The sequence below is a fragment of the Channa argus genome, chromosome 12, assembly GCF_033026475.1.
Source record: "Channa argus isolate prfri chromosome 12, Channa argus male v1.0, whole genome shotgun sequence".
In the NCBI taxonomy this organism is placed as follows: Eukaryota; Metazoa; Chordata; class Actinopteri; order Anabantiformes; family Channidae; genus Channa; species Channa argus.
Window position 1 is genome coordinate 3,626,940 of NC_090208.1, and position 71,663 is coordinate 3,698,602.

General features: G+C 41.1%; 4 protein-coding genes and 1 long non-coding RNA gene across 5 annotated transcripts in view; 4 read left to right on the plus strand and 1 right to left on the minus strand.

The window, feature by feature from the left end:
* Positions 1-9,249: 9,249 nt before the first annotated feature.
* On the plus strand, positions 9,250-11,819 carry LOC137137068 (transmembrane protease serine 11E-like). Its single transcript, XM_067522954.1, has 4 exons — positions 9,250-9,295; positions 9,881-9,901; positions 11,092-11,200; positions 11,518-11,819. Exons 1-4 carry the CDS (start codon positions 9,250-9,252, stop codon positions 11,597-11,599), a joined length of 258 nt encoding a protein of 85 aa, XP_067379055.1. The 3' UTR covers positions 11,600-11,819.
* An 11,707-nt stretch (positions 11,820-23,526) lies between these two features.
* Positions 23,527-25,277, plus strand: LOC137137052 (tryptase gamma-like). The gene is made up of 4 exons (XM_067522936.1): positions 23,527-23,892; positions 23,978-24,231; positions 24,378-24,472; positions 24,627-25,277. Exons 1-4 carry the CDS (start codon positions 23,801-23,803, stop codon positions 24,789-24,791), a joined length of 606 nt encoding a protein of 201 aa, XP_067379037.1. The 5' UTR covers positions 23,527-23,800; the 3' UTR covers positions 24,792-25,277.
* Positions 25,278-35,506: 10,229 nt separating this feature from the next.
* Positions 35,507-36,471, minus strand: LOC137138054 (Fc receptor-like protein 5). Its single transcript, XM_067524960.1, has 4 exons — positions 36,468-36,471; positions 36,154-36,423; positions 35,829-36,074; positions 35,507-35,755 (listed from the first exon to the last, which is right to left on the minus strand). Exons 1-4 carry the CDS (start codon positions 36,469-36,471, stop codon positions 35,535-35,537), a joined length of 741 nt encoding a protein of 246 aa, XP_067381061.1. The 3' UTR covers positions 35,507-35,534.
* A 14,637-nt stretch (positions 36,472-51,108) lies between these two features.
* Positions 51,109-53,326, plus strand: LOC137138055 (transmembrane protease serine 6-like). The gene is made up of 5 exons (XM_067524961.1): positions 51,109-51,187; positions 51,667-51,838; positions 51,924-52,177; positions 52,324-52,418; positions 52,580-53,326. Exons 1-5 carry the CDS (start codon positions 51,109-51,111, stop codon positions 52,757-52,759), a joined length of 780 nt encoding a protein of 259 aa, XP_067381062.1. The 3' UTR covers positions 52,760-53,326.
* Positions 53,327-70,889: 17,563 nt separating this feature from the next.
* LOC137137079 (uncharacterized) overlaps positions 70,890-71,663 on the plus strand; it is a 1,503-nt gene continuing 729 nt past the window's right edge. Inside the window, exons 1-2 of the long non-coding RNA XR_010915666.1 lie at positions 70,890-71,331; positions 71,478-71,572. This is a non-coding gene — a long non-coding RNA (uncharacterized lncRNA). The remainder of the gene's footprint in view (positions 71,332-71,477; positions 71,573-71,663) is intronic.

A 71,663-nucleotide genomic window follows, 5' to 3' on the forward strand; every position in this document is an offset into this window, starting at 1 on the left:
TACCAAAACCACTGGAAATTTTGACATATTTTAAATAATGACTGATCTTAATTATCCTGACTGCTGCAAGAACTAAATCATTTCATGTGTTTTCAATCTCAACCAAAGTTGATGGAAAGGGGAAAGTTGGGTGAAGATGAAGGCTGCTTCTTCTTCTTTATCGATTCCTACACAATAAAGTTAAAACATTTAATTAAAATGAAATAAAAAACTTAAAACAAACCAAACATGTGACCACTTTTCTCCAATAAAAATAGGCTAAATGACTCATTACAATATTGGAGACGTGTGATGCTAATTAGAGGAAACATTTTGAAATATCACTAGAATCCAATCATTTAAAATCTTTTCTAAGTCGGATTTTTTTCCTTTTTTTATTCCATTCAGTATTTAAGTCTGCAACCAGTTCTGGAAAGTAACAAAGTACAAGTGCTTCATTACTGTAGTTAAGTATATTTTTCATGTATCTGTACTTTACTTCAGTAGATTGAATTATGGCTCCACTACATTTCTAATATTGTTGCATTACATGTTACAATCATATTAATTTACACATATTTCACAATTAACCACTTTCTCCACAAGCGACACAGGAATCACTTTATTAAGGCAGGTGCAGCCTGTTAGTCTCTCCATCCACAGCTTTAATTAAAAGACTCATATTATCAGCAGTACTCAAAGTCAGCCAGTACTCAGTAATTTTACTCTTTGGCATATTGTGCTGAGTTCAGCCTGTCTACAGAGACCTGCATTCACTGTGCAGGAGCAAAAACCCCTGGACTGATGGTCTATTTTCACACATAGAGCTGCTGAATTCATTGTAAAACATGTCTTCAAATGTGAAACAGCCACATGCACTAGTGCTCAGTGGGGTTACGACCATCCACTGTGATGACTTGGATCAGATGCAAATAACAAAATGTTGCTACACGAGAAGCAAAGACCTTTACACTAATGTTGTGTCCTTTTTAAGGGATTTCTGTGGAAGATCAAGATCAACGACTTTCGTCTTGTCCTTTCAGAGGTTGCTACCCCCCAAAAAAAGCACTGATCCACAGAAAGAGAAACAAATAGTCGAGTACTTTTCCTAGTAATGTTTAAAGTAAAATATAAATCATGTCACATTTTTTATACATTACGGAGCAATTCAGGATTTTATTTGACTGCAGCATGTTCTGCATTATTCTGTTTCATATTTCCTCATTTTGGCTTCAGGTCCACAGTCCACTTGGCCCGACAGTCTTTTTCTCCTATGTTAGACACAAGAAAACTAAATGTACATGTCAAATCTGGAAATTGCGATGAGACATGTCAATAATCACCATGTTAACAAGTTATGTGCATCTGTGGTGATCAGTTAAATTTCTGTAGAGATTAGTACCAACCTTTCTGACATGTTACCACAGTGGATTGAATTAAGTAGAAATGCATTAGTCAGAGACACTTTGTTTTATCATCCAAAGACACAGTAATCATGTCATTTGTGGTTTTATATCGTGGCAACTCATGAACGCAGCCGTGACCAATGTGGTAAATCTTTCAGGTGGTCAATTTGCCTAAAACTCCACCATCGTTTTCACACCAGTAACCAGCTACATCAGCAAGTGCGTTGATGACGTGATCTTCTCCAAGACCATCACTACACGCTCCAACAGGAAGCCGTGGATGAATGCTAATGTGCGTGTGCTGCTGAAACAAAGAGACTCTGCCTTCAGAACAGGGGACAAGACGGCCTTAAGAACAGCAAGGGATCATTGGAGTCTCTCTGCCCTCTATTATGCACATTTACACCACACGCTGTATCCGCAAAGCCAACAGCATTGTGGACGACCCCACTCACCCATCACACACACTCTTCACACTCCTGCCATCAGGAAAGAGGTTCAGAAGATTTCGGGCCGCCACATCCAGACTGTGCAACGTTTTTTTACCCGCAAGCCATCAGGCTCCTCAATACACAGAACTGAAATGGAACTTACACAAAATACAACCCGAACTCAACACACACACTCATCACTCATTACTCATCTCAATTCATTCCACCATCATTTATTTATTTATTTGTTATTATTCTTTACTTATGCTGCTTTTTGCACCTTTAGCACATTTGACTGTACTGTACTGTAAAATCGAAGTATACAATAGGTTTACTGGTCGGGACTGTCTCATGTTTTGTCTCCTGTCCTGTGTTATTTTGTGTTGTCTGTCTACACTGTCTGTCTGTACAGTTTTTTGTCTGCACTGTTTGCACTAGGTTGCACTCGATGCACTTTACATAGCTTGTAGCACCTTGGTTCTGGAGGAACGTTATCTCATTTCCACTGTGTACTGTGTAAAACTGTGTATAGTAGAAATGACAATAAAAGCCACTTGACTTGACAATGGAGAGAAACCATATTGGTGTAAGATTGTGGAAAAGCTTTTAATACTTTAGGTTCCATAAAAACACACCAGCGTATTCACACTGCAGAAAAACCGTATTGGTGTGAACACTGTGGGGCATCTTTCACACATGTTGTGCAACTGAAAAGGCATCAACGTGTTCACACAGGAGAGAAACCATGTGAAATGTGGGAAAAGCTACACTACTTCTTTAATTTACATTTAACACATTCATTGCTGATAACAAGTCATGTGGATTTTACGTGTTGATAAAACTTAATAACTGCAGTTACATTTTGTTTCAGGATTTGAAAAACATATATATTCACCCTTTTGCTGTCAAGTAAAATTACTGATGAAAAAACTGTTGGTCCATAGCACAATGTCTTAAACTGTCCTACGTGAATAAATAGCAGCATGATGCTGCATTGTCCTATTTTGTCTTTGCTGCTTTTTTGTGGTTATTAAGGGGAGAAACTCATTGTCCCAATGACACAGTGTGCTTCTAGAAACAGTTTTGTCTAAATGTCTAATTGCTGTTATATAATCCAGGACAAGCTTCACCCACTTTGTATTTTTTACCATTATACAATGTTTTTAGTAGGTTTTCTACATTGTTAAATATTACATAAAAAACATCAGTATGTTGTGTTGTAGAGCACTGTGACACACTGAACCATCATCAAAGAACAAGTGTGTTAACATTTGTCTAATCCATCAGAAATAGACTAAATGATCACATTATATAATGTAATACTTTATTGACTAATAAAAGAGGAAATGCATTTACAAATTGAACAATTAATACATCTATAAATAATTTCTAAATACAATATTTATAATATACTTGGAATTCTGAAATAAACTTCCATTAAAAATTCACTTCTCAGCTCTTCCTGTCCTTTCCACCGGACGACTTCACTGTCTCATTGCGCATTTCTGCCTGTCTCTCAGACATCTCCGCCTGGATGAGAGAAAGACATCTTCAGCTCAACGTCTCCAAGTCCGAAGTCCTTGTCTTCCCAGTCAGACCTTCGACACAACATAGCGTCAGCATCAACATTGGATCTACAATGATTGTCCCACTTAGTTGGCCAGAAATCTGGGGTCATCATCAACGACCAACTGAGCTTTAAGGAGCACATCTCCTCAGTCTCTAGGGCAGCAGATTTGTCTTCTACAACATCAGGAAGATCAAACCCTACCTCACGGAATATACAACCCAACTCATTGTACAGGTGCTGGTCTCAACATCTTAAGCTCTGCTACCTCCAGCTCTGCCTCCTGTCTTTTCTTCAGTGCCACTGTCTCTAAGCCGAACAATATCTCTGGTCTCACCACCGTCTTGAACATCTTTCCTTTCATTCTTGCTGATACTCTTTTATCACACAACACACCTGACACTTTTCTCCACCCGTTCCAACCTGCCTGCACTCGCCGCTTCACCTCTTTTCCACACTCTCCGTTGCTCTGAACCGTTGACCCTGAGTACTTAAAGTCCTGCACCTTCTTCACCTCTGCTCCCTGTAACCTCACTGTTCCACCTGGGTCCCTCTCATTCACACACATGTATTCTGTCTTGCTGCGGCTAAGCTTCATTCCTCTGTTTTCCAGAGCAGACCTCCACCTCTCTAGATTTTCCTCCACCTGCTCCCTGCTCTCACTACAAATAACAATGTCATCTGCAAACATCATAGTCCATGGAGATTCCTGTCTAACCTCATCTGTCAGTCTGTCCATCACCAGAGCAAACAAGAAGGGGCTCAGAGCTGATCCTTGATGCAGACCCACCTCCACCTTGAACTCCTCTGTCACACCTACAGCACCTCACCACTGTCTTACAGCTCTCATACGTGTCCTGCACCACTCTAACATACTTCTCTGCCGCTCCAGACGTCCTCATACAATACCACAGCTCCTGTCTCATCACTCTGTCATACGCTTTCTCTAAATCTACGAAGACACAATGCAACTCCCTCTGACCTTCTCTGTACTTCTCCATCAGCGTCCTCAAAGCAAATACTGCATCTGTTGTTCTCTTTCTAGGCATGAAACCATATTGCTGCTCACAAATACTCACCTCTGCCCTTAGCCGAGCTTCCACTACTCTTTCCCACAACTTCATTGTTTGGCTCATCAGCTTTATTCCTCTGTAGTTGCCACAGCTCTGCACATCTCCCTTGTTCTTAAAAATTGGTACCAGTACACTTCTCCTCCAGTCCTCAGCATCCTCTCACTCTCCAAGATCTTGTTAAACAAACTAGTCAGAAACTCTACTGCCACCTCTCCTAGACACTTCCATACCTCCACAGGTTTGTCATCAGGACCAACTGCCTTTCTGCTCTTCATCCTCTTCAATGTCCTCCTCACTTCACTCTTACTAATCTTTGCTACTTCCTGCTCCACACCAGTCACCTCTTCTACCCTTCATTCCCTTTCATTTTCCTCATTCATCAACTCTTCAAAGTTCTCCTTCCATCTTCCCATCACACTGCTGGCACCTGTCAATGCATTTCTATCCTTATCTTTAATCAAACTAACCTGCTGCACATCCTTCCAATCTCTATCTCTTTGTCTGGCCAACCTGTACAAATCCACCTCTCCCTCTTTAGTGTCCTAACATACAAGTCCTCATATGCTCTTTGTTTGGCCTTTGCCACCTCTATCTTCACCTTACGCTTACGCTTACGCTTACGCTTACGCTATCTCCCTGTACTCCTGTCTACTCTCTTCAGTCTCTCAGTGTCCCACTTCTTCTTAGCTAACCTCTTTCTCTGTATACACTCCTGAACTTCCTCGTTCCACCACCAAGTCTCCTTCTCCGCTTTCCTCTTTCCAGATGACACACCGAGTACCCTCCTACCTGTCTCCCTGATCACATTATCTGTAGTAGTCCAGTCATCTGGAAGCACCTCCAAACCACCCAGAGTCTGTCTCAGCTCCTCCCTGAAAACTAAACGACATTCTTCCTTTTTCAACTTCCACCACTTCGTCCTCTGCTCTGCCTTAGTCCTCTTCATCTTCCTCACCACCAGCATCATTTTACACACCACCATCCTGTGTTGTCTGGCTACAGTCTCCCCTACCAATGCTTTACAGTCACTGATCTCTTTCAGATTACAACTTCGACACTTGTTCCTGCTTCTTCTGAAAGAAAGTGTTTACTACAGCCATTTCCATCCTCTTTGCAAAATCAACCACGATCTGTCCTTCTGTGTTCCTGTCCTGAAGACCAAACCTGCCCATCACAGTCTCATCACCTCTGTTCCCTTCACCTACATGTCCATTGAAATCTACACCAATGACTCTCTCACCTCTGGAGATGCTCTGCATCACTTCATCTAACTCACTCCAGAATTTCTCCTTCTCTTCTAACTCACATCCTACCTGTGGGGCATAACCACTCACAACATTGAACATCACCCCTTCAACTTCCAGCTTCAGACTCATCAACCTGTCTGATACTCTTTTCACCTCTAGAACCTTCCTCACAAAATCCTCTTTCAATATAACTCCTACTCCATTTCTCTTCCTATCTGACCCATGGTAGAACAACTTGAACCCTGCTCCTAAGCTTCTAGCCTTGCTACCTTTCCACCTGCTCTCCTGGACACACAGTATGTCCACCTTCCTTCTCTGCATCATGTCGATCAACTCTCTAGTCTTCCCTGTCATAGTACCAACATTCAAAGTCCCCACTGTCAGTCCTACATTCTTAGCTTTCCTCTTCTCTCTCTGCCTACGAACACACCTTCCTCCTCCTCTTCTTCGTTTTCAACTAACAGTAGTCCAATTTCCACCAGTACCCTGTAGGTCAACAGCACCGGTGGCGGTCGTTGTTAACCTGGGCCCCGACCGATCCGGTATGGAAGTCTTTGTCACGATTCGCATGTTTGATTTGGCATGTGTTTTACGTCGGATGCCCTTCCTGCGACAACCCTCTGCATTTATCCAGACTTGGGACTGGCACAAGAAGACACTGGCTTGTGCCCCCTTGCGGTTGCATTGATCTATATAAACTTCACATAATGTAAATAATTTAAAAACACTCAACGACAGATTCCACTAATTACTTTGATCTTGGATTTTTGATCTTGGAGCGAATTTTACTTCTAGTGAATATAGAAACATATGCAAAGCAATACAAAAAAATCTAATGACATAATTTTAATTAATATAAATGACCTGAATAACTAAATGTTTGCTTCGGAATTATAAATGTTATTTAATTTAATAAATATTTGAAAAAAAAAGAATTTAAAATGTGTCTCCTTTATTTAAGCAGAATATTTCTTCACTGTCCACATGCAGTAATGTCCATAACAATCTAAAATATGAGCTAATATGCTGAGGAAATAAATTCATAAATGTTCATCATTCCATCAGTTTCTCACTCACTATGAAACACAATTTCTTTCCTGGTTCAGTTTCTCCCATCAGCTCAGGGTTTCCACTTCAGATCATGTGGTCTGTCAGATGTGTGCTGGCTCACACAAGCTCAACAGTTTGTGATGGTCAGTTTGGGGGTTCAGGGTTTTCGACCAGGTACATTTCCACATATGACTCTACACAGTCGAGCTGAGAATCAGTGAAGCTACGGTCGACAGGTGGACAGTCACCACCTGAGCCACTGCTGCCCCCTCACCACAGATCTCAGTTCATCAGTGTTCAGTTTATCTTTTTTACATTATATTAAATATACTTATATATTATTATATTTTTTCTTTCTTTTTTCATTCACATTGTAGGAAATTATTAAGAATCACTTCATCACATCAGCTCTGGCATATGCACCTTCCTCTCCCCCCTCCCTCCCTCAGACAAACCTCTCTCTGCTTCTTTGCCAAACCATAGATTACATGTTTCTGTGTTAATGTTTCTCTGTTATCACCAAACCAATGGAGCGTTTCTCAAAAACAAAGTTACAAATATTAAAATTTATGGACAAATGTTTTTTACCAGAAAACCTGCATTCAGCTCTTTTTTGAGGAAAAGTTGATTTGGGCATCAAATGCTGCCAGATACTGGACTTAATTGGACACAGTGTGTCTCACTGAGGTCAAAGGAAGGACAACAAGTTGATTTACATCCGTTCAGCTCCTTAGTACATTCAGTCCCGTGTTCATTCAACCATCTCAAGCTGAGTTTTTCATATATTAAAAAAAGCTTTACAGACAATAAAATGTCCAGTTGGATAAAACATATTTACAAACCACAGCTGGAAAACGCTCCAGGATAATCAGATAAAGATAATGAAAGGATGGAAAACAAACTCTATTTCAAATTAATGGGCTTTTAAGAGGTGTTTCCTGTCAGATCACTGCCAACAACTCTGGAATCACTTGTTGCATGAAGAGAGAAAACTAATCCAGTCTCTGTTGATCTGTGGAACGTCGGCTATTTGGACAAAGCACAAAAATGTAGTTAACATTAGCAGCACAGCTAATGCTGCTGAAGAGCTACAACAACCATTAACCCTCCTGTTATGTTGGTTTCTGAGGAACAGCCTTGATGTTCCCGGGTCAATTTGACCCGGGAACATCAATTCTCTTTTGACATGGTCAACTTGACCCTTATTATACAGTTAATCATACAAAAGTGTCAGAAACCAAAAAGTCCCAAAAAACATTGTTTATATCTCATCATTAAATCCATTACTAACCATTTCAATCAATATTTAGTTCAATGATGTTCTTTACTGTTCACAGATCATGGTTCAATGAGCATAGGTCACTCGTTTATTACAAAAAGATCATGTTAAAACTTTTTTGAATGTACACTGAAAAAAAACTACAAATAAATTACAATAGTTTTATAGGCAATTGATTTTTAAAAATTTTATTTTATATTTTGAAATTTTTTTTTTGTTTATGGAGTGATATTGATAAATTAAAACCTGAACAGCACCTTTGTAATATAAACATGTAGGGGGGTTACACATATGTGAACGGAACCATTTTTAGTTTATAGGTTGATTACACTACATAAGCCAAACAGGAGAAGTTTCAAATTGAAAAAATACTTTTAAGTATTTTTTTTAGATTGTTAAACTTTAAAACGGGTCAATTTGACCCTGAACACAACAGGAGGGTTAAGGTGGATTAATTTTTCTCAGTGCTTCATTCCGGTTGTGAATCAATTAAAACACCTTCAATCTCAACACAACTCTCTGTTAGCACCTACACAAGAATAATGTCCAACAGACCAGAGATAATCTTCAGATAAGAACCACAAAGTGTGCTGCACATTTTGTTCTATGCTTAACTGAATTTTTCATTAACTCTATCAGGATATGAGATGTTGTTCATGTCACACAGCTCTGATCCACATGTCTTAACTGTGGCTCATGTAAATTCAGGTTCACAGATATTATAGTCATCATTTTCCTCACAACCTTTTCCAGAAACTATAACCATCTCTTTATTTTTCCTAATGTAAAGGTGAAGATTATGATCTGTAGACCAGCTCCTTTCTCTATGCTGATACATCTGATGTTGTTCTGAGCCTAACCAGTGTCGTGTCGTCAGCACATTTAAACTTCTTCACTGAGTCATGACAAGTGGTCCAATCATTTGTGTAAAGTCTAGATTTCTGTATGTAGGAAGGTTTTATAGATGAATAACAAGGAATGATTAGTCCTTGTCAGCAAAGACGTCCATCCAGCTTCTGAAGTAATGATTGATGAACATGGTGCAGAATCTCTTTGAACTGGAAAAGACTTGAACTTGGTTTGGTAAAAAGACACAACAATGGTTTAGTTTGATCTATTGCTTGTCAAAGAAGCAGAGAGAGGTGTGTCTGAGGGAGGGAGGGGGGAGAACAAGGTATTTATACCATGTCAGATGTGAGGACTTGACACTTGCAGCGATGGCTTCCTACAAAGTGATGAGTGTGGTGACTCTGCAGACACCAGGTAAGAACCTCCTCACTGTCCACACCTGAACCAATCAGGTTTCAGATCTAATTCACGTAAAAAACTGAACACTGATGAAGTGAGATCTGTGGTGAGGGGGCAGCAGTGGCTCAGGTGGTGACTGTCCACCTGTCGACCGTAGCAGCCCAACTGTGTAGAGTCATATGTGGAAATGTACCTGGAAATGTTATATTTTATTAACATAATTTGTATTAAAATAGAATTTATACTTCTGAAGCAAAAATTTAATTACAGAGTAAATTTTAATTTATTAAAAATATAATTAGATTTGATGTGTTTTTGAGTTATTTAAGTTACATATGAGTAAAATAAATACATAGAGAAATAAAATTCAAGTCACTTGAAACCTTTAGCATCTAAATTTTATTTTGTCATCTGTTGAATTTTGTGGAAAAAGACAAAATAAACAACAAACAATTTTTAATAATGTTTAAAAAGAAATCTGTTGATAATTAGTAATAAATGTTAAAAAATAAATTTAAAACATATTTAGTGAAAACATTAGTGTTGTATAAAAGGTGTGTGTGTGTATTACTAACAGTTTCTTTGTGTTCTGTGTTTCAGAGAGTCTCTCACAGCTGGATGGTAAGTCCCAGTTTGCTCCTGTCTGATTTAGTTAAAGATGATCTTCACACTGTTGTTGGATAGAAATGTTTCAGATTGTGTTTGTGTCAAATCTAGAACTTCAGACTGCAGGTAGACAACACAAATCAGTCACATTTTTTTATAAAATGTGACTGATTTGCTATAATCAGGCTGATTCAGACAATTACAAAAACTCATGACTTGAATTGAAACAAAATCAGTGAAAACATTTCAGTCAGAGTCAAGATTCTTTGTCATTTCACACGTTATTTTTTAAAAGCACAGACTGAAATGAAATTTTGTTCCTCACGAGTTTCTGAGCACAAAATAGAAAAGTAGTAATAAAAAAAAGCAATCAACTGTAAATAGGTCACAAAAACACAACACACAGTAGATTAAAGTGACAAATGATTTCAAATTGTAAACAGTTACACTCATTAAGCAGTGGTCCTCTCATGGGGAGGGGTTTATGAGGACGGTGTGAGGGTGCAGTCTACTGTGAGTCTCACAGGAGTGTAGGAGTGGCCTTATTACCTGCTTAGCAAGCAGGTAATATACAGACTGGTTAGCACACAGGCAGTTTAGCAGATTAGCAGTTTAGCAGACCGGTAACAGGCCAAACTGATTTATCAGCAGGCTTCAGGCAGGTGATTGCAGACATTACCATGATCCAAATGACACATAGACAATGTCTGGAAGGCTCACTGAAGTCATGCAGGGGACTGTGGGAAGGGCTGGGTTTGAGTCACGGGAACAGGTGTAACCATTTAGGAGAGGTGATGAATGTAAAGTGGCTGAACAGAGCAGGATGTGGAGACAGGTGAATACAAAATAAAAGACAGAGACGGGAAGTGAAACCAAAGGGCCAATCATGACAAGTAGGGATCACCACGGCAAACCATTGCAGCTCTTCATGAAACTGTGCTGACAAAGTCAGAGACAAAAATTTTAATACTCCACTGCATCAAAGTGAAATATCCCAGGAGTCTTAGACTATATTTTGGTCTCTTTATAAACTTTGGAACCTCCACGATCATCTAAACTACATCTATGTGGGTTTAACTTAAACGCACAAAGTTTACAAGGCTTTAAAGCCAAAATTCTCAACCTGTTTGGTTTGTCTCCAGCTGTGGTCTGTGGCCAGGCCCCGCTGAATACTTGTGTTCTGAGAGGAAGCTCTTATGTTACAGATGGTGAGTGTCCGTGGATGGAGAGTCTACAGAAGGATGGACGTCGTGTGTGTGGTCGGACTCTGGTGGACGAGGACTCTGTGCTGAGCAGTGTCGACTGTTTCTCAAGGTGAGACACCTGGGACATGTTCGTGTTTGTCCATCACCACAGTGGACAGTTGTTGTAGAAAAGGACTGGGTCAGGTGGGGAATCCACAAAATACTGAGACAGACGGACTAACAGGTTGTTGGTTTGGTTCGGCACACAGTGATATATTGTTGACTGTAGCTTCATCCTTTGTCCTTTGGGACAGAAACACTGAGCCAGTTCTTTGATCAACAGTCCAACAAGTTGAACCTGTAAAGATCCAGTCCTGGTTTAAAATCAGATGTTTTAAAGTGTTGAGTTTTTCTCAGTCCTAATTTAACTCATGTTATCTCCCTCAGTTTACCCACAGGATGTGTTTGGACCCTCCCCCCAACCCTGTCCAAGTACAACTGTCTGGACAACGAAGGATGTTTGGTGTGAGCTTGTCATGCTGGCCATGTTTGTGCTTTTAAGGGTTTAAGGCCTTTCAGCCACCAGTAGTTTAGCTCTGATTATCCAGCAGTGACTAACAGCTGTGCAGGAGAGGAGTCACACAATGATCCCACAAGAATAGAAGTTTCCTGTTCAGTCATTTTTTCTCTGAACATTGTTGAAGATCTGCTTCACATGAGGATTTTATTAAAGGAACCTGCATCTCTGAGCTCTTTGTGACTTTTATTTAAATCAGTGATTTCCACTGTGCACGTTCACAAACTGATCATGTGCTGGGGTGTAGCTATAGACCCTCTAGAGGTATAGTAGCACCATCTATTGATAAAAATATGCTATAGCACCAAAGTGTGTCTTAAGAGAAATTATTGTTCCAGTTTCAGGAAGCTTGTCACATTAGTTTATACAGACATTGGACATGTACCAGGCGTGTCACATACAAAGGACTCACAAGGGCTAAACACTCAAGATAGAAGAAGGAACTCAAACTTGACATCCGATTAAGAAAATAACAAGATATTTTAGGGTTTTATGTAAGACAGACGGGTGGGTGGATTTCAAATAACATTATAAAATGAGCCTAATAACAAATACAAAGTGCAGAAAACACCACTCAGCAATAACGGAGAAGCAGTGGAACCCTGAGCTTGTTTCTCTACAACAACATATCTGTTAATCTGTGTTAATTTTTTCTTCTATATATAATATTAAATATATCTTTATATTATTTGATTTTTTTACATGTCACTTTGTAGGAAACCATTAAGATTCACTTCATCACACCAGCTCTGGCATAAACACCTTCTTCTAAAACCTCTCTCTGCTTCTTTGACAAACAATCCTGGCAGCGGCATCTTTCTCACTCTCGTAGCTTCTCTACCTGTGTGCTGCAGGGCTCAGTTCTTGGTCCTCTTCTCTTTTCTGTCTATACTACATCCCTGGGCTCTATCATCCACTCACATGGTCTTTCCTATCACTGCTATGCTGATGACACACAGCTCTTCCTGTCCTTTCCACTGGACAACTCCACTGTCTCATCGCGCATTTCTGCCTGTCTCTCAGACATTTCTTCCTGGATGAGAGGGACACATCTTTAGCTCAACCTCTCCAAGACCGAAGTCCTTGTCTTCCCAGCCAGACCTTCGACGCAACACAGCATCAGCATCAACATTGGATCTACAGTGATTGTCCCACTAAGTCGGCCAAAAATCTGGGGGTCATCATCATGTTGCAAAAAATATGAGCAATAAGGCAATAAAGGTGAGTTAGTGCAGTTCTGAAACAAATAAATGTGCAAATGCAAAATGTGACTCAATGTAAACAGTTGTGTCCATGTTAACAGTTATTTTATGTTCATGGTTGTAAACTCCTGTCAGCTGTTTAGGAGTCTGATGGCAGAGGGGAAGAAAGAGTTCTTCAGTCTCGAGGTTCTGCATTTCACACTTCTGTTCCTCCGTCCTGAGGGTAGAAGTGTGAACAGTCCGTGCTGGGGTTGGGAGGGGTCTTTGAGTATGGAAGCAGCTCTCCTGTGGACTCTGTGGTGGTAGATGCTCTGGAGAGAGGGCAGTAGAGTCCTGGTGATCTTCTGTGCAGGCTTCACTACTCTCTGCAGGTGTTTATGGTCCATGGCAGTAGTGCTGCTGTACCACACAGTGATGCAGTTGGTCAGGACACTCTGAATGACGCAGCTGTAGAAATTGCTGAGGATCTTAGGCGACATGCCAAACTTCCTCAGCCTCCTCAGAAAATACAGCCGCTGTTGGGTCTTCTTGACCCGCTGCGTGACGTGAGCTGTCCAAGTGAGGTCCTCACTGATGTGGACACCCAGGTATTTAAAGTTTAAAGTTCTCTCCTTTCTCATGTCCACGATCATTTCCTTCGTCTTGTCCGTGTTGAGGGTGAGGTTGTTGTCTCCACACCATGACACCAGACTGGCCACCTCCCTCCTGTAGGCTGCCTCGTCACCACCAGCAATGCGTCCTATCACTGCGGTATTGTCCGCAAACTTCAGGATGATGTTGTCCTTGTGGGAGGCGACACAGTCGTAGGTGAACAGGGTGTAGAGGATGGGGCTGAGTACACAACCCTGTGGAGTGCCAATGTTTGTGATGATACTGGCTGAAGACCTTTTACCAATCCTGACAGACTGAGTCCTGCCAGTCAGGAAGTCTTGGAGCCAGTCACAGAGGGTGGGGGGTAGACCAAGTGTGGACAGTTTGTGGGTGAGGTTGTGGGAAATGACCGTATTGAAGGCGGAGTTGTAGTTGATGAAGAGTATCCTGAGGTCTTCTTCTTCTTCTTTTCCTTTCGGCTGCTCCCTTTCAGGGGTCGCCACAGCGAATCATGTGCCTCCATCTAACTCTATCCTCTGCATCCTCTTCACTCACACCAACTAACTTCATGTCCTCCCTCACTACATCCATAAATCTCCTCTTTGGTCTTCCTCTAGACCTCCTGCCTGGCAGCTCCAACCTCAGCATCCTTCTACCGATATATTCACAGTTTCTCCTCTGAACATGTCCAAACCACCTCAATCTGGCCTCTCTGACTTTATCTCCAAAACATCTAACATGAGCTGTCCCTCTGATGTACTCATTCCTGATCCTGTCCATCCTCGTCACTCCCAAAGAGAACCTCAACATCTTAAGCTCTGCTACCTCCAGCTCTGCCTCCTGTCTTTTCTTCAGTGCAACAGTCTCTAAGCCGAACAACATTGCTGGTCTCACCACCGTCTTGAACACCTTTCCTTTCATTCTCGCTGATACTCTTTTATCACACAACACACCTGACACTTTTCTCCACCCGTTCCAACCTGCCTGCACTCGCCTCTTCACCTCTTTTCCACACTCACCGTTGCTCTGAACCGTTGACCCTAAGTACTTAAAGTCCTGCACCTTCTTCACCTCTGCTCCCTGTAACCTCACCATTCCACCTGGGTCCCTCTCATTGACACACATGTATTCTGTCTTGCTGCGGCTAAGCTTCATTCCTCTGTTTTCCAGAGCAGACCTCCACCTCTCTAGATTTTCCTCCACCTGCTCCCTGCTCTCACTACAAATAACAAAGTCATCTGCAAACATCATAGTCCAGGGAGATTCTTGTCTAACCTCATCTGTCAGTCAGTCCATCACCAGAGCAAACAAGAAGGGGGTCAAAGCCGATCCTTGATGCAGACCCACCTCCACCTTGAACTCCTCTGTCACACCTACAGCACCTCACCACTGTCTTACAGCTCTCATACATGTCCTGCACCACTCTAACATACTTCTCTGCCACTCCAGACATCCTCATACAATACCACAGCTCCTCTCTCGGCACCCTGTCATACGCTTTTTCTAAATCTACGAAGACACAATGCAACTCCCTATGACCTTCTCTGTACTTCTCCATCAGCGTCCTCAAAGCAAATACTGCATCTGTTGTTCTCTTTCTAGGCATGAAACCATATTGCTGCTCACAAATGTTCACCTCTGCCCTTAGCCGAGCTTCCACTACTCTTTCCCACAACTTCATTGTGTGACTCATCAGCTTTATTCCTCTGTAGTTGCCACAGCTCTGCACATCTCCCTTGTTCTTAAAAATTGGTACCAGTACACTTTTCCTCCAGTCCTCTGGCATCCTCTCACTCTCCAAGATCTTGTTAAACAAACTAGACAAAAACTCTACTGCCACCTCTCCTAGACACTTCCATACCTCCACAGGTTTGTCATCAGGACCAACTGCCTTTCCGCTCTTCATCCTCTTCAATGTCCTCCTCACTTCACTCTTACTAATCTTTGCTACTTCCTGCTCCACACCAGTCACCTCTTCTACTCTTCGTTCCCTTTCATTTTCCTCGTTCATCAACTCTTCAAAGGTCTCCTTCCATCTTCCCATCACACTCCTGGCACCTGTCAATACATTTCCATCCTTATCTTTAATCACCCTAACCTGCTGCACATCCTTTCCATCTCTATCTCTTTGTCTGGCCAACCTGTACAAATCCACCTTTCCCTCTTTAGTGTCCAACCTGGCATACAAGTCCTCATATGCTCTTTGTTTGGCCTTTGCCACCTCTATCTTCACCTTACGCTGTATCTCCCTGTTCTCCTGTCTACTCTCTTCAGTCTCTCAGTGTCCCACTTCTTCTTAGCTAACCTCTTTCTCTGTATACACTCCTGAACTTCCTCGTTCCACCACCAAGTCTCCTTCTCCGCTTTCCTCTTTCCAGATGACACACCGAGTACCCTCCTACCTGTCTCCCTGATCACATTATCTGTAGTAGTCCAGTCATCTGGAAGCACCTCCAAACCACCCAGAGTCTGTCTCAGCTCCTCCCTGAAAACTAAACGACATTCTTCCTTTTTCAACTTCCACCACTTCGTCCTCTGCTCTGCCTTAGTCCTCTTCATCTTCCTCACCACCAGCATCATTTTACACACCACCATCCTGTGTTGTCTGGCTACAGTCTCCCCTACCAATGCTTTACAGTCACTGATCTCTTTCAGATTACAACTTCTACACAAGATGTAGTCTACCTGAGTGCTTCTACCTCCGCTCTTGTACGTCACTTGTTCCTGCTTCTTCTGAAAGAAAGTGTTTACTACAGCCATTTCCATCCTCTTTGCAAAGTCAACCACCATCTGTCCTTCTGTGTTCCTGTCCTGAAGACCAAACCTGCCCATCACAGTCTCATCACCTCTGTTCCCTTCACCTACATGTCCATTGAAATCTGCACCAATGACTCTCTCACCTCTGGAGATGCTCTGCATCACTTCATCTAACTCACTCCAGAATTTCTCCTTCTCTTCTAACTCACATCCTACCTGTGGGGCATAACCACTCACAACATTGAACATCACCCCTTCAACTTCCAGCTTCAGACTCATCAACCTGTCTGATACTCTTTTCACCTCTAGAACCTTCCTCACAAAATCCTCTTTCAATATAACTCCTACTCCATTTCTCTTCCTATCTGACCCATGGTAGAACAACTTGAACCCTGCTCCTAAGCTTCTAGCCTTGCTACCTTTCCACCTGCTCTCCTGGACACACAGTATGTCCACCTTCCTTCTCTGCATCATGTCGATCAACTCTCTAGTCTTCCCTGTCATAGTACCAACATTCAAAGTCCCCACTGTCAGTCCTACATTCTTAGCTTTCCTCTTCTCTCTCTGCCTACGAACACACCTTCCTCCTCCTCTTCTTCGTTTTCAACTAACAGTAGTCCAATTTCCACCAGTACCCTGTAGGTCAACAGCACCGGTGGCGGTCGTTGTTAACCTGGGCCCCGACCAATCCGGTATGGAAGTCTTTGTCACGATTCGCATGTTTGATTTGGCATGTGTTTTACGTCGGATGCCCTTCCTGCGACAACCCTCTGCATTTATCCAGACTTGGGACTGGCACAAGAAGACACTGGCTTGTGCCCCCTTGCGGTTGCATTGAAGAGTATCCTGAGGTATGAGTCCTTATTTTCCAGATGAGAGAGGGAGTAGTGGATGGCTGCAGCAATGGCAGTCTGTTGAGGTGATGCTGGTGGTGTTGGTCCTGTAGTCTGTGATGTGCTGCAGTTTTTGCCACATCAGGCACGAGTCAGCATTAGAGTAGAAGCTGTCCAGCTTCTCTCTTCTCTCGGCCTCTTGGCCGCTGTGATGGCTTTTCTCAGTCTGTACTTCGCAGCTTTGTACTCGGTCTCATTGCCTGATCTAAATGCAAGAGAGCAAGCATGTAGCATCTGACTTCTTCTGATTTGGAAACTTCCTGATTTGTATGGTGGGCACGATGTTATCGACACAAGTGCTGATGTACCCAGTCACATACTCAGCATAATCCTGTACGCTGATGGAAAAGTCCTCCAGAGTGGCTGTCGATTTAAACACGTCCCAGTCTGTCAGAGCAAAACAGTCCTGCAAGGTTCTCTCAGTGTCTGGGATCCAGAGTTTAACCTGTTTGGTGACAGGGTGTGTTTGTTTCAGTCTTTGTCTGTAAGCATTGTACAGGAACAAAGAGATGTGGTCTGAGTGTCTGAAGTGGGGGCAGGGTGCCGCCCTGTATGCACCACGTATGTTGCTGTAAACATGATCGAGAGTGTTCTTATCAAGTGTGGGAATGAAGTCACCAGCAACAATAAAAACAGCGTCAGGATGAGCCGTTTCTAACACGCTGATGACGTAAACACCCATATCCCCCTTTAGTCTTACCGGACGCGGCCACTTGATTGCCTCGGTGAACAGACTGAGTCTGTAGCTGAATGGCGTCCTCTGGGACTTTGTCTGAGAGCCAGGTCTCGGTGAAAATCAGGGCGCAGCACTCTCTGATTTCCCGTTGGGTTGTAATCCTGGCTCATAGCTCGTCCAGTTTGTTTTCCAGGGACCGCACATTCGCTAGCTGGAGGCTAGGTAGCGGTGGTAGCATGGAGCCCTCCCCTCTTGCCTCACTTGCGTCGCCGTCTCTGAAGCGCTCTCCTGGGGTCAACTAACTCACTCAAGCCCGGTGCTTCGTTGCCCCCGGGGTGGTTTCGGTGGTGACTCTGGGAGCGAACATGAGTTGTAGCAGAATACAACTAGTAAAGTCAGTGTGTTGTGAGTTGGTGATGTCCAGTAATGGCTGTCGGTTGTATGTTAGCAGTGCATGACATTTATATACTGCAGAAAATACAAGAAACACACAAAGAAGACATTTCAGTGCGGAGCGAGCAAACACGTCTGCCTCGGAGGGAGCCATGTTGAGTGGACTGATTTTTGGTTTGGTTTTTGTATAGAACGAGGGCCATGTTTACGTCATCTACAGATCTGTTGGCTCTATAGACGAACTGCAGGAGGTCCAGAAGGGGTTCGGATCTCAGTAAAAAGAAATTACGTATTTTTGTCTTTTATATATTATTAAGTTAAATACATAAATATACTTATATAATATATTTTTTTTTACACGTCACTTTGTAGGAAACCATCAAGTTTCCATTCTTCTCCTCCCTCCCTCCCTCAGACAAACCTCACTCTGCTTCTTTGCCAAACAATAGATCACACATTTCTTTGTTAATGTGTCTCTGTTATCACCAAACCAATGAACTGTTTCTCAGAAACTTATGTTTTTCCAGGAAACTTGCGTCAGCCATTTTCTGACCAATAAAGCAGCTGGACACTGAGGAAAAGTTCCTTTTGGAATCAAATGCTGCCAAATACAGGACTTAATTGGACACTCTGTGTGTCTCACTGACGTCAAAGGTAACTTCAACTTCAAGAACCGAGTCCAAAGTGTCTGACAATTGGACAGAACATGATGCCACAGGAAGGAGAACAAGTAGGTTAACACCAGTTCAGCACCTTTCAATTCAATTAAACTTTATTTAGCGCCAATTCACAACAAAGTCATCTCAAGGCACTTTACAGAATAAAGTCAAGGTTATAAAGATGTATAGAGAGAACCCAACAATTCCCCCTGGAGCAAGCCATAGGCAACAGTGGAGAGGTAAAACTCCCTTTAACGGAAAAAACCTCCAGCAGAACCAGGCTCAGGGTGGACGAACATCTGCCTTGACCGGTTGGGGTGAGTGGAAAGGGGAGAGAGAAAAGAACAGAGCAACAAAAAGCAACAACAAAACATCGGGTAGGTTGTAGGATCAGTAGCTGCACACTCGAAGACACACAGCTTCAAAGCCAGGGACACCTGCAGAAATGGACAGAGAGAGGGGGAAAGGGAAGGACAAAGACAACTACGGGAGAAAACACAGAGTTAATGTCATACAGTGGTGACAAGAAGAGGAAAGGAGCTCGGTGAATTGGGGGGTGGGTCCCCCAGCAGTCTAAACCTTTAGCAGCATAACTATAACTAAAGATCAGCTTTATTAAAGAGGAAGGTTTTGAGCCTAGACTTAAAAGTAGAAAGGGTGTCTGCTTCCCGAATCTGAACTGGGAGCTGGTTGTCTGATTTTAGAAGTAAAAAATTGTGGGACATCCAGGCCTTTATGTCTTGTAGGCTTGAAGCTTTATTAACTGATTATTTTCATCTGGTTCCATAGATAAATATAACTGGGTATCATCAGCATAACAGTGGAAATGTATGGAGTGTTTTCTAATAATGTTGCCTAAAGGAGACATATATAAAGTAAAAAGTATTGGTCCTAACACAGAGCCTTGTGGAACTCCATAGCTAACCTTTGTGTGCATGGATTCATCATAACATGAACAAATTGAAATCTATCAGACAGATAAGATTTAAACCAACCTAGAGCAGTTTTTTTAGTTTATAATGATTAACTCCTCTTGTGGTCGTTTTTTGGTTTATGTAATTTAGTTGGTCGGGGAACAGACACAGTCTCTATAGGTATGTGGGAGTTGTGGGGGGGTGACGGTTGTAAGGACACTGCAGAGAGGCGTGTAGGACTGGATCTCTGCATCCTAGGCTCAACTCTGGATTGTCATACTTTTGGTTGTCTAATAAAACCAGCCATATTTCTGGATAAGAAAGCTGCACCATCTAAAGTAGGATGGATGCCATCTCTCCTAATCAGCATAGATTTTCCCAAAAAACTTTTCCAATTGTCTATGTAGCCCACATCGTTTGCTGGACACCACCTAGACAGCCCGCGGTTGAATGACGACATGTCGTCACTGGTAAGATTTGGCAGGGGTCCAGAGAAAATTACGGAGTCCAACATTGTTTTGGTAGAGTTACACACCGATACAATGTTAATTTTAGTGACCTCCGATTTGCGTAAGAGCTACAATTAATCAGTAAACAGTCCTTTGGTAGAAACCGAAGAGTGTGCAAAAACAGGAATTGACGCAATACACTTACTGGACGAGTCCAGCACAGCTAATTCTGCTGAAGAGCTACAACAACCTTTAAGGTGGAATGTTTTCTTCCATTTTACTCAGTGCTTCATTCAGGTTGTGAATCAATTAACACACCTTCAATTTTAACACAACCTTGACTGTAGCATGTGGTTTTATTGCGTCTCTCGCACGACAAACATTTTACTGATAATTCATTTCAGCCTAGTTCTGCAAATCTTTCTCCTCAATTGGAGCATCGTGCCTGTACGTTCCAGCATCACCACAACAGACACCACTCTGTTAGCACCTACACAAGAATAATGTCCAACAGTCCAAAGATAATCTTCAGATAAGAACCACAAAGTGTGCTGCACATTTTGTTCTATGCTTAACTGAATTTTTCATTAACTCTATCAGGATATGTGATGTTGGTCATATCACACAGCTCTGATCCACATGTCTTAACCGTGGCTCATGTAAATTCAGGTTCACAGATATTATAGTCATCGTTTCCTCACAACCTTTTCCAGAAACTATAACCATCTCTTTATTTTTCCCAATGTAAAGGTGAATATTATGATCTGAAGACCAGCTCCTTTCTCTATGCTGATACATCTGATGTTGTTCTGAGCCCAACCAGTGTCGTGTCGTCAGCACATTTAAACTTCTTCGCTGAATCATCACAAGTGGTCCAATCATTTGTGTAAAGTCTAGATTTCTGTATGTAGGAAGGTTTTATAGATGAATAACAAGGAATGATTAGTCCTTGTCAGCAAAGACGTCCATCCAGCTTCTGAAGTAATGATTGAGGAACATGGTGCAGAATCTCTTTGAACTGGAAAAGACTTGAACTTGGTTTGGTAAAAAGACACAACAATGGTTTCGTTTGATGTATTGCTTGTCAAAGAAGCAGAGAGAGGTGTGTCTGAGGGAGGGAGGGGGGAGAACAAGGTATTTATACCATGTCACATGTGAGGACTTGACACTTGCAGCGATGGCTTCCTACAAAGTGATGTGTGTGGTGACTCTGCTGACTCTGCTGACACCAGGTAAGAACCTCCTCACTGTCCACACCTGAACCAATCAGGTTTCAGATCTACTTACTGCTGTGTGAGGGAAACACTGGGGAACAAGTAAAACCTCTTAATCAACTAAAATAGTAGGTGCAATACTAATGTTCCTTTAGATCAAAGTGAGGACAGAAGGGAATAAAAACTGTCCAAACTGAGTCAATTCTTAAAAGACTCTTTGAAGTCCAACATTCAATGTGTAAATAATATATGTAATATAAAATATAAAAGAAAAAGACGCAAAAAAATGAATTGAGATCTGTGGTGAGGGGGCAGCAGTGGCTCAGGTGGTGACTGTCCACCTGTCGACCGTAGCTTCAGTGATTCTCAGCCCGACTGTGTAGAGTCATATGTGGAAATGTACCTGGACAAGACCCTGAACCCCCAAACTGACCATCACAAACTGTTGAGCTTGTGTGAGCCAGCACACATCTGACAGACCACATGATCTGAAGTGGAAACCCTGAGCTGATGGGAGAAACTGAACCAGGAAAGAAATCGTGTTTCATAGTGAGTGAGAAACTGATGGAATGATGAACATTTATGAATTTATTTCCTCAACATATTAGCTCATATTTTAGATTGTTATGGACATTACTGCATGTGGACAGTGAAGAAATATTTTGGTTCTTAAATAAAAGAAACAAAGTTTAAATTCAATGACAATTATTTATTGATTCACTGATTCACACTAATTTATATTAATTAAAATTATGCAATTAGATTTTTTTGTATTGCTTTGCGTATGTCTATATATTTAAAATAGTAAAATTCGCTACAAGATCAAAATTTTGTTTTATTACTTTTTTTACTTTGGAATCTAAAATTTACTGTGTCATCTGTTAAATTTTGTGGCAAAAATAAAACTAACAAGCAATTTAATAATGTTTAAACAGAAATGTGTTAATAATTAGTAATAAATGTTAGAGATGATAAAAAAATCAATCTTCCTCTGTATAAACCACATGTCTGGTTTCATTGTGGATCATCTTCACACTTTGGTTTTATAGAAATATCAGATCATCAGGATGTTGTATATTTTTTAGTCAAAGAGACACTATTGATAAGCAGGAGACTCCAATATTTCCACAAGAAGTTGGATGTTTTGAATGAATTTTTATCCTGTGAGTTCAGTGTCGCCACACCGGATCAATGTCCGCATGTTGATTTGGTAGTTTTTACGCCGGATGCCCTTCCTGACACAACCTCCCCAATTTCTATCAGGCTTGGACCAGCACTGCACAGCTGGGGAGGGGAAGGGGCTGTTAGGGGTTCAGTGTCTTGCCAGAGACACTTTGACATATAGACGAAACCAGAGATAGAACCACTGACCCTGTGGTCCGTGGACGATTACTTTACTAACTGAGCTACAGCCGCCCAACTTGCTCCTAATGAATAGTGTTTAAAATAATCTAAAATATGTTTTTAGTAACGATGCAGCTTGACAGGAAATATTATCTGGTGTTGATTTGAATCCAGCTTGAAAAAAAAACACATTGTTTATGATTAAAGTGAATTTTTTATTTATTTTTTTTTGTTTCAGCGGTAACAACTGAATTTGGGTTTATTAACCTTTTTTCTTTTAACTTTTCTGTAAAATGTGCTTGAATGAGTTTAGTAACAAATGTTAGAGATGATAAAAATCAATCCTCTCCTGTTTCCACCACATGTCCAAATGTTGTACAAGAAGTATCAGAAAAGCCTCAACAGTTTCTTTGTGTTCTGTGTTTCAGAGAGTCTCTCACAGCTGGATGGTAAGTCCCAGTTTGCTCCTGTCTGATTTAGTTAAAGATGATCTTCACACTGTTGTTGGATAGAAATGTTTCAGATTGTCAGAGGTTTGTGTCAAACCTTTGGAGCAAATCAGCTGCAGTATTTCCACAAATGGATTCAGACAATTCCAACAACTGATGTATTGAATTAGAACAAAATGTCAAAACATTTCATAAGAAAATCACTAAATCATCACTAAGAGCTTGTAGGTTCATTTCTTCTCTGAACATGGTTGATGATCTGCTTCAAACTTGACTTCCTGTCATGTCCAGGCTCTGTGAGGGCTCTGACCCATTTCAACACTTGGATCAAATCAGTCATTCTCACTGTTTTCAACTTGTTGCACCTCATCACACAAAAACCTTTAAGAATTTCAAAGTGAAAAATCACAGGAGTCTTGGACATTATTTTGGTCTCTTTGGAAACTGTGGGATCTCCACCATCATCTAAAATTAATCTATGTGGGTTTAACTAAACAGTTGAAGTTATCAAGTCTCTAAAGCTCAAATGTGTCTCCAGCTGATGTCTGTGGCCAGGTCCCACTGAGTAATCGTCTTCTGGGACTAGGCCTTAAGGATGGTAAGTGGCCGTGGATGGCGAGTCTACAGAAGGATGGACGTCATGTGTGTGGTGGGACTCTGGTGAACGAGGACTTTGTGCTGAGCAGTGCCGACTGTTTCTCAAGGTGAGACACCTGGAGTCATGTTCTCACATGTTTTAAAGTGTTGAGTTCTCCTCAGTCCTAATTTAGCTCATGTTATCTCCCTCAGTTCAGCCACAGCATCTGATTGGACCGTGGTCCTGGGTCGTCAGAAACAGAACGGCTTCAACCCCTTTGAGGTGAAACTGAATGTGACAGACATCACTCTAAGGAACCACACTGGGCCTAATGCAGCAGCGCTGCATCTGGAGACCCCCGCCCCCCTGTCCGACTCCATCCTGCCCATCTGTGTGGACACCGGACGAGACTTCAGTGTGGGCTCCACGTGCTGGGTTGCAGGCTGGGGCTCCGGGGCAGGAGGGGGTGAGTCCCTGACACTAGTCTGACACAGTAATGTTAACTGTCTGCATCATTTCACCTCTTTCCATCAAACATAGTAAAGTTAGAGAGATAATTACAACCTGCTTCTGATGCCACTTGTCACCATTTTCTGATTCTCCCAACTTTAGAGGAACAAGTTCTGCAGGAATTCCAGACCTCTGTGGTGGACTGTGAGGACACATCGAGTGACAGAATTTGTACTGAAGCTTTGACACTGGAGCAGGTGAATAATCAGATTAGTATTTTTATTATTGTTCCTACACACAGTGTGTTGGTGTATGTTTGTATTTTATCAAAGTGTCTGTTGGTCCTTTAAAGGGTCAGAGGTCAGGGTCAGAATGACCATACTGGTCTTGAACATTTTCATTTTTCTTCAGGAGTTTTCTGGAGGTCCGTTGATGTGTTATCAGGATGGTTCTTGGTTCCTGGCAGGATTCTTAGCAGCTGACAACAAACTCACCAATGGTCCACAAGCAGTACAAGAGAAGTCTCTTGTGTCAAGAGGTTCGTTGGTCGACCGGGTCTTCAACACAGCAGTGTAGATGAAGGATTCTATCATTCGGCTTCCAGCAACAGCAGCTTTTACCTCCATTGTTGTTGTACAAGAGAAGTCTGTTAATGTACAGTTCTATATGATATGGCCAGAAATTTTGTACTGACCATGTGTCTGACACAAATGTCTATAAAGAATTAATTATTTTAGACACAGTCTGATCTTAAAGCTCCTCTAATAATCCACATAGCAGAGTGTGTAGAGTAGTGAAGTTGTTCAATCAGACATCCAGGGTTCCTGCAGCAGATGTTCATGTTCTCCACTGCAGTGTGAGCTGCTGTTCACCTTGGATAGAGCAGAGTCTTCTTTCATCCACCAGTAGTTTAGCTCTGATTATGCAGCAGTGACTAACAGCTGTGCAGGAGAGGAGTCACACAATGATCCCACAAGAATAGAAGTTTCCTGTTCAGTCATTTCTTCTCTGAACATTGTTGATGATTTGATTCACATGATGATTTTAATAAAGGCACCTGCATCTCTGAGCTGTTTGTGACTTTTATTTAACCAAAAATTTACACTTTGGACGTTCACAGAATAACCATTGAATAAACTTCTACTTTAAAAACATGGTATAAATCATGTTACTGATTCATTTATTTTGACTAGGGGGACAACAATTAAAGCCACTTCTTAATATAATCACTGCAGTGTAACTCCACCACCACTATGACCTCAATAATGAACACATAGCATTTAATGCAGCTTGTGTTAGAATGAGCCATTGCTTTGCTGCTACAGAGCTCGACACTGTGAGTGACTCAGAGTAGAAACACCCACTGATTCCCAGTATTTCATTGTCACTTGAAGAGTTCACTGGGTCACCACTGTTGTTCATCATGTTTGTTTCCTCCTCCTTGGTTGTTCCAACTGAACCTAAACTCTGAACAGGAGAGAGCTGAGCCACTGTACAGATTCTTCTTCAACAGCTTCCAGGTTTCACCCTGCCAGTAATAATCCTACAAATAATGGTAGAACTAAAACTGCTAGTCTTAAAGCTGGTTAATGCTGAACTAAAGGAAATAACAGAGGGTTCTAAAGTCACATGTTGTTAGGATTTGCAGTCAGTGAGGTCTGAGGGACAGAGTTTTCTTGGAAGATGTAACAGGTGTGGATTGGACATAGAGAATTAATGCTGAAGACTCTTTTCCCACAAATAATTTGCTCTTGCAGACGACAATCAAACAATCACTGCACATCTGACCCCTACATTTACAAAAAATAAAGTTTGCACTGAGAAATGCAGCTCAAATCTCCACAGAGTTACAATAATCACACAGGACACGACGTCTGGCCGTACTGCAAGTGGCACCAAACAGACTTCAAAGTAAAATAAAAATGTCCATTAAACTTACATTAATGGTCAAAACTCCACAAAAAAGATCAATAACGTAGTGATATTAAAACCAAGTACACAGATAAGCAACATAAAGAAAAATACTATCAGCGTTTCTCCACATAACCTACTCTAAGTTGTGCGTAGCAGCACTGAGAGGGAAAGGGGGAGGGGCTACAGAAACTCAGGACGTACATGAAGGGCGATGTGCAGCAATCTAGTTTCCCTGGGAACCAAAACAAGTGCAACTAAAGATTGATCAGTTAGATGAATTTCACAAATACTAAATGGATTTTTTTTTAAAAATAAAACAAAGTGCATTTTTTACTTTACAAAGACAAATGTCAGTGTTGTGGTAAATACTTTTTGAAATCAGAAGTTTTTGATGGCAACATTTTGAATGGAAGATTAATTGTGCTGAGCTGCAGGTCGACAAAGAGCCTGTAACGAGTTAATGATCATAGAAACTGCAGTAACTAGGTTGACTAAGCATAGATACAGACACTGGACATAATGTTGTATTAGCTGAACCTTTTGACCTGCACAACAGCTGCAGTCATGATGTTTTATCTAAAAGCCAAGAGTTTTGCATCAGGACAAATGAAATGTGTGCAGTCTGAGTCTGACAGAACTGCAACTGTCTGACAGTGGAACCTACACCTGCTCTGTCAGAGGGTTCAGATTTCTACAGAGTGACAGACATTCAGCTGCAGGTCAAAGGTCACTGACAGGTTAGTGGTCAGTGCTGTAGATACAGATCAGAAGTCAGAGGTCAGAGGTCATTTTGTGCTTCATGTTCTCCACAGAATGATTTCCATCCTGGGCCAAAGTTCTTCTGGTTCTCCGGGTTCTTCTGATTGTTGCTGCCTGTAGACGCCAAAGTGGAGTGGAAGAACAGTGAAGACTGGACGATACATGTGTATCAGAACGGCTCTGATCAGCCAGGACAACACTACAGTCGTTACAGAGGTCAAACAGAGATGAAGAGAAACCTGCTGAAAACTGGAGACCTCAGTCTGACCCTCAAATACCCCACAGACATGGACAGAAGACCCTTTACCTGCACCGTCTACAGCAGGGAGAGAAACATCCTGATGAAGAAAGATGTGAAGCTCCAGGTCAAAGGTCAGTTTAAAGTCTTTATGCTAAGCTAACTGTTGTTAATCTTTATACTAAGAGAAACTGCAGTATTACTGTTAGTATGTTTCTATGAACGTATTTCACTTTATTTCATGACTCTAACAGTGAATTGAAATGAATTTTCCTGGAAACAAACTATCATTTCAGTGTAATGTGAATATTTGTGACAGAGAGAAACTTTGAACTGAGCCCCACCAGAAGTAGATCAGGTCCAGGTAACAACAGGTCCTTGATCATGTGAAGCTGCAGACAGAACTTGAGACAAGTGTTGGGATGAATTAGATTGTTGGTCTAATTGGAGACAAAGGTGGAAAAGATGAGTTTGCTCTGGCTGGATGTCTTTGACATTTTCTGTCTCTCTACCTTATTTCAGTGACAATGAAAATGTCCATCAGCACATGAGAGCAGAAAACAAGAAGCTGGGATTAGTTTCAAAAGCTGAAATTGTGTTTAGGTGGACAGATAAGACATGGAGTTGTCCTCTAATGTCTCCACAGACATTGTTCGGTCCTCACTGTCACTGAGATTGTTGCTGTGATCCGGCACTGAAATCAACTGATTCAACAGAACAAAGTCCAGAGTTTGGTTTTTAAAAAAGAGGACAATAGTTAGTGGACACGTTTCTCTTGAATCTTGAATCTTGGGTTACTGACCTCAGTGAGCTCAAAGCGACTGCAGCTCTGAAGTGTCCTGAGTGAAAATGTACCAGTCAAAGCATTTCAGAAGAATTTATTAACATTTGATGTTTGGAGATGTAGGATGAAGTTGCTATGGTAACAGCTTCTAGCTGCTGTTGTTGATCCGCACAGTGAAATGTTTGTGACACAGCTCTTCATCAGTCTGTGCTGGACAGAAAAGGACAAAGACAAAGTCAATCCAGCCCAAGGTTCTAAAGAGGTCAAACAGAAGACCAGGTCCTGTCTGTTTCAGAGAGCAACATTTCAGATCCAGATCAGCTGGAAGAACAAAGATCAGTCTGAGAGTCTGACAGCATCAATATTTCCTGATCATCTGATGAATTCTTGAACCATCAGGTCAATATCATGGCAGTTATTGGACATGAAGTCCTGCTCTTTGGACTGATCAGTTCTCTACAGTCAGATCAGACATGAAAACATCACATCTATCACAAATATTGATCCTCCACAACATTTCAGATTCACTGGGGATCAATCAAAAGAGGAAGTGACCAAAGAAGAAGACAGGAGCTCATTTCCATGTCGCAACACAAACTGATATCAATAAGTTGATTGATGAGCAATCACAGTGTGACAGTATTGATCAGGAAGATGCTGAAAGCAGAAAGAAAAGCAGCTTTAATAGTTTGTATCAGTGAAAATCTTCCAGTTGTGTTGAAGAATGTGAAATAAACATAGCTGATAGTCGACTGAATTCTTGTTCCTGCAGAAGAAAAACAGGAAAGAACAGTTGATGAAAGTCCAGTTGAAGTTTGGAGAAGAAGTGAAAGAAGTTCTTTCACCATCACATGAGAGAATTTCTCTTCTTCCACTTCCTGTACTGACTCTGATCCTCATCTGTTGATCCATCACTGGATCAATGATTGGCTCCATCTTTGCAAAGAGACAAAGTCACAGATCATTGTGTGTGGATCCAAATGTTCCCACATGTTGAAGAAAACTGCTTCAACATCAACACAGTGTCTCCTAAAAACCACCTTTATATTCCTGATATCTGAAGAAGATCTGAAAAGTTAGAGTGTGTTGATAGTCAACTGATCTCTGACACATTTCAATGGTTTTCCTCCTGGAAACTAAATACTGATCTAATGGATTTTCTTCTGCTGGTTGGAGCCTCCCAGCTTTTGGTTCTAATCTTTTCTGGATCAGGACAGAAAAATTCATGGCTGACTTGAAGCAGGACATGTTGATTTGTTCAGTCTTGTGTTTCAGTTTGTGAAGCAGCAACCAAATCCACTCACTGATTCAGTTGGTTTGGAAAAACCAAAGATTTGACGTCACTCTGATCATCAAGAGGTTTCAGTGTGATTGATTTGGATTCATTGATCATCATTTTGAAAGTTGACTGGATCAAACTTTGATTTCCATTTAAATCCTGAATCTTCTCCCTGAAGAAATGAGTGGGAGTGGGTCCTTTGAGGATCACACTCATGTTCTGATTCTGTAATAAAGGAGATTTGACCTCAAACGTTTGCTTTGACTTGTATTTATTGACTAGTTGTATTTCAGTAATTATTTATTTCAAAATCAGGCTGCTGTTAAACAGCCTCCATCACTGCTGAACCAACTGAAAATCAAATAATTGTTGACAAACATCAGACATCAATGAATCGTTAAAGTTTCCTTGTGACAGTCAAGCTGCTGTTTCTAGTCAGAAAAAGGTACAAAAAAACAAAAAGATGTGTTGTCAATGTCCACTTTTTATTCTTCTGGTTAAACAATGATGACAGTGAAAACCCTGAATCCCACAGCTGGTGATTGTTGTATTTAGGGTCAAGTTTTCTCTGTTTGGGATTAAATGATTAACCTTAAGAACATTTCCGTACAGCAAACGTGATGATCAGCATTAATGATTCCTGAAGTGTGGATTAGTGGGTTTATGTTAGAGGTCTCAACAAAAGCTACTTTATTCATAGAGCAAGTGTCAAACACACAGGAAACTCAAAGTGGTTTACACAGGCAGAGAAAAGAATTAGAACATTATAAACTATAGACTAAGTAAATAAAAGACTAAAATCCATACAGACAAAATTAAATAAGATTAAAAATTTAAAAATGAAGAGTTGTGGAGCTGCTCCTGATTGTAATAAAACCCTTTCTGCTTTAATTCAGTGTCAGTTTGGTTTTGTTGTGAGTCAGTGAGTGATGAGTAAATGTGAACCTGTGTGAAGTCTCCTGACTCGGGGAAACAAAATGAATCCAAGACAAAGTTAGTGCACACAACACAAAACTGTATCATGTGACCTCGCTTTGAAAAGCAGCAGGTGAAATGTTTTTACGTCTCATCGTGGAGTCAACGCATCGAACCTTTCTGACTGCGTTAAACTGAGCTCGGGTCAAAGGTTCCCGGTGACCTTGTTCTTGCAGTTAGAAGGTTTTAGTTTCATCTGCACACACCAAGAGACAGATATTAGCAGGAACATCAAGAACAAGGAACTTTTCAGAAGGATGAGTCCTCACTCTTTAGCTTCAATGCCTGTTGATGTCCATCATCCCTGCAGAGTGAGCGCAGACACTGGGACGTACAGCAGGTCAAATATTAAAACTAACGTGTCCTGTGGGGTTTGTTCATATCACTGCATCTGCTTGTCTGAACAATAGAGGCCAATGTTTCAATTCCCAAAAGTAGCTCAATGTCTCATTTGTCTCAAATGTCTCATTTCCTGGATGGATGTTTTTTGTGGGGCCAGAAATTTGTCAGCTGAACAACCACAAGAAACCAAAGTGAAACCGCAGCTGAGTTTGATAAAGATTTCTTACTTTACTCCGCCCACAAACACAAACAGTGAAGATTCAACTGGTAATAAAAAAAGACTAAACTGTTAAACTGAAGGAAACGTTCTCACTTCTTTCTCTCTTGTTCATCAGCAGCTTCTGTGTTGAAGCTGACTGTGGATTTGATCAAAATAAACAGCTGGACCCAACCTGATCTAAGAGCTGATTGGTTCAGGTGTAAGATCAACAATAAGATCTTTACAGAAACTGGAACAATTCTGTGTAAGAGAATAAACGGGACTGATGGTGACTTTGCTAAGTCACAGGGACTGAGGGAAATACTGTAGGACACAGCTAAAGTTTTTTGAGAAAGATTCAGGGTTTTTCCTTTTTGCTAGAAAAGAAAAGATGGTTTGAGTTTAATGTTATAAAACACACTGGATCTATCAGGTTCAATGATTACAAACAGGGACAGGAGTCAACAACTGATGGCTCTCAAGCTACTGTCCCTGAGTCCAGTGGGACAATCTGCAGTTAGGTGGGTGTGGTGAGAGATGAGTGATGATTAGTTTAATGGCTGGAATCAGTGTGAGTGCAGCTGTACAAAGGAAAGTGGAGGAAATGAGAGTCAGAGAAAAGGTGGATGGGGGAGGTGGAGAACAGCTTCCTGGTGTCAGTTTCTCCTGCTTGTATTCAGTTTTTGCCCTGGTGACACAATCAGACTCTGATCAGATCTTATCTCCATCAACCAGAGCAGATGGAGACTTGGATTTGTGCCACTTCCTTTTCTAGTACTTTACACCTCTATTCTACTACAGCTTTGAGTATTTTATCAGCAGCTTCAGTCTGAACAAGACATTGTAACTAGGAGACACTAGTATTTATTTTGTTACTTTGAGCTTTTTGACTAAAAGATATTTCTAGATATATATATATCAGATTTACTGCATGTCAAATCATATTTATAGTGTGTATTGATTGTCTCTGCATCCACACTTTTCACATAAACTCAGTCCTTTATGTAAAGGGTAGTGCTCCATGGCTGGTCAGGGCCTTCAGAGAGGTGGCTGCTCTTCTTAAGGCAGGTGTGTCTAACTTGCAGTCTCTGCGTTTGAGCCTGGTAAGATTGTTTGGTGTGGGCTCACTGCAGATTGTAGGAGCTGTTCTCTGGCTGCATTCGCTAAATGGTGGGTCTGATTGTACAGTACATTGTGCTGAAGTTTGGAACCAACTGTCCAGCGGAGCAACGTTTTTGTTGTTTCTACTCTGGAAGCTGCACTTGCAGTACTAACAGTTGTAAATCTGTTCTTTTGTAGAATTCCGGAAGGAACTGTGGGGAGAACCAGGCCTTAGCCCCACTTCATTGCATGTTAACACTGAGTGGTAGACTTAAGATACATAACCAAGTTTGCAGTGTTGTTGGTTCTTTTTAGCAGGTGTGGTTGGGGTTTATTGGGGCTTAGTGTGGGGTCTTCCTGCAGTGAGCCCTTCCAAAAAGTAGTTCATTTGTTTGCCTACTTTTAAATGCTTAAATTGACTTAAAAATCCAAACATTGCACATATTTAATTTTGGTATATGTTAATAAACCCAACTTTGAGGGGGCTCCATGCTAGGCTAAAAGCTCGCGCTAGCCGACCACCGCTACCTAGCCTCCTGCTAGCCAATGTGCGGTCCCTGGAAAACAAACTGGACGAGCTACGAGCCAGGATTACAACTCAACGGGAAATCAGAGAGTCCTGCGCCCTGATTTTCACCAAGACCTGGTTTTCAGAGAAAGTCCCAGAGGACGCCATTCAGCTACAGACTCACGGCAGCGTCCGGTAAGACTAAAGGGGAGGTGGGTGTGTGTATGTTAACAACTCGTGGTGTGGAGACATACAGACGGTTGATGAACACTGTTCGCCAGATGTGGAGTTTTTACTGCTGAAGTGCCTCCTTATTATCTACCGAGGGAAATTGACATCCCCCCACGAGCTAACTCCACCGCAGCATCAGCAAACTCTATGACGTCATCAGCATGTTAGAAACGGCTCATCCTGATGCTGTTTTTATTGTTGCTGGTGACTTCATTCCCACACTTGATAAGAACACTCTCGATCATGTTAACAGTAACATACGTGGTTCATACAGGGCTGCTTACACATTCTACACTCACTTTGAGGCCCCCAGCTACACTGCAGAGAGGGGGCTCACACAAACTTGGACCACTCAACCTCCCTCTCCTCCACCAAACGTCTCAACAACCCAGGTACACAAAGCTCTGAGGAAGATCAACCCCTGCAAAGCAGCAGGACCAGACAACATTCCTGGGTGGATGTGCCAACGAGCTGGCTGATGTTCTCACCTTCATATTCAGAGCAGCATACCAAACACTATTGACCCCCTGCAGTATGCCTACCAGCCCAACAGGTCCACCTCAGATGCCATCACTGCTGCCATCCACTACTCCCTCTCTCATCTGGAAAATAAGGAATCATACCTCAGGATACTCTTCATCGACTACAGCTCCGCCTTCAACACGCTCATTTCCCACAAACTCACCCACAAACTGTCCACACTTAGTTCGCACCCCACCCTCTGTGACTGGCTCCTAGACTTCCTGACTGGCAGGCCTCAGTCTGTCAGGATTGGTAACAGGACTTCAGCCAGTATCATCACAATCATTGCATTTCTCCATTTGTAAAATCATACCAAACCCCCTTAAAATCATTGAGCAGCTTGGCAGGGTGCAGTGCAGTGTCCTTATAGGCATCAGTTCTACATTTTAAACTATTGAATTGTTAGATTTTTTTCAGGATTACTGTAAACGGGAACATGGGTCATAGATGATAAGCTTATAGACTGATGTCAACAGTCACTGTACTGTGAGTTCTGACTCCTTTTGATCATGGCCAGATATACAGTTTTTCCATGCTGACTTCTGCAACAGCATTGGTTTAGAATCTGACAAAGTGAAGACTTTCTGCTGATTGTATCACATCACAGTGCTCATCATAGTCACCATCCAATACTCAGCTTGGGTGCGCGAGGTCGTTCCCATAAATCCATCCAGGTGATTTCCTACTGTCAGATCAGGTGCACAAGAAAAAGTTGAAAATATAAATAATTGCTACAATATGTTGATTGATGAGTATCTGTAAGGTCAATGAATGATTCAGAGTGTTACCTGTTGGTACATGTCGATATAAAGACACCATCAGGACAGTGGACATGAAGTACGGACAGAACATCACCAGGTGGAGGTGGTGTTGTAGGTTTTTCTGTAGAGAGAATCACCTGTTCCGGTTTGAGCTGTAATAACTGATCTACTGTGGGAAGCAGCAGTGATCTTCTCTCAACATTCACACATCAACACATCCAGCAGACTGGACTCACTCAGCAGCCTCTCAACTGATGTTTTGTCCATTCTGCAGCTACCACCACATGTCAGAGTGTCTCTGAACAGCAGCTGCAGGAAACATATGAACAGAAAAGAAGAAGCCACAGATCAAACCACAGATCATGTGGTACAAATACAAAAAGCTCTTTTATTACAAATGTGTATGTTAATTGAAATCATGACATTTTAAATACTGCTTTAAATACTAACTAGTTTGGTTCATCACAACAAAAAAGGAAGTTTAACATTTAGTAGTTTAGTAAAACTCACAGAACCACAAGAGAAAATCAACACGGAGAGAAACGAGAAAAGGTTTAGGTCCATCAATATCATTGAAATAACAGCAAAGATAATGAAGCTTTTAAACACCAAACTAATGACTAATGAAATGTAGTGAGTATTTACTGAAACAGGAACTGGACAGAACTGAAAACAAGTTCACACATTTTAATTTAAAGAACATTTAGCATCAAACTAAAGCAGAACCTGCTGCAGTAAGAAACATTGTGTAAGAAACACAAAGAGGAAGTTGATGATTTGGTTTTATAAGCAACATTTAAAAAATAAACTAAAAAGTATTTAGTTGACTTTGAGAGAAAAACATACTTCAAATACTCGTACACATACATACACGTGACTTTACACTATACAAGCACTATCAATACTGTTGGGTTTTATCTATGGAGCCTCAGGTCACTTAGAGGATTTGTGGTGAAAAGCCTCTGCTGCTTGAGGGAGCTCTCTCTGAATCAGAGTCATGATCAGGATTTCTATGGTTGAAATGATCCCACTAAACAGATACACACATCCAACAATACAATCACTGAAAGTTAGATGGAACAAACTTTAAAAAAAAAAAAAAAAAATCCTTTCTACTCTTTCTTGCACTTGCATTTCATTGAATGTAAACACTTTTCTGATAGGACTTTGCTTTGATGTTTTCTCCTTGACTTAGATTCTTGCTGCCTTGTACCTCACTTGTAAGTTGCTTTGGATAAAAGCGTCTGCTAAATGAATAAATGTAAATGTAAAACTAAGTTTTCAGCTTTCACAAACCTGAGGACTCATCCTGGAGAACTGCTCTCACAGCTGCTTCCATTTCAAGATGAAAAGATATTAAACTGCTGCTAAAGTTCTGACATTCGACATTCAACAAAGTTCATCATGAGGAACATGTGGAGTTCCACAGGGAAGTGTTCTGGCTCCTTTACTGTTTCTGATATTGTAGCTTCTTTTTTAAATGGGAACATATGGATCATGTTGGATCAGATCAGAAGTGATGCTCTGTGGTGACATTATCATAATCATTATCCAATCCCCGCTCAGGCTGTGTGTGTGAGGTCATCACCATAGAGACAGGAAGGTCATTTCCTACAGTCAGAACAGGTCAGAATGAAACAGAAGAAAATAGATCAACTGTGAAAATATTGATGTTTCTTTTACAGAATGCTTGATTGAATTATTGATTAATCAGTTGTTTTTGTAAGATGAGTGAATGGTTCAGTGTTACCTGTGGGTTTGTGTCGATATAAAGAAACCATGACGACAGTGGAGATTAGGTATGGACAGAACACCACCAGGTGGAGGACCAGTCTGAAGACAAGATGGAAGGAGATGGGGGAAGGGGGTGGGGGTGTATACAAGTTTGGGTCTGCAGATGTGAGCTGGGTTGTGGTTGTAGGTTTTTCTGTAGAGAGAATCACTTGTTCAGGTGAACTTGTGGATGAAATAGGTCCTGAAATTAAAGTGAAGCTCCTGACCTGTTACGTAGATCCAGCTGGGTGGAGACTCTCCATGACTGCTGATGTGACACTTGTAGAGGCCTTCATCAGACTTGGTAACATGGTGGATGGTCATGTGACCTGTAGGCTCAGTCCCAATAAAGACACCATCTTTAAAGAACTTAGCAGGAAGGTTGGAGGGAGGCCTCTTTGTTTGACAGTGCAGAGAGACATCATGTCCCTCCATCACAGGGAGGACAGGACTCTGCAGGATCACTGCTCCACCTCAACACAGAGAAAAACTACAGCATTTCATCCATTTCCACACAGCTTCATCAACACTAACTCCACAGTCTGATCTTACCAGTGACAGTGATGGTGATGCTGTTACTGGTTGATCCCTCTCTGGACTCACACCAGTAAAGTCCACTGTCCAATGTGGTGGTGGGATTGATGTTACAGGAAAAACCAACTGGTTCTGCCCAGTCTTCACACTCAGCTCTGGTCTCTCTGGTCGTGTTCCTCCTCAGTGTCCATCCAGCAGAGCTGTCGTCCTCCTCACAGCTCAAAGAGACAAACTCTCCAACAAACAGCTGAGAGAAGCTGGGACTCACAGTCAGACAAGCTGTGATCACTGAGATGATGTAACAGTGAGTAAAGAATCACAAAAATTAGAGCACATGGTTACAAAATATAAAAAGTTCTACATATTTTTATTTGCTAAAATTAATTAAAATAATTAATTAATTAAAAAAACTCAGCAGACTTCAACTCAAAGAACCTTAAAATGCAGCGTGTGATTATTTAAATATGGAGTCTATGAAAATCAATATAACATTTTTCTAAATAGGGAGAAAATCATTATAAAGAAAATTTTTAATAGTAATAAAAGCAGTGGGATAATGAAACAAGGACAATTTCTTCACTCAGCAGCAGCTTTCAAAGCCAAAACTGAAGCTAATGACGAAGAACTATAAAGTCAAACACCACAGACGACCAGCAGATGGCTTCAAACATCAGGGTTTTTAAAACCATCCATAGATAAAGACTCAGCTTATCTCTTCTTTGTCACTGAACATGTGCAGACACTTAAACTGACACTTAAACACAGAAATCTTATACAGAGACAGTGGAGTTTCTTCTAGTGTCAGGCAGATGATAGAGAGGAAAAAAGTGATGATCACACAGTTACAGAAAACTGATCAAGTAGAGATCAGTGTAACAGTGAGTAAAGATTCACACAGAGAGACAGTGAACACCAACATCTAACCTTCAACAGTCTCTGTGTTTCTATGACGTCCTGCTGTGTCCTTCACACTAACTCATCTTTCTCAGACACAATGAGACATTTTCAGTCTGTCATAGAAAACATTTACTGACCTTGGTTTGTTGTGCAGATCAGCAGTGAAGTCACAACTAAAGAGAAATGAGAGTCTGGTTTGAGCTGTAATAACTGATCTACTGTGGGAAGCAGCAGTGATCTTCTCTCAACATTCAGACATCAACACATCCAGCAGACTGGACTCACCCAGCAGCCTCTCAACTGATGTTTTGTCCATTCTGCAGCTACCACCACATGTCAGAGTGTCTCTGAACAGCAGCTGCAGGAAACATATGAACAGAAAAGAAGAAGCCACAGATCAAACCACAGATCATGTGGTACAAATACAAAAAGCTCTTTTATTACAAATGAGTACGTTAATTGAAATCACGACATTTACAAAACCTCCACAGATTGATCTAAGAACCTAAAAAGAAATGCAGCCTGTGATCCTTAAAATATGGTGAAAATGAAAATAAAGTTCAGCAGTTTTTACAACTGAAGATAATCAGGAAGAGCCTTAAATTAAAACACCACAGACGACCAGTAGATGGCTCCAAGCATCAGTGTGTTTAAATGACGTCCATAGATAAAGATTCAACTTATCTTTTCTTAGTCACTCAACACATTTGAAGATTTTTTTTATTTTTTCTTGAGGAAACTACAAGCAGTCAGTCAAAACTTACAAAAGTAAAAGGTTTAGGTTCATCAATATCATTGAAATAACAGCAAAGTTATTGAAGCTTTTAAACACCAAACTAATGACTGCTAATGATAGAACTACTGCTAATATGAAGAATTCTAATAATTAAATGTATTGAGTATTTACTGAAACGGGAACTGGACAGAACTGAAAACAAGTTCACACATTTTAATTTAAAGAACAAGAAAAACTCATTTAGCATCAAACTAAAGCAGAACCTGCTTCAGTAAGAAACACAAAGAGGAGGTTGATGGTTTCTTCCCCCATCTTGTTTTAGACACAGTAAACATCCCTCCATCCATCAAGCTTTAGTTCAACTTTCTTTTTATCTGTCTCTAAACATCACATCGTCTCCTCCGTCGTGTATTTAACCAATAACTGATGGTTAATTTCTGAAGAACACACAGTAGAAGCTCTGATGTTCATGAGTTCTTCCCGGTAGTAAGATCCACCAGAACTGTGGCAGAACACTGCATTCAAACACAAGACAATACAAAGTAGAGCGCACTGAAACACCGAGGCTGCCGTCCGCGTCATCTTCCATCATTATTGCTGTTTATTTGGCATTTTCCCACAAAAGTCAACAGATGACACAATAAATCAAAGATTTAAAAAAAGTATTTTTGTTCTCTGTTTATTTTCCTTCTGTCCAAGATTTTAACATCTAAAATTTTACTTCTAGTAAATATATAAACATATGCAAAGCAATACAAAAAAAAATCTAATAACATAATTTTCATTAATGTAAATGATCTGAATAACTAAATGTTTGCTTCAGACGTATACATGTTATTTTATTTCAAATTGTGTTTTATGGCAATGAGTGAATCAATAATTAATCCACATACAATAATGTCCATAACAATCTAAAATATGAGCTAATATGCTGAGGAAATAAATTCATAAATGTTCATCATTCCATCAGTTTCTCACTCACTATGAAACACGATTTCTTTCCTGGTTCAGTTTCTCCCATCAGCTCAGGGTTTCCACTTCAGATCATGTGGTCTGTCAGATGTGTGCCGGCTCACACAAGCTCAACAGTTTGTGATGGTCAGTTTGGGGGTTCAGGGTCTTGTCCAGGTACATTTCCACATATGACTCTACACAGTCGAGCTGAGAATCACTGAAGCTACGGTCGACAGGTGGACAGTCACCACCTGAGCCACTGCTGCCCCCTCACCACAGATCTCAGTTCATCAGTGTTCAGTTTATCTTTTTTACATTATATTAAATATACTTATATATTATTATATTTTTTATTTCTTTTTTCATTCACATTGTAGGAAATTATTAAGAATCACTTCATCACATCAGCTCTGGCATATGCACCTTCCTCTCCCCCCTCCCTCCCTCAGACAAACCTCTCTCTGCTTCTTTGCCAAACCATAGATTACATGTTTCTGTGTTAATGTTTCTCTGTTATCACCAAACCAATGGAGCGTATCTCAAAAACAAAGTTACAAATATTAAAATTTATGGACGAATGGTTTTTAACAGAAAACCTGCATTCAGCTCTTTTTTGAGGAAAAGTTGCTTTGGGCATCAAATGGTGCCAGATACTGGACTTAATTAAACACTGTGTGTCTCACTGAGGTCAAAGGTAACGTCAGCTTTTATATCACATTTATTAAGTGTCTGACAAATGGACAGAACATGATGCCAGAGGAAGGAAAACAAGTTGTTAAACATCCATTCAGGTCTTTATTACATTCTTTCCATTGTTCATTCAACCATCTCAGGTTGAGTTTTTCATATATTAAAATAAACTTTACAGACAATAAAATGTTCAGTTGGATAAAACATATTTACAAACCACAGCTGGAAAATTCTCCAGGATAATCAGATAAAGATAATGAAAGGATGGAAAACAAACTCTATTTCAAATTAATAGGTTTTTAAGAGATGTTTTAACATTAAAGCAGGTGTTTCCTGTCTGATCACTTCCAACAAGATCATGTTAAAACTTTTTTGAATGTAAACTGAAAAGACCTACAAATAAATTACAATAGTAATTTACAATAATACAATATTTTTTTTTTTTTTTTTTTTTTTTTTGTTTATGGAGTGATATTGATAAATTAAAACCTGAACAGTACCTTTGTAATATAAACATGTAGGGGGGTTACACATATGTGAACGGAACCATTTTTATTTTATAGGTTGATTACACTACATAAGCCAAACAAGTTTCAAATTGAAAAAATAGTTTTAAGTATTTTTTTTACATTGTTAAACTTTAAAACGGGTCAATTTGACCCTGAACATAACAGGATCGTTAAGGTTGAATGTTTTCTTCCATTTTACTCAGTGCTTCATTCAAGTTGTGAATCACACCTTTAATTTTAACACAATCTTGACTGTAGCATGTGGTTTTATTGCGTCTCTTGCAGGACAAACATTTTACTGATGATTCATTTCAGCCTAGTTCTGCAAATCTTTCTCCTCACTTGGAGCATCGTGCCTGTACGTTCCAGCATCACCACAACAGACACCACTCTGTTAGCACCTACACAAGAATAATGTCCAACAGTCCAGAGATAATCTTCAGATAAGAACCACAAAGTGTGCTGCACATTTTATTCTATGCTGAATTTATTTTTCATTAACTCTATCAGGATATGAGATGTTGGTCATGTCACACAGTTCTGATCCACATGTCTTAACTGTGGCTCATGTAAATTCAGGTTTACAGATATTATAGTCATCGTTTTCCCCACAACCTTTTCCAGAAATTATAACCATCTCTTTATTTTTCCCAATGTAAAGGTGAAGATTATGATCTGTAGACGAGCTTCTTTCTCTATGCTGATACATCTGATGTTGTTATGAGCCCAACCAGTGTCGTGTCGTCAGCACATTTAAACTTCTTCACTGAGTCATCACAAGTGGTCCAATCATTTGTGTAAAGTCTAGATTTCTGTATGTAGGAAGGTTTTATAGATGAATAACAAGGAATGATTAGTCCTTGTCAGCAAAGACGTCCATCCAGCTTCTGAAGTAATGATTGAGGAACATGGTGCAGAATCTCTTTGAACTGGAAAAGACTGTCAAAGAAGCAGAGAGAGGTGTGTCTGAGGGAGGGAGGGGGGAGAACAAGGTATTTATACCATGTCAGATGTGAGGACTTGACACTTGCAGCGATGGCTTCCTACAAAGTGATGAGTGTGGTGACTCTGCAGACACCAGGTAAGAACCTCCTCACTGTCCACACCTGAACCAATCAGGTTTCAGATCTAATTCACGTAAAAAACTGAACACTGATGAAGTGAGATCTGTGGTGAGGGGGCAGCAGTGGCTCAGGTGGTGACTGTCCACCTGTCGACCGTAGCAGCCCGACTGTGTAGAGTCATATGTGGAAATGTACCTGGAAATGTTATATTTTATTAACATAATTTGTATTAAAATAGAATTTATACTTCTGAAGCAAAAATTTAATTACAGAGTAAATTTTAATTTATTAAAAATATAATTAGATTTGATGTGTTTTTGAGTTATTTAAGTTACGTATGAGTAAAATAAATAAATAGAGAAATAAAATTCAAAACTGAGTAAAGTCACTTAAAACCTTTAGCATCTAAATTTTATTTTACCATCTGTTGAATTTTGTGGAAAAATAAAAAATAAACAACAAACAATTTTTAATAATGTTTAAAAAGAAATCTGTTGATAATAAGTAATAAACGTTAAAAAATAAATTTAAACCATATTTAGTGAAAACATTAGTGTTGTATAAAAGGTGTGTGTGTATTACTAACAGTTTCTTTGTGTTCTGTGTTTCAGAGAGTCTCTCACAGCTGGATGGTAAGTCCCAGTTTGCTCCTGTCTGATTTAGTTAAAGATGATCTTCACACTGTTGTTGGATAGAAATGTTTCAGATTGTGTTTGTGTCAAATCTAGAACTTCAGACTGCAGGTAAACAACACGAATCAGTCATATTTGTTATAAATTTGCTATAATCACGCTGATTCAGACAATTACAAAAACTCATGACTTGAACTGAAACAAAATCAGTGAAAAACATTTCAGTTTAAGAGTCAAGATTCTTTGTCATTTCACACGTTATTTTTTAAAAGCACAGACTGAAATGAAATTTTGTTCCTCATGAGTTTCTGAGCACAAAATAGAAAAGTAGTAATAAAAAAAAGCAATCAACTGTAAATAGGTCACAAAAACACAACACACAGTAGATTAAAGTGACAAATGATTTCAAATTGTAAACAGTTACACTCATTAAGCAGTGGTCCTCTCATGGGGAGGGGTTTATGAGGACGGTGTGAGGGTGCAGTCTATCGTGAGTCTCACAGGAGTGTAGGAGTGGCCTTATTACCTGCTTAGCAAGCAGGTAATATACAGACTGGTTAGCAAACAGGCAAGTTTAGCAGATTAGCAGTTTAGCAGACCGGTAACAGGCCAAACTGATTTATCAGCAGGCTTCAGGCAGGTGATTGCAGACATTACCATGATCCAAATGACACATAGACAATGTCTGGAAGGCTCACTGAAGTCATGCAGGGGACTGTGGGAAGGGCTGGGTTTGAGTCACGGGAACAGGTGTAACCAATTAGGAGAGGTGATGAATGTAAAGTGGCTGAACAGAGCAGGATGTGGAGACAGGTGAATACAAAATAAAAGACCGAGACAGGAAGTGAAACCAAAGGGCCGATCAAGACAAGTAGGGATCACCACGGCAAACCATTGCAGCTCTTCACGAAACTGTGCTGACAAAGTCAGAGACAAAAATTTTAATATTCCACTGCATCAAAGTGAAATATCCCAGGAGTCTTAGACTATATTTTGGTCTCTTTATAAACTTTGGAACCTCCACGATCATCTAAACTACATCTATGTGGGTTTAACTTAAACGCACAAAGTTTACAAGGCTTTAAAGCCAAAATTCTCAACCTGTTTGGTTTGTCTCCAGCTGTGGTCTGTGGCCAGGCCCCACTAAATACTTGTGTTCTGAGAGGAAGCTCTTATGTTACAGATGGTGAGTGTCCGTGGATGCTGAGCAGTGTCGACTGTTTCTCAAGGTGAGACACCTGGGACATGTTCGTGTTTGTCCATCACCACAGTGGACAGTTGTTGTAGAAAAGGACTGGGTCAGGTGGGGAATCCACAAAATACTGAGACAGACGGACTAACAGGTTGTTGGTTTGGTTCGGCACACAGTGATATATTGTTGACTGTAGCTTCAACCTTTGTCCTTTGGGACAGAAACACTGAGCCAGTTCTTTGATCAACAGTCCAACAAGTTGAACCTGTAAAGATCCAGTCCTGGTTTAAAATCAGATGTTTTAAAGTGTTGAGTTTTTCTCAGTCCTAATTTAACTCATGTTATCTCCCTCAGTTTACCCACAGGATGTGTTTGGACCCTCCCCCCAACCCTGTCCAAGTACAACTGTCTGGACAACGAAGGATGTTTGGTGTGAGCTTGTCATGCTGGCCATGTTTGTGCTTTTAAGGGTTTAAGGCCTTTCAGCCACCAGTAGTTTAGCTCTGATTAAGTAGCAGTGACTAACAGCTGTGCAGGAGAGGAGTCACACAATGATCCCACAAGAATAGAAGTTTCCTGTTCAGTCATTTTTTCTCTGAACATTGTTGAAGATCTGCTTCACATGAGGATTTTATTAAAGGAACCTGCATCTCTGAGCTGTTTGTGACTTTTATTTAAATCAGTGATTTCCACTGTGCACGTTCACAAACTGATCATGTGCTGGGGTGTAGCTATAGACCCTCTAGAGGTATAGTAGCACCATCTATTGACAAAAATATGCTACAGCACCAAAGTGTGTCTTAAGAGAAATTATTGTTCCAGTTTCAGGAAGCTTGTCACATTAGTTTATACAGACATTGGACATGTACCAGGCGTGTCACATACAAAGGACTCACAAGGGCTAAACACTCAAGATAGAAGAAGGAAATCAAACTTGACATCCGATTAAGAAAATAACAAGATGTTTTAGGGTTTTATGTAAGACAGACGGGTGGGTGGATTTCAAATAACATTATAAAATGAGCATAATAACAAATACAAAGTGCAGAAAACACCACTCAGCAATAATGGAGAAGCAGTGGAACCCTGAGCTTGTTTCTCTACAACAACATATCTGTTAATCTGTGTTAATTTTTTCTTCTATATATAATATTAAATATATTTTTATATTATTTGATTTTTTTACACGTCACTTTGTAGGAAACCATTGAGATTCACTTCATCACACCAGCTCTGGCATAAACACCTTCTTCTAAAACCTCTCTCTGCTTCTTTGACAAACAATCCTGGCAGCGGCATCTTTCTCACTCTCGTAGCTTCTCTACCTGTGTGCTGCAGGGCTCAGTTCTTGGTCCTCTTCTCTTTTCTGTCTATACTACATCCCTGGGCTCTATCATCCACTCACATGGTCTTTCCTATCACTGCTATGCTGATGACACACAGCTCTTCCTGTCCTTTCCACTGGACGACTCCACTGTCTCATCGCGCATTTCTGCCTGTCTCTCAGACATTTCTTCCTGGATGAGAGGGACACATCTTTAGCTCAACCTCTCCAAGACCGAAGTCCTTGTCTTCCCAGCCAGACCTTCGACGCAACACAGCATCAGCATCAACATTGGATCTACAGTGATTGTCCCACTAAGTCGGCCAAAAATCTGGGGGTCATCATCATGGTGCAAAAAATATGAGCAATAAGGCAATAAAGGTGAGGTAGTGCAGTTCTGAAAAAAATAAATGAGCAAATGCAAAATGTAATTCAATGTAAACAGTTGTGTCCATGATAACAGTTATTTTATGTTCATGGTTGTAAACTCCTGTCAGCTGTTTAGGAGTCTGATGGCAGAGGGGAAGAAATAGTTCTTCAGTCTTGAGGTTCTGCATTTCACACTTCTGTTCCTCCGTCCTGAGGAACAGAAGTGTGAACAGTCCGTGCTGAGGGTGCGAGAGGTCTTTGAGTATGGACGCAGCTCTCCTGTGGACTCTGTGGTAGAGGTCTTCACTGATGTGGACACCCAGGTATTTAAAGTTTAAAGTTCTCTCCTTTCTCATGTCCACTATCATTTCCTTTGTCTTGTCCGTGTTGAGGGTGAGGTTGTTGTCTCCACACCATGACACCAGACTGGCCACCTTTCTCCTGTAGGCTGCCTCGTCACCACCAGCAATGCGTCCTATCACTGCGGTATTGTCCGCAAACTTCAGGATGATGTTGTCCTTGTGGGAGGCGACACAGTCGTAGGTGAACAGGGTGTAGAGGATGGGGCTGAGTACACAACCCTGTGGAGTGCCAATGTTTGTGATGATACTGGCTGAAGACCTTTTACCAATCCTGACAGACTGAGTCCTGCCAGTCAGGAAGTCTTGGAGCCAGTCACAGAGGGTGGGGGGTAGACCAAGTGTGGACAGTTTGTGGGTGAGGTTGTGGGAAATGACTGTATTGAAGGCGGAGTTGTAGTTGATAAAGAGTATCCTGAGGTATGAGTCCTTATTTTCCAGATGAGAGAGGGAGTAGTGGATGGCTGCAGCAATGGCATCCGAGGTGGACCTGTTTGGCTGGTAGACATACTGCAGTGGGTCAAAAGTGTCTGGTATGCTGATCTGAATGTGGGCCAGCACCACTCTCCCGAAACACTTCATAATGATTGGAGTGAGTGCCACTGACTTGTAGTCATTCAGGCAGGTGGGTGGGCTCTTCTTAGGCAGGGGGACGATGGTCGTGGTCTTAAAACAAAAAGGAACGATGCACTAGCTGAGGGAGAGGTGGAAGATGGAGGTGAGAACATCAGCCAGCTCGTTGGCACATGCTCTGAGGGCCCACCCAGGAATGTTTTCTGGTCCTGCTGCTTTGTGGGGGTAGATCTTCCTCAGAGCTTTGTGTACCTGGGTCATTGAGATGGTTGGTGGAGGGGAGGGGGGTTGAGTGGTCCAGGTGTGTGTGAGCCCGCTCTCTGCAGTGTAGCTGGGGGACTCAAAGTGAGTGTAGAATGTGTTGAGGTCGTCCGGCAGGCTGTCTGTTGAGGTGATGCTGGTGGTGTTGGTCCTGTAGTCTGTGATGTGCTGCAGTTTTTGCCACATCAGGCACGAGTCAGCATTAGAGTAGAAGCTGTCCAGCTTCTCTCTTCTCTCGGCCTCTTGGCCGCTGTGATGGCTTTTCTCAGTCCGTACTTCGCAGCTTTGTACTCGGTCTCATTGCCTGATCTAAATGCAAGAGAGCGAGCATGTAGCATCTGACTTCTTCTGATTTGGAAACTTCCTGATTTGTATAGTGGGCACGATGTTATCGACACAAGTGCTGATGTACCCAGTCACATACTCAGCATAATCCTGTATGCTGATGGAAGAGTCCTCCAGAGTGGCTGTCGATTTAAACACGTCCCAGTCTGTCAGAGCAAAACAGTCCTGCAAGGTTCTCTCAGTGTCTGGGATCCAGAGTTTAACCTGTTTGGTGACAGGGTGTGTTTGTTTCAGTCTTTGTCTGTAAGCAGGGTACAGGAACAAAGAGATGTGGTCTGAGTGTCCGAAGTGGGGGCGGGGTGCAGCCCTGTATGCACCACGTATGTTGCTGTAAACATGATCGAGAGTGTTCTTATCAAGTGTGGGAATGAAGTCACCAGCAACAATAAAAACAGCGTCAGGATGAGCCGTTTCTAACACGCTGATGACGTCATAGAGTTTGCTGAGTGCTGCGGTGGACGTAGCTCGTGGGGGGATGTAAACAGCGGCCAAAAACACAGCAGTAAATTCCCTCGGTAGATAATAAGGAGGCACTTCAGCAGTAAAAACTCCACATCTGGCGAACAGTGTTCATCCACCGTCTGTATATCTCCACACCACGAGTTGTTAACATACAAACACCCATCTCCCCCTTTAGTCTTACCGGACGCGGCCCTTCGATCGCCTTGGTGAACAGAGTGAGTCTGTAGCTGAATGGCGTCCTCTGGGACTTTGTCTGAGAGCCAGGTCTCGGTGAAAATCAGGGCGCAGCACTCTCTGATTTCCCGTTGGGTTGTAATCCTGGCTAATAGCTCGTCCAGTTTGTTTTCCAGGGACCGCACATTCGCTAGCTGGAGGCTAGGTACCGGTGGTAGCATGGAGCCCTCCCCTCTTGCCTCACTTGCATCGCCGTCTCTGAAGCGCTCTCCTGGGGTCAACTAACTCACTCAAGCCCGGTGCTTCGTTGCCCCCGGGGTGGTTTCAATGGTGACTCTGGGAGCGAACATGAGTTGTAGCAGAATACAACTAGTAAAGTCAGTGTGTTGTGAGTTGGTGATGTCCAGTAATGGCTGTCGGTTGTATGTTAGCAGTGCATGACACTTATGTACTGCAGAAAATGCAAGAAACACACAAGGAAGACATTTCAGCGCGGAGCGAGCAAACACGTCTGCCTCGGAGGGAGCCATGTTGAGTCGACTGATTTTTGTTTTTGTTTTTGTATAGAACGAGGGCCATGTTTACGGCGTCATCTACAGATCTGTTGGCTCTATAGACGAACTGCAGGAGGTCCAGAAGGTGTTCGGATCTCAGTAAAAAGAAATTACGTATTTTTGTCTTTTATATATTATTAAGTTAAATACATAAATATACTTATATAATATATTTTTTTTTACACGTCACTTTGTAGGAAACCATCAAGTTTCCATTCTTCTCCTCCCTCCCTCAGACAAACCTCACTCTGCTTCTTTGCCAAACAATAGATCACACATTTCTTTGTTAATGTTTCTCTGTTATCACCAAACCAATAAACTGTTTCTCAGAAACTTATGTTTTTCCAGGAAACTTGCGTCAGCCATTTTCTGACCAATAAAGCAGCTGGACACCGAGGAAAAGTTCCTTTTGGCATCAAATGCTGCCACATGCAGGACTTAATTGGACACTCTGTGTGTCTCACTGACGTCAAAGGTAACTTCAACTTCAAGAACCGAGTCCAAAGTGTCTGACAATTGGACAGAACATGATGCCACAGGAAGGAGAATAAGTAGGTTAACACCAGTTCAGCACCTTTCAATTCAATTCAACTTTATTTAGCGCCAATTCACAACAAAGTCATCTCAAGGCACTTTACAGAATAAAGTCAAGGATATAAAGATGTATAAAGAGAACCCAACAATTCCCCCTGGAGCAAACCATAGGCAACAGTGGAGAGGTAAAACTCCTTTTAACGGAAAAAACCTCCAGCAGAACCAGGCTCAGGGTGGACGAACATCTGCCTTGACCGGTTGGGGTGAGTGGAAAGGGGAGAGAGAAAAGAATAGAGCAACAAAAAGCAACAACAAAACATCGGGTAGGTTGTAGGATCAGAAGCTGCACACTCGAAGACACACAGCTTCAAAGCCAGGGACACCTGCAGAAATGGACAGAGAGAGGGGGAAAGGGAAGGACAAAGACAACTACTGGAGAAAACACAGAGTTAATGTCATACAGTGGTGACAAGAAGAGGAAAGGAGCTCGGTGACTTGGGGGGTGGGTCCCCCAGCAGTCTAAACCTTTAGCAGCATAACTATAACTAAAGATCAGCTTTATTAAAGAGGAAGGTTTTGAGCCTAGACTTAAAAGTAGAGAGGGTGTCTGCTTCCCGAATCTGAACTGGGAGCTGGTTGTCTGATTTTAGAAGTAAAAAATTGTGGGACATCCAGGCCTTTATGTCTTGTAGGCTTGAAGCTTTATTAACTGATTATTTTCATCTGGTTCCATAGATAAATATAACTGGGTATCATCAGCATAACAGTGGAAATGTATGGAGTGTTTTCTAATAATGTTGCCTAAAGGAGACATATATAAAGTAAAAAGTATTAGTCCTAACACAGAGCCTTGTGGAACTCCATAGCTAACCTTTGTGTGCATGGAGGATTCATCATAAACATGAACAAATTGAAATCTATCAGACAGATAAGATTTAAACCAACCTAGTGCAGTTTTTTTAGTTTATAATGATTAACTCCTCTTGTGGTCGTTTTTTGGTTTATGTAATTTAGTTGGTCGGGGAACAGACACAGTCTCTATAGGTATGTGGGAGTTGTGGGGGGGTGACGGTTGTATGGACACTCCAGAGAGGTGTGTAGGACTGGATCTCTGCATCCTAGGCTCAACTCTGGATTGTCATATTTTTGGTTGTCTAAAAACCAGCCATATTTCTGGATAAGAAAGCTGCACCATCTAGAGTAGGATGGATGCCATCTTCCTAATCAGCCTAGATTTTCCCAAAAAATGTTTCCAATTGTCTATGTAGCCCACATCGTTTGCTGGACACCACCTAGTCAGCCCGCGTTGAATGACGACATGTCGTCACTGGTAAGATTTGGCAGGGGTCCAGAGAAAATTACGGAGTCCAACATTGTTTTGGTAGAGTTACACACCGATACAATGTTAATTTTAGTGACCTCCGATTTGCGTAAGAGCTACAATTAATCAGTAAACAGTCCTTTGGTAGAAACCCAAGAGTGTGCAAAAACAGGAATTGACGCAATACACTTACTGCACGAGTCCAGCACAGCTAATTCTGCTGAAGAGCTACAACAACCTTTAAGGTGGAATGTTTTCTTCCATTTTACTCAGTGCTTCATTCAGGTTGTGAATCAATTAACACACCTACAACCATGTGTTGCATGTGGTTTTATTGCGTCTCTTGCATGACAAACATTTTGCTGATGATTCATTTCAGCCTAGTTCTGCAAATCTTTCTCCTCACTTGGAGCATCGTGCCTGTACGTTCCAGCATCACCACAACAGACACCACTCTGTTAGCACCTACACAAGAATAATGTCCAACAGTCCAGAGATAATCTTCAGATAAGAACCACAAAGTGTGCTGCACATTTTGTTCTATGCTGAATTTATTTTTCATTAACTCTATCAGGATATGAGATGTTGGTCATATCACACAGCTCTGATCCACATGTCTTAACTGTGGCTCATGTAAATGCAGGTTCACAGATATTATAGTCATCGTTTTCCCCACAACCTTTTCCAGAAACTATAACCATGTCTTTATTTTTCCCAATGTAAAGGTGAAGATTATGATCTGTGGACCAGCTCCTTTCTCTATGCTGATACATCTGATGTTGTTCTGAGCCCAACCAGTGTCGTGTCGTCAGCACATTTAAACTTCTTCACTGAGTCATCACAAGTGGTCAAAACATTTGTGTAAAGTCTAGATTTCTGTATGTAGGAAGGTTTTATAGATGAATAACAAGGAATGATTAGTCCTTGTCAGCAAAGACGTCCATCCAGCTTCTGAAGTAATGATTGAGGAACATGGTGCAGAATCTCTTTGAACTGGAAAAGACTTGAACTTGGTTTGGTAAAAAGACACAACAATGGTTTAGTTTGATGTATTGCTTGTCAAAGAAGCAGAGAGAGGTGTGTCTGAGGGAGGGAGGGGGGAAAACAAGGTATTTATACCATGTCAGATGTGAGGACTTGACACTTGCAGCGATGGCTTCCTACAAAGTGATGTGTGTGGTGACTCTGCTGACTCTGCTGACACCAGGTAAGAACCTCCTCACTGTCCACACCTGAACCAATCAGGTTTCAGAGCTACTTACTGCTGTGTGAGGGAAACACTGGGGAACAAGTAAAACCTCTTAATCAAGTAAAATACTAGCTGCAATACTAATGTTCCTTTAGATCAAAGTGAAAGAGAGATGAAATCTATCTTCCAAATATCTGATTTCATTATGGATCATGTTCACACTTTGGTTTTATAGAAATATCAGATCATCAGGATGTTGGATATGTTTTAGTTAGGGAGACAGTATTGATAAGCAGGAGACTCCAATATTTCTACAAGAAGTTGGATGTTTGTAATAATTACTGCTAAAGACCGTGATGAGAAAACAGGAATGAATGATTCAAGATGAGTCAGATCAAATGAACATGTTTATTAGAAACTTTAGTGTCGTAGAAATAAAAGTATTTGACATGACAAACTGTCCGTGTGTGTTTTACTACAACACTCACAATACTGAGGTTTATTCTCACTGGAACAGGAGCTTTTTGATTTTTAGGAAAAAAAAATTTCGAAATTACATTATTCACAATTTGCACTTGCTCCTTGCAAATAATGTCTAAAATAATTTCAGCATGTGCCGCAAGATTTTAGAAACAATGCAGCTTGACAAGAAATATTATCTGCAAATATAATAAAAACACACATTGTTTATGATGAAAGAAACAGTAACAACTAAATGTTGGTTTATGAACCTTTTTTCTTTTTACTTTTCTGTAAAATGTGCTTGAATGAGTTTAGTAATAAATGTTAGAGATGATAAAAATCAATCCTCTCCTGTTTCCACTACATGTCCAAATGTTGTACAAGAAGTATCAGAAAAGCCTCAACAGTTTCTTTGTGTTCTGTGTTTCAGAGAGTCTCTCACAGCTGGATGGTAAGTCCCAGTTTGCTCCTGTCTGATTTAGTTAAAGATGATCTTCACACTGTTGTTGGATAGAAATGTTTCAGATTGTCAGAGGTTTGTGTCAAACCTTTGGAGCAAATCAGCTGCAGTATTTCCACAAATGGATTCAGACAATTCCAACAACTGATGTATTGAATTAGAACAAAGTGTCAACACATTTCAGAAGAAAATCACTAAATCATCACTAAGAGCTTGTAGGTTCATTACTTCTCTGAACATTGTTGATGATCTGCTTCAAACTTGACTTCCTGTCATGTCCAGGCTCTGTGATGGCTCTGACCCATTTCAACACTTGGATCAAATCAGTCATTGTCTGTGTTTTCAACTTGTTGCAGCTCATCACACAAAAACCTTTAAGACTCCACTGCATCAAACTGAGAAATTAATCTATGTGGGTTTAACTAAACAGTTGAAGTTTTCAAGGTTTTAAAGCTCAAATGTGTCTCCAGCTGATGTCTGTGGCCAGGTCCCACTGAGTAATCGTCTTCTGGGACTAGGCGTGAAGGTTACAGATGGTAAGTGGCCGTGGATGGCGAGTCTACAGAAGGATGGACGTCATGTGTGTGGTGGGACTCTGGTGAACGAGGACTTTGTGCTGAGCAGTGCCGACTGTTTCTCAAGGTGAGACACCTGGAGTCATGTTCTCACATGTTTTAAAGTGTTGAGTTGTCCTCAGTCCTAATTTAGCTCATGTTATCTCCCTCAGTTCAGCCACAGCATCTGATTGGACCGTGGTCCTGGGTCGTCAGAAACAGAACGGCTCCAACCCCTTTGAGGTGAAACTGAATGTGACAGACATCACTCTAAGGAACCACACTGGGCCTAATGCAGCAGCGCTGCATCTGGAGACCCCCGCCCCCCTGTCCGACTCCATCCTGCCCATCTGTGTGGACACCGGACGAAACTTCAGTGTGGGCTCCACGTGCTGGGTTGCAGGCTGGAGCTCCGGGGCAGGAGGGGGTGAGTCCCTGACACTAGTCTGACACAGTAATTTTAACTGTCTGCATCATTTCACCTCTTTCCATCAAACATAGTAAAGTTAGAGAGATAATTACAACCTGCTTCTGATGCCACTTGTCACCATTTTCTGATTCTCCCAACTTTAGTGGAACAAGTTCTGCAGGAATTCCAGACCTCTGTGGTGGACTGTGAGGACACATCGAGTGACAGCATTTGTACAGAAGCTTTGACACTGGAGCAGGTGAATAATCAGATTAGTATTATTATTATTGTTCCTACACACAGTGTGTTGGTGTGTGTTTGTATTTTATCAAAGTGTCTGTTGGTCCTTTAAAGGGTCAGAGGTCAGGGTCAGATTGACCATACTGGACTTGAACTTTTCCATATTTCTTCTTTGTTCAGGGGTTTTCTGGAGGTCCGTTGATGTGTCAGCAGGATGGTTCTTGGTTCCTGGCAGGAGTGTTAGTAGCTGACAACAAACTCAACAATGGAACACAAGAAGTAGAAGGGAAGTCTATCACAAACAACTGGTTGGTCTTTCCCCAACGAGGTATCTTCCGAATCTTCAACACAGCAGTGTAGATGAAGGATTCTATCATTCGGCTTCCACTAACAACTAACTAATGTTTTCATGGGTAAAAAGTAGTGTCATTACTTGATGGGCTTCTTAAAACTATAGTTTCCTATTCTGACAACACCCTGAATATCAGTGAGGATGATGCTGCTCTCCCTATTTTTTTCTCCATGTGTCTCCACTTGTTCAGATAAAACCTCCAACTACACCTGATTTCCACCATGTGTCTGACACAAATGTCTATAAAGAATTAATTATTTTAGACACAGTCTGATCTTAAAGCTCCTCTAATAATCCACATAGCAGAGTGTGTAGAGTAGTGAAGTTGTTCAATCAGACATCCAGGGTTCCTGCAGCAGACGTTCATGTTCTCCACTGCAGTGTGAGCTGCTGTTCACCTTGGATAGAGCAGAGTCTTCTTTCATCCACCAGTAGTTTAGCTCTGATTATCCAGCAGTGACTAACAGCTGTGCAGGAGAGGAGTCACACAATGATCCCACAAGAATAGAAGTTTCCTGTTTCATTTCTTCTCTGAACATTGTTGATGATTTTAATAAAGGAACCTGCATCTCTGAGCTGTTTGTGACTTTTACTTAACCAACAAAATCCACTGTGCACATTCACAGAATAATCATTGAATAAACTAAATCAAATTACTGATTCATTTATTTTGACTAGAGGGGAAAACAATTAAAGCCACTTCTTAATATAATCACTGCAGTGTAACTCCACCACCACTATGACCTCAATAATGAACACATAGCATTTAATGCAGCTTGTGTTAGAATGAGCCATTGCTTTGCTGCTACAGAGCTCGACACTGTGAGTGACTCAGAATAGAAACACCCACTGATTCCCAGTATTTCATTGTCACTTGAAGAGTTCACTGGGTCGACACTGTTGTTCATCATGTTTGTTTCCTCCTCCTTGGTTGTTCCAACTGAACCTAAACTCTGAACAGGACAGAGCTGAGCCACTGTACAGAATCTTCTTCAACAGCTTCCAGGTTTCAACCGGTAATAATGCTACAAATATTGGTAGAACTAAAACTGCTAGTAGCTATAGGGGCAAGGAAACAAATTAAAATATCATCTAAAAAAGATCAAATAAAAAAATAATATAAATGAGGGTAAAATGCAAAATCAATGACTAATGACAACAACAATAAGTTATTAAGTATGAAAATTAATGGAACCATTAAAAAGCTTTTCACAACAATTCAGATTTTGTACAGTTGCAAAATCCCACAGCTAAAATACATGTTACATTAGTCACACAGAGCATGACAGTTTACTATACTGCAAGTGGCACCAAACAGACTTCAAAGTAAAGTGAAAATGTCCATAAAACTACATCAATGGTCAAAACTCCACAAAAAAGCTCAAAAACGTAGTGACATTAAAATCAAAGGGCTTCAGACACAAAGACGAGACTCAAAGGTCTGTGTATTATCCATTCATTCTGGTTTTAGATCAGATCTAGAAAAATAACTGAACTAAAAACTGGTCCAGAGTTTTGTTGAGACATTTTCTGCCCTTAAATATCCAGGATCTATTAGCAGAAATCTAATGTATCATTTATATTCACGTTTTCATCAGGGTGTAACCACCTGGAAATAATCATTCAGAATGAAGCTTTTGTGTCTTCATAGAGCCACAGACCGTTTGTGGAGGTTAGGTACTCAAAAACTGTACTTAAGTAAAAGTACAAATACACAAATAAGTTTACTCTGGTAAATGTATAAGTACCAAGTAAAAGTAAGTAAGTACATGATTTATGGGGCATGAACTAAGTAATGTTACTAGACATAAATGATGGTCTGAAGCTGGTTTAACTATGATCTGATGCTTTTTTCTCTTGTATTTCAATTCAATTCAATTCAATTCAACTTTATTTATATAGCGCCAATTCACAACAAAGTCATCTCAGGGCACTTTACAGAATAAAGTCAAGATTATAAAGATATATAAAGAGAACCCAACAATTCCCCCTGGAGCAAGCCATAGGCAACAGTGGAGAGGAAAAACTCCCTTTAACGGAAGAAACCTCCAGCAGAACCAGGCTCAGGGTGGACGACCATCTGGCTTGACCGGTTGGGGTGAGTGGAAAGGGGAGAGAGAAAAGAACAGAGCAACAAAAAGCAATAACAAAACATCGGGCAAATTGGTAGGACCAGTAGCTGCACGCTGGAAGACACACAGCTTCAAAGCTGGGGGACACCTGCAGAAAGGGACAGAGAGAGGGGGACAGAGGAGGACAAAGACAACTACGGGAGAGAACACACAGAGTTAATGACATACAGTGGTGAGAATTGCGGGGTGAGAGGAGAGGAGAGATGGTCAAGAGGAGGAAAGGAGCTCAGTGCATTGGGGGGTGGGTCCCCCAGCAGTCTAAGCCTATGGCAGCATAACTATAACTAACTATATGCTTTATTAAAGAGGAAGGTTTTAAGCTTAGACTTAAAAGTAGAGAGGGTGTCTGCTTCCCGAATCTGAACTGGGAGCTGGTTCCACAAGAGAGGAGCTTGATAGCTAAAGGCTCTACCTCCCATTCTACTTTTGGAAATTCTGGGAACCACAAGTAGGCCTGCATTCTGAGAGCGAAGTGGTCTACTGGGATGATATGGTGCTATGAGGTCTTCTAAATATGATGGAGCCTGACCGTTCAGAGCTTTATATGTAAGAAGCAGGGTTTTAAATTCTATTCTAAATTTAATTGGAAGCCAATGGAGAGAAGCTAGTGAAGGTGAAATATGATCTCTCTTGCTAGTTCCAGTCAGCACTCTTGCTGCAGCATTTTGGATTAATTGCAGGCTCTTTAGGGAGTTACTGGGGCATCCTGAAAGTAGGGAATTACAGTAGTCCAACCTAGAAGTAACAAATGCATGGACCAGTTTTTCGGCATCACTTTGAGACAGGATGCTCCTAATTTTGGCAATGTTCCGTAGGTGGAAGAAGGCTGTTCTAGAGATTTGTTTTATATGTGACTTAAAGGACAGATCCTGATCAAAAATAACTCCAAGGTTCCTTGCAGTAGCACTGGAGGCCAGACTTATGCCATCTAGGGTAACAATATGGTTGGACATCATATCTCTGATATTTTTGGGCCCAAATACTATGACTTCAGTTTTGTCTGAGTTTAAAAGTAAAAAATTGTGGGACATCCAGGCCTTTATGTCTTGTAGGCATGCTTGAAGCTTTATTAACTGATTATTTTCATCTGGTTCCATAGATAAATATAGCTGGGTATCATCAGCATAACAGTGGAAATTTATGGAGTGTTTTCTAATATTGTTGCCTAAAGGAGACATATATAAAGTAAAAAGTATTGGTCCTAACACAGAGCCTTGTGGAACTCCATAGCTAACCTTTGTGTGCATGGAGGATTCATCATTAACATGAACAAATTGAAATCTATCAGACAGATAGGATTTAAACCAACCTAGTGCAGTTCCTGTAATTCCAATTTCATGTTCCAGTCTCTGTAATAAAATGTTATGATCAATGGTATCGAATGCAGCACTAAGATCTAACAGAACAAGTATAGAGATGAGTCCATTGTCTGAGGCCATGAGAAGATCGTTGGTGACTTTTACCAGTGCTGTTTCTGTACTATGATGAACTCTAAATCCTGACTGAAACTCTTCATACAAATTATTCCTATGAAGGTGATCACATAATTGTTTTGTGACTACTTTTTCAATTATTTTAGAAATAAAGGGGAGATTAGATATTGGTCTGTAATTGGCTAAAATACCTGGGTCAAGACAGGGTTTTTTAAGTAATGGTTCAATTACAGCTACCTTATAGGCCTGTGGTACATAGCCTGTTTCTAAAGATAGATTGATGATGTCTAATATGTACGTATCTATTAAGGGTAAAGCTTCCTTGAGCAGCTTAGTTGGAATAGGGTCTAGCAGACAGGTTGTTGGTTTAGATGAGGTAATAACTGAACTTAACTCAGAGAGATCTATGAGTGAAAAACCGTCTAAGATGGATTGCGGCCTTATCCATGATTCTAGCACTGCTGTACATGAAGATCTATCTGTAATTTTTGGGGGGAGGATCTGGTGAATACTTTCTCTAATAGCTACAATTTTATTCATAAAGAAGGTCATGAAGTCATTGCTGCTCAAAGTTAAGGGAATAGTAGGCTCAACAGAACTATGGCTCTTAGTCAGCCTGGCTACAGTGCTGAACAGAAACCGGGGGTTGTTCTTGTTTTCTTCTATTAATGATGAATAATATGCTGTTCTGGCATCACTGAGAGCTTTTTTGTACGTTTTTAAACTATTTTTCCAGGCTTTTCTAAACTATTCATGTTGTAACATCATGTTGTCACAAACAGTGACAGTAACAGTCTAAGAGTTCTGTTTTTTCAAGAATAAAATACTGATACAACCACTGAGAAAATGTCCAGAGAGCAAGTGATAAACTCAGGAGCCTCAGAAATCTTTGAACGAGGACAAAACCTAAGAGTAAATGTTCTTTTCCAAGACAAATCCTGCAGCTTGACAGTCTTCCTGTGTAGAACAGGGTTAGTGCTGCCCTCTTGTGGCTGAAAGTAGCAGTTAATAAAATAAGTTTTATTTCCACCACTGATCTACAGGGATTTACAAGTTAAGGAGCAAACAGTAAATCTTACAGTAAATTTCTCTTATATTTGTCTGCAATTTAAAGCTTTTCTCAGATTATTACACTGTTTCTCAGATAATTACAGTGTTTCTGAAGCAAAGTAACTGTGGGCAGTTTGGGGATTTTATCCACAAGAGCAAACTCTGTAGCGGATTGTTGCCTTACAGATAATTTGGTATTTGGTAACAAAACCACTGGAAATTTTGACATATTTTAAATAATGACTGATCTTAATTATCCTGACTGCTGCAAGAACTAAATCATTTCATGTGTTTTCAATCTCAACCAAAGTTGATGGAAAGGGGAAAGTTGGGTGAAGATGAAGGCTGCTTCTTCTTCTTTATCGATTCCTACACAATAAAGTTAAAACATTTAATTAAAATGAAATAAAAAACTTAAAACAAACCAAACATGTGACCATTTTTCTCCAATAAAAATAGGCTAAATGACTCATTACAATATTGGAGACGTGTGATGCTAATTACAGGAAACATTTTGAAATATCACTAGAATCCAATCATTTAAAATCTTTTCTAAGTCGGATTTTTTTCCTTTTTTTATTCCATTCAGTATTTAAGTCTGCAACCAGTTCTGGAAACAAAGTACAAGTGCTTCATTACTGTAGTTAAGTATATTTTTCATGTATCTGTACTTTACTTCAGTAGATTAAATTATGGCTCCACTACATTTCTAATATTGTTGCATTACATGTTACAATCATATAAATTTACACATATTTCACAATTAACCACTTTCTCCACAAGCGACACAGGAATCACTTTATTAAAGCAGGTGCAGCCTGTTAGTCTCTCCATCAGCTTTAATTAAAAGACTCATATTATCAGCAGTACTCAAAGTCAGCCAGTACTCAATAATTTTACTCTTTGGCATATTGTGCTGAGTTCAGCCTGTCTACAGAGACCTGCATTCACTGTGCAGGAGCAAAAAAAACATTGTAAAATATGTCTTCAAATGTGAAACAGCCACATGCACTAGTGCTCAGTGGGGTTACGACCATCCACTGTGATGACTTGGATCAGATGCAAATAACAAAATGTTGCTACACGAGAAGCAAAGACCTTTACACTAATGTTGTGTCCTTTTTAAGGGATTTCTGTGGAAGATCAAGATCAACGACTTTCGTCTTGTCCTTTCAGAGGTTGCTACCCCCCAAAAAAAGCACTGATCCACAGAAAGAGAAACAAATAGTCGAGTACTTTTCCTAGTAATGTTTAAAGTAAAATATAAATCATGTCACATTTTTTATACATTACGGAGCAATTCAGGATTTTATTTGACTGCAGCATGTTCTGCATTATTCTGTTTCATATTTCCTCATTTTGGCTTCAGGTCCACAGTCCACTTGGCCCGACAGTCTTTTTCTCCTATGTTAGACACAAGAAAACTAAATGTACATGTCAAATCTGGAAATTGCGATGAGACATGTCAATAATCACCATGTTAACAAGTTATGTGCATCTGTGGTGATCAGTTAAATTTCTGTAGAGATTAGTACCAACCTTTCTGACATGTTACCACAGTGGATTGAATTAAGTAGAAATGCATTAGTCAGAGACACTTTGTTTTATCATCCAAAGACACAGTAATCATGTCATTTGTGGTTTTATATCGTGGCAACTCATGAACGCAGCCGTGACCAATGTGGTAAATCTTTCAGGTGGTCAATTTGCCTAAAACTCCACCATCGTTTTCACACCAGTAACCAGCTACATCAGCAAGTGCGTTGATGACGTGATCTTCTCCAAGACCATCACTACACGCTCCAACAGGAAGCCGTGGATGAATGCTAATGTGCGTGTGCTGCTGAAACAAAGAGACTCTGCCTTCAGAACAGGGGACAAGACGGCCTTAAGAACAGCAAGGGATCATTGGAGTCTCTCTGCCCTCTATTATGCACATTTACACCACACGCTGTATCCGCAAAGCCAACAGCATTGTGGACGACCCCACTCACCCATCACACACACTCTTCACACTCCTGCCATCAGGAAAGAGGTTCAGAAGATTTCGGGCCGCCACATCCAGACTGTGCAACGTTTTTTTACCCGCAAGCCATCAGGCTCCTCAATACACAGAACTGAAATGGAACTTACACAAACTACAACCCGAACTCAACACACACACTCATCACTCATTACTCATCTCAATTCATTCCACCATCATTTATTTATTTATTTGTTATTATTCTTTACTTATGCTGCTTTTTGCACATTTAGCACATTTGACTGTACTGTACTGTAAAATCGAAGTATACAATAGGTTTACTGGTCGGGACTGTCTCATGTTTTGTCTCCTGTCCTGTGTTATTTTGTGTTGTCTGTCTACACTGTCTGTCTGTACAGTTTTTTGTCTGCACTGTTTGCACTAGGTTGCACTCGATGCACTTTACATAGCTTGTAGCACCTTGGTTCTGGAGGAACGTTATCTCATTTCCACTGTGTACTGTGTAAAACTGTGTATAGTAGAAATGACAATAAAAGCCACTTGACTTGACAATGGAGAGAAACCATATTGGTGTAAGATTGTGGAAAAGCTTTTAATACTTTAGGTTCCATAAAAACACACCAGCGTATTCACACTGCAGAAAAACCGTATTGGTGTGAACACTGTGGGGCATCTTTCACACATGTTGTGCAACTGAAAAGGCATCAACGTGTTCACACAGGAGAGAAACCATGTGAAATGTGGGAAAAGCTACACTACTTCTTTAATTTACATTTAAAACATTCATTGCTGATAACAAGTCATGTGGATTTTACGTGTTGATAAAACTTAATAACTGCAGTTACATTTTGTTTCAGGATTTGAAAAACATATATATTCACCCTTTTGCTATCAAGTAAAATTACTGATGAAAAAACTGTTGGTCCATAGCACAATGTCTTAAACTGTCCTACGTGAATAAATAGCAGCATGATGCTGCATTGTCCTATTTTGTCTTTGCTGCTTTTTTGTGGTTATTAAGGGGAGAAACTCATTGTCCCAATGACACCTTGTGATTCTACAGTTTTGTCTAAATGTCTAATTGCTGTTATATAATCCAGGACAAGCTTCACCCACTTTGTATTTTTTACCATTATACAATGTTTTTAGTAGGTTTTCTACATTGTTAAATATTACATAAAAAACATCAGTATGTTGTGTTGTAGAGCACTGTGACACACTGAACCATCATCAAAGAACAAGAATGTTAACATTTGTTTAATCCATCAGAAATAGACTAAATGATCACAATATATAATGTAATACTTTAATTGACTAATAAAAGAGGAAATGTTTACATTTACAAATTGAACAATTAATACATCTATAAATAATTTCTAAATACAATATTTATAATATACTTGGAATTCTGAAATAAACTTCCATTAAAAATTCACTTCTCAGCTCTTCCTGTCCTTTCCACCGGACGACTTCACTGTCTCATTGCGCATTTCTGCCTGTCTCTCAGACATCTCCGCCTGGATGAGAGAAAGACATCTTCAGCTCAACGTCTCCAAGTCCGAAGTCCTTGTCTTCCCAGTCAGACCTTCGACACAACATAGCGTCAGCATCAACATTGGATCTACAATGATTGTCCCACTTAGTTGGCCAGAAATCTGGGGTCATCATCAACGACCAACTGAGCTTTAAGGAGCACATCTCTTCAGTCTCTAGGGCAGCAGATTTGTCTTCTACAACATCAGGAAGATCAAACCCTACCTCACGGAATATACAACCCAACTCATTGTACAGCTGCTGGTCTCAACATCTTAAGCTCTGCTACCTCCAGCTCTGCCTCCTGTCTTTTCTTCAGTGCCACTGTCTCTAAGCCGAACAATATCTCTGGTCTCACCACCGTCTTGAACATCTTTCCTTTCATTCTTGCTGATACTCTTTTATCACACAACACACCTGACACTTTTCTCCACCCGTTCCAACCTGCCTGCACTCGCCGCTTCACCTCTTTTCCACACTCTCCGTTGCCCAGAACCGTTGACCCTGAGTACTTAAAGTCCTGCACCTTCTTCACCTCTGCTCCCTGTAACCTCACTGTTCCACCTGGGTCCCTCTCATTCACACACATGTATTCTGTCTTGCTGCGGCTAAGCTTCATTCCTCTGTTTTCCAGAGCAGACCTCCACCTCTCTAGATTTTCCTCCACCTGCTCCCTGCTCTCACTACAAATCACAATGTCATCTGCAAACATCATAGTCCATGGAGATTCCTGTCTAACCTCATCTGTCAGTCTGTCCATCACCAGAGCAAACAAGAAGGGGCTCAGAGCTGATCCTTGATGCAGACCCACCTCCACCTTGAACTCCTCTGTCACACCTACAGCACCTCACCACTGTCTTACAGCTCTCATACATGTCCTGCACCACTCTAACATACTTCTCTGCCGCTCCAGACGTCCTCATACAATACCACAGCTCCTCTCTCGGCACCCTGTCATACGCTTTCTCTAAATCTACGAAGACACAATCCAGTTCCCTCTGACCTTCTCTGTACTTCTCCATCAGCGTCCTCAAAGCAAATACTGCATCTGTTGTTCTCTTTCTAGGCATGAAACCATATTGCTGCTCACAAATACTCACCTCTGCCCTTAGCCGAGCTTCCACTACTCTTTCCCACAACTTCATTGTGTGACTCATCAGCTTTATTCCTCTGTAGTTGCCACAGCTCTGCACATCTCCCTTGTTCTTAAAAATTGGTACCAGTACACTTCTCCTCCAGTCCTCAGCATCCTCTCACTCTCCAAGATCTTGTTAAACAAACTAGTCAGAAACTCTACTGCCACCTCTCCTAGACACTTCCATACCTCCACAGGTTTGTCATCAGGACCAACTGCCTTTCTGCTCTTCATCCTCTTCAATGTCCTCCTCACTTCACTCTTACTAATCTTTGCTACTTCCTGCTCCACACCAGTCACCTCTTCTACCCTTCATTCCCTTTCATTTTCCTCATTCATCAACTCTTCAAAGTTCTCCTTCCATCTTCCCATCACACTGCTGGCACCTGTCAATGCATTTCTATCCTTATCTTTAATCAAACTAACCTGCTGCACATCCTTCCCATCTCTATCTCTTTGTCTGGCCAACCTGTACAAATCCACCTCTCCCTCTTTAGTGTCCAACCTAACATACAAGTCCTCATATGCTCTTTGTTTGGCCTTTGCCACCTCTATCTTCACCTTACGCTGTATCTCCCTGTTCTCCTGTCTACTCTCTTCAGTCTCTCAGTGTCCCACTTCTTCTTAGCTAACCTCTTTCTCTGTATACACTCCTGAACTTCCTCGTTCCACCACCAAGTCTCCTTCTCCGCTTTCCTCTTTCCAGATGACACACCGAGTACCCTCCTACCTGTCTCCCTGATCACATTATCTGTAGTAGTCCAGTCATCTGGAAGCACCTCCAAACCACCCAGAGTCTGTCTCAGCTCCTCCCTGAAAACTAAACGACATTCTTCCTTTTTCAACTTCCACCACTTCGTCCTCTGCTCTGCCTTAGTCCTCTTCATCTTCCTCACCACCAGCATCATTTTACACACCACCATCCTGTGTTGTCTGGCTACAGTCTCCCCTACCAATGCTTTACAGTCACTGATCTCTTTCAGATTACAACTTCTACACAAGATGTCGTCTACCTTAGTGCTTCTCCCTCCGCTCTTGTACGTCACTTGTTCCTGCTTCTTCTGAAAGAAAGTGTTTACTACAGCCATTTCCATCCTCTTTGCAAAGTCAACCACCATCTGTCCTTCTGTGTTCCTGTCCTGAAGACCAAACCTGCCCATCACAGTCTCATCACCTCTGTTCCCTTCACCTACATGTCCATTGAAATCTACACCAATGACTCTCTCACCTCTGGAGATGCTCTGCATCACTTCATCTAACTCACTCCAGAATTTCTCCTTCTCTTCTAACTCACATCCTACCTGTGGGGCATAACCACTCACAACATTGAACATCACCCCTTCAACTTCCAGCTTCAGACTCATCAACCTGTCTGATACTCTTTTCACCTCTAGAACCTTCCTCACAAAATCCTCTTTCAATATAACTCCTACTCCATTTCTCTTCCTATCTGACCCATGGTAGAACAACTTGAACCCTGCTCCTAAGCTTCTAGCCTTGCTACCTTTCCACCTGCTCTCCTGGACACACAGTATGTCCACCTTCCTTCTCTGCATCATGTCGATCAACTCTCTAGTCTTCCCTGTCATAGTACCAACATTCAAAGTCCCCACTGTCAGTCCTACATTCTTAGCTTTCCTCTTCTCTCTCTGCATGCGAACACACTTTCCTCCTCCTCTTCTTCGTTTTCAACTAACAGTAGTCCAATTTCCACCAGTACCCTGTAGGTCAACAGCACCGGTGGCGGTCGTTGTTAACCTGGGCCCCGACCAATCCGGTATGGAAGTCTTTGTCACGATTCGCATGTTTGATTTGGCATGTGTTTTACGTCGGATGCCCTTCCTGCGACAACCCTCTGCATTTATCCAGACTTGGGACTGGCACAAGAAGACACTGGCTTGTGCCCCCTTGCGGTTGCATTGAAGAGTATCCTGAGGTATGAGTCCTTATTTTCCAGATGAGAGAGGGAGTAGTGGATGGCTGCAGCAATGGCAGTCTGTTGAGGTGATGCTGGTGGTGTTGGTCCTGTAGTCTGTGATGTGCTGCAGTTTTTGCCACATCAGGCACGAGTCAGCATTAGAGTAGAAGCTGTCCAGCTTCTCTCTTCTCTCGGCCTCTTGGCCGCTGTGATGGCTTTTCTCAGTCTGTACTTCGCAGCTTTGTACTCGGTCTCATTGCCTGATCTAAATGCAAGAGAGCAAGCATGTAGCATCTGACTTCTTCTGATTTGGAAACTTCCTGATTTGTATGGTGGGCACGATGTTATCGACACAAGTGCTGATGTACCCAGTCACATACTCAGCATAATCCTGTACGCTGATGGAAAAGTCCTCCAGAGTGGCTGTCGATTTAAACACGTCCCAGTCTGTCAGAGCAAAACAGTCCTGCAAGGTTCTCTCAGTGTCTGGGATCCAGAGTTTAACCTGTTTGGTGACAGGGTGTGTTTGTTTCAGTCTTTGTCTGTAAGCATTGTACAGGAACAAAGAGATGTGGTCTGAGTGTCTGAAGTGGGGGCAGGGTGCCGCCCTGTATGCACCACGTATGTTGCTGTAAACATGATCGAGAGTGTTCTTATCAAATGTGGGAATGAAGTCACCAGCAACAATAAAAACAGCGTCAGGATGAGCCGTTTCTAACACGCTGATGACGTCATAGAGTTTGCTGAGTGCTGCGGTGGACGTAGCTCGTGGGGGGATGTAAACAGCGGCCAAAAACACAGCAGTAAATTCCCTCGGTAGATAATAATCAGGCACTTCACCAATAAAAACTCCACATCTGGCAAACAGTGTTCATCAACCGTCTGTATATCTCCACACCACAAGTTGTTAACATACAAACACCCATCTCCCCCTTTAGTCTTACCGGACGCGGCCGCTTGATTGCCTCGGTGAACAGACTGAGTCTGTAGCTGAATGGCGTCCTCTGGGACTTTGTCTGAGAGCCAGGTCTCGGTGAAAATCAGGGCGCAGCACTCTCTGATTTCCCGTTGGGTTGTAATCCTGGCTCATAGCTCGTCCAGTTTGTTTTCCAGGGACCGCACATTCGCTAGCTGGAGGCTAGGTAGCGGTGGTAGCATGGAGCCCTCCCCTCTTGCCTCACTTGCGTCGCCGTCTCTGAAGCGCTCTCCTGGGGTCAACTAACTCACTCAAGCCCGGTGCTTCGTTGCCCCCGGGGTGGTTTCGGTGGTGACTCTGGGAGCGAACATGAGTTGTAGCAGAATACAACTAGTAAAGTCAGTGTGTTGTGAGTTGTTGATGTCCAGTAATGGCTGTCGGTTGTATGTTAGCAGTGCATGACATTTATATACTGCAGAAAATACAAGAAACACACAAAGAAGACATTTCAGCGCGGAGCGAGCAAACACGTCTGCCTCGGAGGGAGCCATGTTGAGTGGACTGATTTTTGGTTTGGTTTTTGTATAGAACGAGGGCCATGTTTACGGCGTCATCTACATATGTTGGCTCTATAGACGAACTGCAGGAGGTCCAGAAGGGGTTCGGATCTCAGTAAAAAGAAATTACGTATTTTTGTCTTTTATATATTATTAAGTTAAATACATAAATATACTTATATAATTTTTTTTTTTTTTACACGTCACTTTGTAGGAAACCATCAAGTTTCCATACTTCTCCTCCCTCCCTCCCTCAGACAAACCTCACTCTGCTTCTTTGCCAAACAATAGATCACACATTTCTTTGTTAATGTGTCTCTGTTATCACCAAACCAATGAACTGTTTCTCAGAAACTTATGTTTTTCCAGGAAACTTGCGTCAGCCATTTTCTGACCAATAAAGCAGCTGGACACTGAGGAAAAGTTCCTTTTGGAATCAAATGCTGCCAAATACAGGACTTAATTGGACACTCTGTGTGTCTCACTGACGTCAAAGGTAACTTCAACTTCAAGAACCGAGTCCAAAGTGTCTGACAATTGGACAGAACATGATGCCACAGGAAGGAGAACAAGTGGGTTAACACCAGTTCAGCACCTTTCAATTCAATTCAACTTTATTTAGCACCAATTCACAACAAAGTCATCTCAAGGCACTTTACAGAATAAAGTCAAGGTTATAAAGATGTATAGAGAGAACCCAACAATTCCCCCTGGAGCAAACCATAGGCAACAGTGGAGAGGTAAAACTCCCTTTAACGGAAAAAACCTCCAGCAGAACCAGGCTCAGGGTGGACGAACATCTGCCTTGACCGGTTGGGGTGAGTGGAAAGGGGAGAGAGAAAAGAACAGAGCAACAAAAAGCAACAACAAAACATCAGGTAGGTTGGTAGGATCAGTAGCTGCACACTCGAAGACACACAGCTTCAAAGCCAGGGACACCTGCAGAAATGGACAGAGAGAGGGGAAAGGGAAGGACAAAGACAACTACGGGAGAAAACACAGAGTTAATGTCATACAGTGGTGACAAGAAGAGGAAAGGAGCTCGGTGAATTGGGGGGTGGGTCCCCCAGCAGTCTAAACCTTTAGCAGCATAACTATAACTAACGATCAGCTTTATTAAAGAGGAAGGTTTTGAGCCTAGACTTAAAAGTAGAAAGGGTGTCTGCTTCCCGAATCTGAACTGGGAGCTGGTTGTCTGATTTTAGAAGTAAAAAATTGTGGGACATCCAGGCCTTTATGTCTTGTAGGCTTGAAGCTTTATTAACTGATTATTTTCATCTGGTTCCATAGATAAATATAACTGGGTATCATCAGCATAACAGTGGAAATGTATGGAGTGTTTTCTAATAATGTTGCCTAACGGAGACATATATAAAGTAAAAAGTATTGGTCCTAACACAGAGCCTTGTGGAACTCCATAGCTAACCTTTGTGTGCATGGAGGATTCATCATTAACATGAACAAATTGAAATCTATCAGACAGATAAGATTTAAACCAACCTAGTGCAGTTTTATTAGTTTATAATGATTAACTCCTCTTGTGGTCGTTTTTTGGTTTATGTAATTTAGTTGGTCGGGGAACAGACACAGTCTCTATAGGTATGTGGGAGTTGTGGGGGGGTGACGGTTGTAAGGATACTGCAGAGAGGCGTGTAGCACTGGATCTCTGCATCCTAGGCTCAACTCTGGATTGTCATATTTTTGGTTGTCTAATAAAACCAGCCATATTTCTGGATAAGAAAGCTGCACCATCTAAAGTAGGATGGATGCCATCTCTCCTAATCAGCCTAGATTTTCCCAAAAAACGTTTCCAATTGTCTATGTAGCCCACATCGTTTGCTGGACAACACCTAGACAGCCCGCGGTTGAATGACGACATGTCGTCACTGGTAAGATTTGGCAGGGGTCCAGAGAAAATTACGGAGTCCAACATTGTTTTGGTAGAGTTACACACCGATACAATGTTAATTTTAGTGACCTCCGATTTGCGTAAGAGCTACAATTAATCAGTAAACAGTCCTTTGGTAGAAACCCAAGAGTGTGCAACAACAGGAATTGACGCAATACACTTACTAGACGAGTCCAGCACAGCTAATTCTGCTGAAGAGCTACAACAACCTTTAAGGTGGAATGTTTTCTTCCATTTTACTCAGTGCTTCATTCAGGTTGTGAATCAATTAACACACCTTCAATTTTAACACAACCTTGACTGTAGCATGTGGTTTTATTGCGTCTCTTGCATGACAAACAATTTACTGATGATTCATTTCAGCCTAGTTCTGCAAATCTTTCTCCTCACTTGGAACATCGTGCCTGTACGTTCCAGCATCACCACAACAGACACCACTCTGTTAGCACCTACACAAGAATAATGTCCAACAGTCCAGAGATAATCTTCAGATAAGAACCACAAAGTGTGCTGCACATTTTGTTCTATGCTGAATTTATTTTTCATTAACTCTATCAGGATATGAGATGTTGTTCATATCACACAGCTCTGATCCACATGTCTTAACTGTGGCTCATGTAAATTCAGGTTCACAGATATTATAGTCATCGTTTTCCTCACAACCTTTTCCAGAAACTATAACCATCTCTTTATTTTTCACAATGTAAAGGTGAAGATTATGATCTGTGGACCAGCTCCTTTCTCTATGCTGATACATCTGATGTTGTTATGAGCCCAACCAGTGTCGTGTCCTCAGCACATTTAAACTTCTTCACTGAATCATCACAAGTGGTCCAATCATTTGTGTAAAGTCTAGATTTCTGTATGTAGGAAGGTTTTATAGATGAATAACAAGGAATGATTAGTCCTTGTCAGCAAAGACGTCCATCCAGCTTCTGAAGTAATGATTGAGGAACATGGTGCAGAATCTCTTTGAACTGGAAAAGACTTGAACTTGGTTTGGTAAAAAGACACAACAATGGTTTAGTTTGATGCATTGCTTGTCAAAGAAGCAGAGAGAGGTGTGTCTGAGGGAGGGAGGGGGGAGAACAAGGTATTTATACCATGTCAGATGTGAGGACTTGACACTTGCAGCGATGGCTTCCTACAAAGTGATGTGTGTGGTGACTCTGCTGACTCTGCTGACACCAGGTAAGAACCTCCTCACTGTCCACACCTGAACCAATCAGGTTTCAGAGCTACTTACTGCTGTGTGAGGGAAACACTGGGGAACAAGTAAAACCTCTTAATCAAGTAAAATACTAGGTGCAATACTAATGTTTCTTTAGATTAAAATGATGACAGAAGGGAATAAAAACTGTCCAAACTGAGTCAATTCTTAAAAAACTCTTTGAAGTCCAACATTCAATGTGTAAAAAATATATGTAATATATAATATAAAAGAAAAAAACGCAATAAAATGAACTGAGATCTGTGGTGAGGGGGCAGCAGTGGCTCAGGTGGTGACTGTCCACCTGTCGACCGTAGCTTCCGTGATTCTCAGCCCGACTGTGTAGAGTCATATGTGGAAATGTACCTGGACAAGACCCTGAACCCCCAAACTGACCATCACAAACTGTTGAGCTTGTGTGAGCCAGCACACATCTGACAGACCACATGATCTGAAGTGGAAACCCTGAGCTGATGGGAGAAACTGAACCAGGAAAGAAATCGTGTTTCATAGTGAGTGAGAAACTGATGGAATGATGAACATTTATGAATTTATTTCCTCAGCATATTAGCTCATATTTTAGATTGTTATGGACATTTCTGCATGTAGACAGTGAAGAATTATTCTGGTTCTTAAATAAAGGAGACACATTTTAAATTCTTTTTTTTTCAAATATTTATTAAATTAAATAACATTTATAATTCCGAAGCAAACATTTAGTTATTCAAGTCATTTATATTAATTAAAATTATGTCATTAGATTTTTTGTATTGCTTTGCATATATTTCCATATTTACTAAAAGTAAAATTCGCTCCAAGATCAAAATTTTGATTACTTTTTTTACTTTGGAATCTAAAATTTACTGTCATCTGTTAAATTTTGTGGCAAAAATAAAACTAACAAACAATTTAATAATGTTTAAACAGAAATGTGTTAATAATTAGTAATAAATGTTAGAAATGATAAAAAATCAATCTTCCTCTGTATAAACCACATGTCTGGTTTCATTGTGGATCATCTTCACACTTTGGTTTTATAGAAATATCAGATCATCAGGATGTTGTATATTTTTTAGTCAGGGAGACACTATTGATAAGCAGGAGACTCCAATATTTCCACAAGAAGTTGGATGTTGGATGTAATTTTTATCCTGTGAGTTCAGTGTCGCCACACCGGATTAATGTCCGCATGTTGATTTGGTAGTTTTTACGCCGGATGCCCTTCCTGACACAACCTCCCCAATTTCTATCAGGCTTGGACCAGCACTGCACAGCTGGGGAGGGGAAGGGGCTGTTAGGGGTTCAGTGTCTTGCCAGAGACACTTTGACATATAGACGAGACCAGAGATAGAACCACTGACCCTGTGGTCCGTGGAAGATTACTTTACTAACTGAGCTACAGCCGCCCAACTTGCTCCTAATGAATAGTGTTTAAAATAATCTAAAATATGTTTTTAGTAACGATGCAGCTTGTCAGGAAATATTATCTGGTGTTGATTTGAATCCAGCTTGAAAAAAAAACACATTGTTTATGATTAAAGTGAATTTTTTATTTATTTTTTTTGTTTCAGCGGTAACAACTGAATTTTGGTTTATTAACCTTTTTTCTTTTTACTTTTCTGTAAAATGTGCTTGAATGAGTTTAGTAATAAATGTTAGAGATGATAAAAATCAATCCTCTCCTGTTTCCACCACATGTCCAAATGTTGTACAAGAAGTATCAGAAAAGCCTCAACAGTTTCTTTGTGTTCTGTGTTTCAGAGAGTCTCTCACAGCTGGATGGTAAGTCCCAGTTTGCTCCTGTCTGATTTAGTTAAAGATGATCTTCACACTGTTGTTGGATAAGATTGTCAGAGGTTTGTGTCAAACCTTTGGAGCAAATCAGCTGCAGTATTTCCACAAATGGATTCAGACAATTCCAACAACTGATGTTTTGAATTAGAACAAAATGTCAAAACATTTCATAAGAAAATCACTAAATCATCACTAAGAGCTTGTAGGTTCATTTCTTCTCTGAACATTGTTGATGATCTGCTTCAAACTTGACTTCCTGTCATGTCCAGGCTCTGTGATGGCTCTGACCCATTTCAACACTTGGATCAAATCAGTCATTCTCAGTGTCTCATCACACAAAGACTCCTCTGCATCAAAGTGAAAAATCAGAGGAATCTTGGACATTATTTTGGTCTCTTTGGAAACTGTGGGATCTCCACCATCATCTAAAATTAATCTATGTGGGTTTAACTAAACAGTTGAAATTTTCAAGGCTTTAAAGCTCAAATGTGTCTCCAGCTGATGTCTGTGGCCAGGTCCCACTGAGTAATCGTCTTCTGGGACTAGGCGTGAAGGTTACAGATGGTAAGTGGCCATGGATGGCGAGTCTACAGAAGGATGGACGTCATGTGTGTGGTGGGACTCTGGTGAACGAGGACTTTGTGCTGAGCAGTGCCGACTGTTTCTCAAGGTGAGACACCTGGAGTCATGTTCTCACATGTTTTAAAGTGTTGAGTTGTCCTCAGTCCTAATTTAGCTCATGTTATCTCCCTCAGTTCAGCCACAGCATCTGATTGGACCGTGGTCCTGGGTCGTCTGAAACAGAACGGCTTCAACCCCTTTGAGGTGAAACTGAATGTGACAGACATCACTCTGATCAACCACACTGGGCCTAATGAAGCAGCGCTGCATCTGGCGACCCCCGCCCCCCTGTCCGACTCCATCCTGCCCATCTGTGTGGACACCGGACGAAACTTCAGTGTGGGCTCCACGTGCTGGGTTGCAGGCTGGAGCTCCGGGGCAGGAGGGGGTGAGTCCCTGACACTAGTCTGACACAGTAATGTGAACTGTCTGCATCATTTCACCTCTTTCCATTAAACATAGTAAAGTTAGAGAGATAATTACAACCTGCTTCTGATGCCACTTGTCACCATTTTCTGATTCTCCCAACTTTAGTGGAACAAGTTCTGCAGGAATTCCAGACCTCTGTGGTGGACTGTGAGGACACATCGAGTGACAACATTTGTATTCAAGCTTTGACAGTGGAGCAGGTGAATAATCAGATTAGTATTTTTATTATTGTTCCTACACACAGTGTGTTGGTGTGTGTTTGTATTTTATCAAAGTGTCTGTTGGTCCTTT

What these genes read in the sequence shown, in the direction of transcription:
- LOC137137052 (XM_067522936.1), top strand. Translation starts at nt 23,801, where the DNA reads ATGGCGAGTCTACAGAAGGATGGACGTCATGTGTGTGGTGGGACTCTG. An exon ending in GGGCTCCGGGGCAGGAGGGG is followed by an intron (nt 24,232 to 24,377) that starts GTGAGTCCCTGA and finishes TCCCAACTTTAG; the next exon opens with AGGAACAAGTTCTGCAGGAA. An exon ending in AAGCTTTGACACTGGAGCAG is followed by an intron (nt 24,473 to 24,626) that starts GTGAATAATCAG and finishes ATTTTTCTTCAG; the next exon opens with GAGTTTTCTGGAGGTCCGTT.
- LOC137138055 (XM_067524961.1), top strand. Translation starts at nt 51,109, where the DNA reads ATGTTGTACAAGAAGTATCAGAAAAGCCTCAACAGTTTCTTTGTGTTC. An exon ending in AGTGCCGACTGTTTCTCAAG is followed by an intron (nt 51,839 to 51,923) that starts GTGAGACACCTG and finishes TATCTCCCTCAG; the next exon opens with TTCAGCCACAGCATCTGATT. An exon ending in GAGCTCCGGGGCAGGAGGGG is followed by an intron (nt 52,178 to 52,323) that starts GTGAGTCCCTGA and finishes TCCCAACTTTAG; the next exon opens with TGGAACAAGTTCTGCAGGAA.
- LOC137138054 (XM_067524960.1), bottom strand. An exon ending in CATCACCATCACTGTCACTG is followed by an intron (nt 36,075 to 36,153) that starts GTAAGATCAGAC and finishes CTCTGTGTTGAG; the next exon opens with GTGGAGCAGTGATCCTGCAG. An exon ending in CAGCTGGATCTACGTAACAG is followed by an intron (nt 35,756 to 35,828) that starts GTCAGGAGCTTC and finishes TTCTCTCTACAG; the next exon opens with AAAAACCTACAACCACAACC.
- LOC137137068 (XM_067522954.1), top strand. Translation starts at nt 9,250, where the DNA reads ATGGCTTCCTACAAAGTGATGAGTGTGGTGACTCTGCAGACACCAG. An exon ending in GGTGACTCTGCAGACACCAG is followed by an intron (nt 9,296 to 9,880) that starts GTAAGAACCTCC and finishes TCTGTGTTTCAG; the next exon opens with AGAGTCTCTCACAGCTGGAT. An exon ending in AGTGTCGACTGTTTCTCAAG is followed by an intron (nt 11,201 to 11,517) that starts GTGAGACACCTG and finishes TATCTCCCTCAG; the next exon opens with TTTACCCACAGGATGTGTTT.